Genomic DNA, 72,089 nt, shown 5'->3' on the forward strand with positions numbered 1-72,089 from the left:
CTCCCTCTATCTCTGCCGCTCCCCTGGTTACACTCTGTGTCTCTCTCTCTCTCTCAAAAATAAACAAACATTATTAAAAAAAATGGCCTAGGGAGACTTAAAAGGACCCTGGGGTAAAATACAGACTTTCTGAAATATGAACAGTTTCCACCTTAGTGGTTTAAGTTTGGGTTCTCCAAACGTTTCTCTAGTTCGTACCTGCTGTGGGTTAGAGATCCCTTGGGGCTGGCCCTCCCATTTCACTCAACCACACGCTCTTATAGGGCCAAGAAAAATGAGCTCGTGTTACTGTGCTCAGGTTCCTGGCAGACCACTGGTGTGATAAAGACCATGCGGCAGGACAGGGATTAATGGCAGGGCTCTAGGATGACCTCTTCCCTCTTTCAGACACTGGACTCAGTCCATTAGTTGCCGCAGATCAATCCTCCAAAAGTCAATATGCTGAAGGACCAAGATACTGAAATATCAGTTATCAAAATTTGGTTTCTGTTCATCCCTAATGACATTTGTGGGCATTTGGTTCTTGCCAAGGCTGCCCATTTGGTGGTTATGTTTTGGTATATGGTGGTTTGACATGCTCTCATGTATTTTGAATTTTGGATGTCTTGGGTGTTGCAAAAAGAAAGATTTTATAGGTGGATTTGCAGTCCAGTCTCTTGGTTTTCCTGACTCTGTATATTCCCAAATTTGTTTAGTGAGAGCTGAGAGGGACTGCCTTTCTGGGAATGCCTGGAGAGGAGGGATTTGGGATGTTCTCACCCAGGGCTTGCACATACCCGTTCCATACCCATAGCAAGACAAACTGCTTTTAAGGAAAGGCTGTCCCTGGGATACAAGGCCCCTAACGTGGAAGAGCTTCATGAACCTGACTTTCCTTGGGCTGGACCTCTCACCTTCCCCTCCTCCCACCCACCTGCAGTAGGGCCAGCCTGGGATTCTGCCACTGGAGAGGGGTGAAGAGCTGGAGGAGGGGCCTGTCTTACTCCATCCCTACCTACAGCCTGGCTCTGGCCAGCCTTTTGGGCCTGGGAACTGTTCTGTGATCCATGAATGCCTTTGCTCTGTGTCTGCGTCTGTAAAACTGCTTGGAGCCCCCAAGAATGCACCACACTCCCCTCTCAAAGTCACCCTTTATTTGTAGATTTTTTTTTTTTTTAATGAAGGCACCTGGTTCCCTTAAGCTCAGGGCTTCTCAGAGGGCCCAGGGCCTGAGCTAGTGGAGGGGAACACAGCCCCTGCGGGGGGACTGTAAAGCTTGAGCATTTCCAGGGCTGCTGCCGGCCCACCCCACCCCCACCCCAACACCTGCACTGAGGCCCACAGTGTTCCATCCTGTGAAGGCGGGTGGGAGGCTTTGCCAGAAAGACAATAGCCTGGCTTTGTGGGAGCACCGCAGATTCAGACATTCTCTGGGCCTCAGGTGGGGGCGGCCGCAGAGGGCATTTGCTGCAGGCCTGCTGTGTGCTAGGCCTCATGTACTGGTTCTTCACAGATACTGTCCCTTCGAACTGTCAGCCAAGCCCAATGGGCAGCCCACTCTCCATTGGCAGAGAGAATAGACGATCTTTCTGAAGTTGCCCAGCTTGGGGGCAGATGTGGCCTATGAGCTCACATCTCGACTCTGAGGCCTGTGCACTGCCACAGGCTTTATACTGGCCCCCCAGCACCACCTGCTGCTCTAGCAGGAGCCTCCGGGATGTGTAGGTGATGACTGCCTTGTCTCCCAAGTTGTCCCCTGCCTGTCAGGTACCTGTGATTTTGCTATGAGACTGCACTTCTCTGGGCAAAGGCATGGCCTCCCCTGGTGATGATGTAAGTAAGTGCAAAGCATTACATACGCTGTCATACCCTGCCCTGCATCCATTTTTGTGCCACCTGCAGGGTGGGCATTCTGATCCCCCTTTGGGAGATGGAGAAACTGAGGCCCAGAGCAGAGAAAGGACTTATGCCCAGATGTTTGCCTAATGCCTAGTATGCTGCCTGGCATGTCAGTATTCTTGGGGTGGTTCTTCTGTGGGATGGAGGGTGACTAAGGTCCACGCTTGCCTGTCACAGCCGCCTCCCTCGGCCTTTCTCTGATTTTGGTGGCAGCTGTGTTGGGCGGTTCCAGCTCACCTGTCCCTGCTTCAGGCCACCTCAAGTGCTCCATGCGTCCTGTTGCTTTCTCCCCCAGAGCCTTCTCCAGGCCTATCGGAGCTCCTGTTGCCATTATGCCAGGACATCCTGGAAACCTGGAAGAGTGGGTGGCCAGTTAACCCATCTGGGGGCAAATGCCACCCAATGGGGAGTGGGAATGGGTGGACTAATGCTTGGCTCTGCCAGTCAAAAGTGTGTGTCTTGGGGGCGCTGTCCACATTTTCAGAGACCTCAGCACGATGGAGGCCCTACTGCCTATATCTGTGACCTTGATAGCACACTTTATAGTCATCTTTCTCCTCCAGTCTCACTCCTCCCCTCCTCTTGCGTCCTGGGATTCCTTCTAAAGAAGCCACTCATACCCATGTCCCCATGGCAGGCTCCGTGAGGGGAAAACCTAAACTAAGACCCCCTCCCCCACTGCCAATCCAACCCTCCTTTTCAGGGCCAGGGGAATCTCCTGGGACCAGACACTTAGAATATGTAGGGTGCTTGGAAACCATGTAGGGCCGGCATGTGTTAGAGCCAAAACTGAGGCCCAGCTGTTCAGATCTGTGGTGTGTTCTCAATGAGGGATGTGCGACTAAGCCCAGCTGACCAGGAACAGACACTGTCTGTGGTTCCAGGAATGTTCTTTCACTCCTGAACACGTTTGACTTTGTCCTGTCCCTGAAGGTCCGCTGTTAGTTGTTCACACCTTTGGCAGGTAGTAAGTGCTCATCAAACACATGCTGAGGCATGGTGGCTCCAGAATGGATCTGTCACAGTGTCCACTGCTCAATGCAGACCATCACAGACAGGGGCATGTCAGGGGCTCAGCCGGCGGGGCCAGAGGGCACGGGATGTGGGAGGAAACAGACATGGGAAATGGACGGGCCGTGGAGAGGAAAGCTGCAGGGTGTGGCGTGCTGTGAGAGGAGGAAGAAGGCACGCTGGGAGTGAGGGAGGGAGTGAGAGTGTTAGTGTGCGTGTGAGTGTGTGAGAAGGAGCATGTGTGAGTAGATGTGGGCGTGCTTTGAGTGTGTGAGCATGGACAAGCGTGAGTGTATGTGGGTTGTGAGTGTGTACAGTGTGAAGGTCTCTGAGTGGGTGAGAGTGAGTGTGCAGGTGTATGTGGGTTGTTGTATGAGTGTGAGCATCTATGTGTGAGTGGGTGTGTTGTGAGTGTGTGTGTGCGTGTCTGTGTGTGTGTGAGAGAGAGAAAGAAAGAGAGAGACAGACACAGAGAATACACATGTGCCCTGAAATGGTTTAGCCATGGCCCTGGGAAGGTAGAATGAAGGCACTGGGAGTTTGGAGAAGAGCTGGTTCCCATACAGATACTAGAGAGTGGAGGGCAGATGTTAGGGGCTTCTAGACACTCTGAAGGCACCAGAGGCACCAGTACCTACAGCAGAACTCTCTGAGAGAGCACGGTGGGGGACAGGGAGGGAGGAAGAGTCGTGGTGTAAACATCCTACTCCTGACAGAAATGCCCATCACCTGGTCATTGCCCAAGGTCCTGGAGCTCCAGCGGTGAGCCGGAACCCAGCAGGACCCCAGGGGAGTGCCCAGGGGCACAGGTCCAAGGGCTCGGAGTGCTGCCATCTAGGCTCTCCAGGTTGCCCAGAAGGAGCCATTTCATCAGCTCTGCTGTTTCCTCCTTCTTCCTCCTCTTCTCTCATCTGCCAGTTCCCTCCTTTTCTGCTCACAACTGGTGTAGTCCTCAGTGTCCTCCGTATGCCCCAGGCAGAAGCCAGGGCTTCTCCATCTTGGATCCAGAGGCTCAAGCACACAGCAGGCCCTTAGCAACAGGCTGCTTGACCAATGGGCCTGATTGCTTTGTTCCTGCAGTGGAACATCAGCTGGCTGTCTATTCTGTGACCGAGTGTCAACCTCTGTGACAACCTATGTGTGCTAACCTCAGGTCAACACTCAGCAGGTACATATTAGAAATAATACTATTTCTAATCTCTGGCAGATCCCATCCAGAGCAGAAAATTAAAGGGGATTTGATGGATCTAGGGAAGCATTTGCACTTGATTAAGCAGCATCTGCAATTTCCGGCACCATAGACGAAGTTCCAAGGGTTTCTTCCAAGAGGCAGGTGGAGGACGGCATCTTAGACTGATGAGCTAAAAGTATTGCAGTGGCCCATTTCTGTGGGATCATGACAACCGGGGCTTTGAGAGGTAGTCCTCACTCCAAATATTTTGTCTCTGTTTTAAATATTGGTCAGACCTTGTACCCAGATTTTGGGTCTTGGAGATGGGATCTCCATGCCTCTGAAGTCGGATCATCTCTGCAGTGACTCAGGCCCCACTTCCAAATGGCCCCTGGGGAGATACCTGGAGTCCTCCATCTTTAGACAGTGCCATTCTGGTGAGTCCTCTCATTCCCTCACCCAGCTCCACCCTGTGTAGTCCCTGTCACCTGTCCCATTTGGAGACAAGATTGTATGGGCCGGGCTGGGTGTTGCTGAAGTCTCCTGGGCACTATTCCCATTGTATGCCACCTGGAGTTGTGTGACATCGTAACCTTGCTCAGCCTCCTGGAGTTCAGAGCTGCTGAGGGTTCTACACTGGATGGGAAGACGCCCACTGGACAGACACTGCTGACCAGAAACATAGAGCTACCAGTGAATGAACACAACTGACCGTAGACATAGCGCTAACAGTGGGCATATACCATTGGCCACAGACAAAGAGATGTCAATAGGTAGATACTGTTGACCAGGGATTCCAAGGGTTGAATGCTTCTGGTGGTCAGAAGCATCTTCCCATCAGGGTTACCCATCTATGGAGCTCCTTCACAGCAAGTTAGAAAAGCTGTCATGTCCCTCACCTTGAAAATTTCAGAGTTTTGTTGGGCAGTCATGACATCCACGGGGCCTGTGGGCCTGTGGTATGGTGCCAGCAGAAGAGGGAGTCGAGAGAGCAGGGGCTTTGGACTGGGATAGGCTTGGGTATAAATCCTGGCTCTACCTGTTTTTAGCCAGGTGACCTCTCTGAGCCTCTGTTTCCTCATCTGTAAATTTGGCATAATGACCATGATATCTACCTCATACTGATATTGTGAGGATTACATGAATCACTGATAAAGTGCGTGACATAGTGACTGGCACATAGTAAACTCTGCATAAATGTTAGCTTTCATCAATCAATCATTCATTCATTCATTCATTCACCACAGTTGCGTCTATTTACACAGGTTTCAGCATAAGGCCCCAGGCAGGCATAATCAGTACACAAAAGGACTAAATGATCACTTACCTGCATGGTCCCTCTGAGCATCAGTCACCCCCAACTCTGGTACTCCCAGAATTTACCGTCATCAGGTGCTGGACATTATTTTCTTGGCACCCCCCACCTGTCAGTCAGACCCTTACCCTCACCATGCCTGCCACTCTTAGGAGACCTGATGTGCTCATTATAAGTTAGGGCTGAAAAAACAAACTGTAGCAAACTTCCAATTATTATTTATAGCCATATGGTTACTCAGTTTTATCTATTTTTGTGTGTAGAGACATTTTATATAGAAAAATCTTAAAAGGTTCTCTGAACATTCTGTGTATTTGATTTCCATGATTGGAGCCCTAGGGGTGTTTTCCAAGAATATTTTATGTGAAAGAGACAAGTGATAACTGTTTATAGTCATCCGGTAACCATAGAGATGAAATTCCACCAGATCAAAGTATGAAGGTAATTAACTCCCTGCAAATTATAGTTGCTGAACCTTATGCACAGAGGCACATGACTTCACTCATGGGCTATGCAGCCAAGGGAAAAATCTCTGGGGGGAAGAAAAGGATTAGCAAGGGCTCATCTGCAAAGCTTTGTCCCTCTGTCCTCATCCAGAGGGGGCACATGTGAGGAGCCTTAGTTTCAGCCCAAGGAGTCAGCCTCTGTAGCCCTCAAAGTCACATATCTTGACTCTCCTTCCCTCACTTCACCATCTAAGTAGTCTCTTCTTTGACCCAGGCTAGACTTTACAGGTGTGGGGAATGAGATGATTTAACATGCTCAGTTGTGAAGTGGATGAGGGGTGAGTGGTTCTCAGCTCCCACTTGCCCATAACCTCCATGTGCCGACCTGCCTCATTTTCTAAGAAGGGCGGGGGGAGTTTTTCTCATCGGTGTCACCTACTAAGCGAGCAGAACTTTATGTCCCACTTTTAATAAGGTTGACCCACCAGAGTGTCCTCCCTTATTTATCCCACCTTCATTTTGAAAGAGTGCCCATCCAGTGAGTGGTTTTCCCCTTCCCTCTCTTTCTGTCCTCCGCCCCGCCCCCCTCCGCCTAGTGGAGGCTCAGAAAAGACATGCCCACGGGGCTGCTTCTCGGAGGTAGTGTAACAGTCTGCTCCCCATCAGTGTAGGTAGTGTAGGGATTGGGGTCCTTGACAGTGGGCTGAAGTCTGGCTCTGCTTCTTACTAGCTGTGTGACCTACTGTGAATTACTTAGCTTGTCTATAACTCAGTTCTTCTTTGCAAAAAGAATAAGTCTGTTGTGAGAGGATGATGCCTACAAAAGCCCCAGCACAGTGCCTGGTGCAACATAGCGGACCGACTTTGAGCAAGAGGAGATTTAATATAGGGAATGAAGTCCTACAACACTGTTGGGAGGGCTGGGGGAGCAGATCACTGACGGGCCTCTGGAAGGATTCCCAGGTCAGTTCAGAACTGACCCTCCAGGGTGGGGTTGCCTGCCTCTCTTCCCCCTCTGACACCAGAGTTCAGAGCTCAGGATTCATCCTTGCAGCTGGGATCCAGGAAGCAGGGGGCCAGGATGAAGGAATGACTACCGCTGCTCCTGCCACCACACTCATGTCTTACAACTGGGAAGCTGTGGAAGGAACCCTGGAACCAGCCTCCCAGAAGCTCCACATCTCCAGGACTTCTTGCCACTGGAAATAGCCCGAGGAGATGGGGGGATGACTTCTGCCTTCCTTCTGCTTTCCAAACCTCCTGTGAGTGGATCCAACTGGTGGAACCTAGCTCACATCCTCGATCCTAGCTGCAGGAGTCTGGGAAATGTGTTTAGCTTCCCCCCCCCCCCCAGCTAGAAGGAGAATGGAATGGAGGCTGGGAGAACCAATCCACAGAATCCAGCCAAGTGCTTATTAGTATTAATACAAGTGCTCAAAATATTTGGCATTATTATTGTTATTACCGTTGCTATCATTATCATTATTTTCCTTGCCTTTGCAGGAAGCCTGGCTTGAGGACTCACTAATTTGAGGGGCCCCTAGTGAAGAGTCTTAAGGTTCACCTTTCTCCTTGGGGGGGTCTCCCTTGCAGAGTGGTTTTCCGAGATGCAGCATCCTATTTAATGGTGTCATCATGTCACCCTCTGCCATAGTGTCTGTGCCAGGAGCTTGGACCACTGACTTACTCTTCTCCCTCACTAACCGACCTGCTCACCCCAACCAGCCACCAAGCTTTGTAAATCACCTCCATTGACATATCTGTCCCTTCCTCCATTGCCACAGTCCTTCGTCGAGCCTTTATCACAGTCTCTGCGCTGGACAATGTGACTGCCTTCCCTCTGGCCTCCTGGATTGCAAGCTTCCTTCCGAACCCATCGTCTACCTGCCAGCCTGCACAGCTTTCTTAAACACAAAGCTTGCCACTCTCTCGCCTGCTTTGAGCTCCTGAGTGGCTCCCTGGCCTCCAGGTGCTGTGCTGAGGTCTGGCCCCAGGGCGTCTAGTCTAATGGCCTCCTGGCCTCATCTGCCCCTGCCACACTGAGCTCAGCCCCCCAGCCCCTGTGGTTTTGCCCAGACACACCATGTTCTCTCGCTTGTCTGAGCTTCTGTATTCTTTGTTCCCTCTGCTGGAATGCCTTCCCTGCCTCTGCTCCTGGGATCTCTGGGTCAGCTCTCAGGACTCTCTTAACGCTGCCTCCTGGTGACATCCTCCCTGCCCTTCTGGGCAAGTTCCCCCCTCCCACCCCCTGCAGAGCTCCTTGGCCCCTTTAACGTCAGATATGTTGGCTCCCTCACCACAGAAGAGGGCTCCTTAGTTGCGAGACCAGAACTTACTCATCCTCACCATCCTCATCGCCCCCAGTCTCTCGCTGACTCAGCCAGTCAGTTAAGAAACCTCTTCCCTGACCTTTGCTCCGTCTGGCCGTCTTCTCCAGTTGTCCCTTCACCAGTTCGGCAGTGGCCTCAGGCACCACTCTCCCTGGGCACCAGGCTCTGGTAGTGCTGCAGATGGTGTACCTCTCTGGGTAACGTCAAAGTCTGTCCTCTGGGGATGTACAACCCTGGAGTCGGGGAGGACAAGTCCAAGTGGCAATAAGAGGAAAAGAGGCAAGGTCAGTGCCAAAGGCAAGAACTGGAAGGTGCCACAGGGTCCACCGTAGATGGGTGAGCAGGGAAGGCATGTGGAGGAGGGGACTTGGCAGAGCCTGGGCAGAGCTGGTCCTTCTCAGTGGGGGACTCCCACTCCCCACCCTTCCACCCTCTCTGAACACTTCTAGCTCCTGGCCTGGCATTTTCTCAATGGCTCTCTTGTCAGCAGTGTTCCAGTTTCCCCGAGTTATTAATGAAAGAGCTGCTCCTTTGACATGCAGACCTCACAGACAAGTCTCCCTTCCAGTTTTTTCTCAGCTTCTTCAATGTGGAGCACCCAGTGTGTGCCCAGAGTTTGGTGGTCTTGTGATTACGGCGATGGTCACTGTCACTACGGTGCCAGGAAGCACTGGACGCCCCATAAAAGCTTTCAACCAAACGGTAACCCGGGGAGGCAGTGCTGGTCCCCCCCCCCCCCCCCCGCCGCCTGAGGCAGAGATGTCAAAGTGACAGTAAACGGCAGAGGTAGGACTGCCAGCTCAGCACGGCATGGTTCCAGAGTGTGAACTCAGTGCAGCACTGGCTCTCTCATGATGGTGCCCCTGCAGTGGAGCCGGATGTTCGAGGGCAAACACTGCTGGGAGGTCAAAAGGATGAGGTCCGAGGTGGCCACAGGGAGCTGACCGTGACCTTGGCGAGAACAGTTCCAGGGCGGTGGCAGGGGACAGAACCAGACTGCAGTGGTTGGAGTGGAAGAGGGCAGGGAGGATTGTAAGCAACTCTCTGAGGTAACCTCGCTTTGGTGGGAGGAGAGAGGGCACCAGATTGGGGGAAGGTGGAGAAATGGGTAGAAGGAGAGTTAAACAACTCTTTGGTTTCCTGATGACTGAGCAGGACCCAAGCATGTGTGGGGGAAGGAGGCAGAGGGAGGCGGAGAATTGGGAGACTGGCCAGAGGCGGAACTGATGGGAGAGACTCCCCCCACCCCAGGAAGTGGGGAGAGAGGGACCCAGAGGCCAGGAGTGGAACTAACCTTGGGCTAGGGAGGGCCACAGAAATTTGGGGGCTGGAGGCCCCGAGGAGGCCATGGCACCATGAGGTGCCTTCCCTGGTGGCAGGGAGGCATGAAGAGTGCACCTGTCTGTGAGTTTCTGTTGTCAGTCCTAGCACTTTCCCTTAGCACTTAGCATGTACTACTTATTTTATCTTTTTAATTGTTTGGCTCCCTCCAGTTGGCTGTAAGCTGCAAGAGGGTAGGGATTTTTGTCTGTATCCTCAGTGCCTAGGATGGTAAGTCACACATATTTGGGATGGTGAATCAGTAACTGCTAAATGAAAAGTAGGATACTTTTTCCACGAAGCCGAGGTAGGTCTGCAGCTGGCAGGAAGGGGGCGGTGGTGGCATGAGGGGGTCTGAGAGGAGAGCGACAAAAGCTGCTGTGTGGAGCGTTGACACACAGGACCGTGGGAGGACCAGAGGCACCTCACGTGAGACCACGGGGCCTCGTCATGGGGCTCTGCGGCAGAGGCCAAGGCAGGGGTGGCTCCAAGGTCAGTGCTCTTCAGGAAGGTGTAGGACCCTGAGGGTTAGGGGGCTGGAGGCCTATGGTCAGTAGGTGGGGTATGAAGCTGGTCATCTGGAAGATGGAGAGAGTCTGCGGGATGACAGGGTGCAGGGTATGGCTCTGCGTGGGGGTTGCTGGACCGGAGTGTGGGCGAGGGCCGCCAGTGACAAGGAGGTCAAGGACTGATGGCCTCCCCACAGGCCGAGGTCATCCCGGGGTGGCCTGGGGGAGCGCAGTGGGCCCGCTCACAGCTCCGCGGTGAGTGAGGGGGTGTGAAGGAAGCGGGTGGTAGATGACCACTGCGAGGAGAGGGGGACCAGACCACAGAAACCTCAGAGGGACAGGAGCTTCAGGTGTGGGCCGCAGAGTGTGTGCTGGAAGCAGCTCTGGGCAGTGAAGATGACTTGGGGCCACCTGCCAATGCATAAGGAAGGAGTAGCCTCCATGCAAGTGGGCTGTGGGGAGCAGAACCCTCAAGGGAAAGCTGGCTGTAGATGAGGCCTAGGGCAGAGAGAGGGAGAAGGCGTGGGAGGGTTGTTATAACCATTACTATTAATCTAGCTCCTAGAACCCTGATTCCAAAGGGACTGTGAACTTGGGAAGGATCCTTCCTGCATAGGGATGGCTAGGAGGGCTCCCACCTGGACGATCATGCTTACTTCTCATTTTGGGGAGCACTATCTGGTTATATGGCTGCTCTCATCCCTCCTGGACTGTGCGCCTGAGTTGGATTCTTAGACCTGCTGGCTCTTAGGGGGTGCCCCCTTCCCACCAGAATCTGGTGGGGACCCTTTGGAGGTTTGCTGCAATCAAGCTGCTTACGGCTCCCCTTTCTTCTTCACCAGGCACAGGCATGCTGCTATGGTGCTGTGCCCAGATCTGCAGGTACCTTTGCCATTTACAACCCATGAAGGTCCAGAACAGCTGGAGGCAGGATGGGCTGCTGGGGAGACTGAGGCTGGGAGGACACAGCCAATATTGCTGGTAGCAATGGTACCCTTCCCACTCTAGCTGTAGGGACCACAGACCAGCCCGAAAAGGTGTTTGTTTTTCCTTCCCTCTGGCATTCACTCCCTTGTTAATTTTATCCGGAAGATGTTCCTTGATGCTGTTTTTGGGCTAACTCTATGCAAGGAGTTAGAAGTCAGCAGGCACACCCTCCTTCCTGGCCACCAGCACTCAGCGGCTTGCCCTGGACAGGGCTGCCTCTCTGGGAAACTTTGGGGAAGTCAGTACATGGCAGTGACCTTGGGAAGAGGCGTCTATTCCTGTCTGTCCGTGCCATAACATATCTAAGAAAGAATCCGTTTGTATTTCTGCCTACACCCTCCTCCCTTGGCCAACCCCCTCAGGGCTCAATATATCACTCAGCACTTCTGGTGTATTACAGTTGTCAGGGATACGTCTGCTGGCCTCATGAGAGCTTCTCATGCTAGGAACTGTGTCTTGGGGTGCGGTCTTTGATTGATTAAAAGTAGGTCAAAATAATAAGGTAAATGAGGCACTTCCAGGGCCTTTATGCTCTGGTGCCTAGTTGGTGATGGCCAGGACATTCCAAGTGGAACAGCTTGGGGAGTAGATGACTAACGTGGCCTCTTTCTTCATGTGGCCTAGGACACCATTCTTGCCTTCTCTGCTGCCTGGGATCAAAGCCCTGAGGGTGTCTGTCTGTTTGTGGATTTGGGGATCTTCAGTTCAGGGACAGTGGTGCTGGGGTCCTCTGAGGAGGTATACCTGGCACCCAGCTGTACCCCCTCCCCAGATGGAGTGGCTGGGCCGGGAGGGAACACCTCTTCTCTTCTTCCCAGACTGGTACTTGCACAAAGTCGTGCCCATATGCTATCTCCCCGATTAAACCTTCCAGTCACTCCTGCCCCTTTGTAACCTTTACTTCTGTGTTCCTTGTTATCCTTGCCTGGAATGTCTTCCCCGGTAGGGACTGTTGTGTTTACTGTCCTATCCCGGCACCAAACACAGTGCCTGGCACATGGTGGGCACTCAGGTCTCTGTTGACTGGCTGGCTGACTGGATGAATGAACAAATTACCCCTTCCCTGGCTTCACAGAGTTGGTCACAGAAGAGGGAAGTCAAAAATCAACCATGGAAGAAGACATAGGAGAGCAGAGGGCTGACACAGGGTGAGGGAGTGACCTGGGGAGGTTCTGAGCCGCAGCCGGGGCCATCCATCCTGGAGTGGATGAGTCATTTACAGCTTTGGAGGCTCAGGTCTCCATCTCTCATCACAACCTCTGGCTGCTAACTGTCCTTGTGGGGGGTCTGGTGGGGGCCACATAAGAACTCTGCATAGTGTTTTATGTGCACATTGAGAGTCTGTCACCACTGAGGGCTGCCTCCTGCCACAGGGATCCCCTGCTGCCATGCCTGGGGAGTCTAGCTTTTTCCTCAATTTCCACCTTCCGAGGCATGCCTGGGAACCTTCCAGGGAAATGTTCTTTTATCCTTGAGCTGGTCATGTGTGCTTAAAGTGTTTGTCTTTAACACTCTTGGGAGAAAGTGTGGTTCTTCTCCCTCCTTGAGCTGAACCTAGGGGTTATACAGTCTTTCCCCCCAAGTTCTTTGCTTCCTCACAGCTCCCTCCAGTGGGCTCCCACCCCTTCGCTGCCTCATTTGGGCCCTGGCCATCTCCTGCTGGACCGGGGGGACATTGGGCCGCCCAGCTGGACTTGCCCTGGCTTCTGCACTCTCCTATCTGTCCACCCCCCACACAGCTGCCACAGTGAATGCCCCGATGGGCCAAAGGAAGCTCTACTATTGAATTCCTGGGAATGCCGTCTTGTGTGCGCAGGCTTTGACCTGAGTTTGAAACCAGCAGCGTGCTCACTTGCTCAGTGACCCTGGGCAGTTATGTAATGTTTCTTGAGCCTTGGTTTCTTCTTTTCGTAAATCTGGGTTAACAGCGTCTACTCCCTGGGTTTACTGTGAGGAGTGACTTCAGTGTCAATCACCTTGCTCTGTGCCTGCCACTTGGCAGACAGCAGAGGATTAGTGCTCCTCTCCAGCACATGGCAGGCACCGCTCCATAAACTGCCTGTCTCTTCCTTTTTATAGAGAGTGTATACAAAGCTAGGGCCTACTGCCAACAAAGTGAGCCTCTAATGTCAAGAATCATCTCTGATGGGCAAAACAGGATTATTTATGTCTAGCTCCTTGTGTGCTGATATGTGCAACTAAGAGGATCAGGAAGACTCGGTGGGGCTAAGCATTTCCCCCACAATTGTGTTCACTGTGTGCCTTCCGTAAACCATGCCCCAGGAAGGAACCAGGTACTCTGTATCCCAGCGATCCTGAATTCTGGATGAGTGTGTTTTGATTTGGTGAGATTTTTACCAGGTGCGTGGGCTTCTGCAGACCTGAAGTTGGACCCAGTTTCCAGATTTCTCTCCTCATGCCCCGGTTCCAGGAAGGCATTTATGCACAAGGGTTTGGCCGCTGGCATCTCTACGCCCTGAGACTTTTGAGTGTGGGGTTTAGGATTCAGTTTTAGCTGCTAAGTAGATTGTTTTTTCGTTGTTGCAAAGGATTGCTCATTCTCAGCTGGGCTTTGGAGCCTCGCATGAAGTTTTCTGACTTACCCATTCCACACAGATGGATAAGTCTTTCCGTCTCCCGGTTGGTTACACATAATACACCCTGGCAGACAGGAGGCCACTGCTGTGGGGATACTCAGCTAGAGATACTCTACCTGCAGGGCCTGTGGGAATGTGCATGGGCATGGTGGTTTCCTGGGTCATACTTCCACTGACCAAGTCAAATAGGCTCAGAGCGAAATGGCAAAAGACCCCCAGACTCTATCTAGTCTGGGCTCAGATCCCGCTTGGGACTAAGGCCCAAAAGTCCCCCTTTTTGCCCTTCTTGGGTATAGACTTATTGGTTAGTTCTATCCCCTAGGACTCCTGACTGAGACCATGCTGGAGTCTTCGTAAGAATTCCAGATACTAGTGCCCTAAGCCTCTGCCTGCACCCTCCAGCCCCACAGCTGCTATGGGATTTTCTTCTGAAGAGGCTTTTTGGGGGTTGAAGGTGAATGACTTCAGGCAGATGATTAGCCTAATTAACTTAATGCCTTTTGCAATTACCATGCTGGCTTTGAGGAGTGTCCCATGCATTCCTCCCTTTCGGCCCCAGGGCCCAGTGGAAATACTGAAGAAGCGGGCCTGCCTCCCAGCACGCCTGGCCCTGCCTCCAGATTGCCCCTCCCTGGAGCTAGGGGGCTGTCTTTGGGGAACACGCCAGCTCAGAGTCCTAGGGAGCCTTATCACTGGAAACTGGCAGGCTTGGGTGTTGACAGACAGTTTCCTGCATACCTCACTTAGGAACCAACAACCTGGGCTTCAGAAACAGGCATTCCAGCCCCAGGGGCAGGGCCAAGCTCCTCATCATTGCTTTCTTTTTAAGAAGGTGATTTCTTTAGAAATAACATGCGAATGGTTCTGGGATGCTAGAAGAGGCTCTCACAGTCCCAGTAGTACTCTCTAGTGATGGCCGATGACCATGACTGGGCACGGGAGTCAGGTCCCCTGAGCCATACAGTGGAAAAGGGAAGTGGAGAGTGACCAGGTTTCTAACCTACCCTCGACACTGGTTGCTTGAGGGTTTTTATGTCACAAACTCAGGCCTGTTTGGCGGGTCCCCTGCCCCCTTCTTGGGCTCCACCTCAATGGAGAAACAAATGGAATGAGTACAGGGGAAAGCAGAGAGTGTGGAAAATGAGCAAAGAAGTGCTACGAAGAGCTATGACCTATTGAGTGCCTACTAGATGCTAAGGTCTTTGACACGCACTGTGTCGCCTAATCTTCACTGTAACCTGTGTGGGTGGGTTCCATTATTATGTCTGTTACACAGATGAGGAAACAAGGTTCAGAGAGGATATGAAACTCGCCCAAAGTCCCACAGCTAGGAAATGGCAGGGCTGGGAGTCAGTCCTAGCTTGTCTGACTCCAGAGTCTGTCCTTCCCATCCCAGTGGATAAGGCACAAGTGGATATCGACCTGAATCAGCAGGGAAGCTAAAAACAAAAACAGCCTGTACTTCACCCAGCCCTGGACCAGGTTGGGCCAGATACTTCAGGTTTATCTAGCTGTCTCCTTAAGTCTCATCAAGATCCTGTCAGGCAGGTGAAGGTGCCCCATGTTAGCGATATAAAGTGAAGCCCAGGCAAAAATCAGGCAGCCTCCTGGAGCTTGAGGAAGTGGAGCAACCTCTCCATTCCCTGGGGTACTGGGGCTTGGGAGCCAGGGTCAAACAGCTAAAGCTCTTACAATGAGTGTTTCTTTGGCAGTGTTTTCCCCAGTTTGCTATAAACAGCTTGTCCCAGGGGGTACCTCGTAGTCAACAGTTAAGGCAACTGATATTCAGGATCCTTTTCCAATAATCAAAAAACTCGGGGGTGCCTGGGTGGCTCAGTCAGTTGAGTGTTTGACTTCGGCTCGGGTCACGATCTCGCGCTTCATGAGTTCGATCCTTGCGTTGGGCTCCGTGCTGACAGCTCAGAGTCTGGAGCCTGCTTCAGATTCTGTATCCATCTCTCTGCCCCTCCTCAGCTCACAATCTGTCTCTCTCAAACATAAACATTAAAAATATTTTTAAAAATTAAAAGAAAAGAAAACCAACTCAGCCAAGGGACTTTGGCTGGAAGGGACTTTGAGGTCTTAAATGTGGCACTGCTCTAATCACAGGAGACCAAATTGGAATATTACGGAGTCCTAAAAAGTCAGATTTCCAAAGGCTGCCGAGGCTGTCCAGCATGGTGGTCAAGGGCACAGCCTATGCAGGTAGATGGCCAGGTGTGAACTCCGGCTTTGCTACTGCGTACTCTGGGATCCCTCAGTGTCCCCGGCTGCGAATAGGGATAATAATAATACTTCGTAGGCCTGCTGTGAGGATTAGTGCTTGTGAAAGCACTTAGGACAGTTTCTGGTTCAGAGTAAAGGCTACACGGGTGTTCATGAAATATAAACAGTGAACACCATTGGAAAATGCTTTTAAGTAATTTTAGGTGAGAACTGTGGGATGCACAAATTATGTACATTATGCTTTTAATTATATATATGCATTCACAGGAATGTTATCTTTATGTTATGGAAATTTGGATGGTTTTTATGTACTTCTTACTCTGTATTGCCTCTATCTTGTGCAATGAGCACGAATCACTTTATAATTAAAAAAAATCCTATTGAAAAATATAAAACAAAGACTGCTCTCTCGTGCCAGGATCCTGCCCTCACAGCCCCTGCTCCCATTGCAAAATGGGTTCTAAATGATGAGGAGTGTGTGCCCGTGAAAGGTTGGAGGTCCTTGATTGGAAACACTCAGAGGCTTTGTATCCAGATCTGAGTGTGAGCATCTTGTTAGGAGGGTTTGACAATTGCCTGGTTGGTGGCCTTCTTCATGCCTAGCACGTCCAGCCAGAAACACCAGGCAGGGCCTGCCTAGAATTTCCAGTGTTTCATCTTCCTGAATGGCCCATCTCCTGTCGAAATGCTACAGGTTTCCCTGGAGACAGCGGATACTCTTGGTTGAGTTTACCTTGGGTACTTGCTTTCTGGAAATATGAGCACTTAACATCATCTTCACTGCCATTGCCTGATTGCCTTGCTTGGGCTTTGACCATCCTGAAACACACATCTTTGAAAGTGGTAGTGAACTTGAAAATTGTCCTAAGTTTGGTGCCAATGGGAAATCTCAGCCTGAGCGAGACTATTCTGCCTGGTCTTTTTTTTTTCTTTCTTATTCTGCATGGTCTTGACTGCTCCTTGGGAATGCTGATTTTTCCATAGTGCCAGAAATGAGCAGAGGAAAATCTGTGTTGCCCCAGAAGATGCAAATTTTGGGAGATGGACGCCTGGTCTGGGAGGGTGTTGTCAAAGAAAGGTTGGCTGTTTGAAGCCAGCATTTCACGAATTACCATACAATTTTCAGATTGAAGATTTATCAAGAAACATGTATTGAGTATCTAAAATGCACTAGGTTTTCTCTTAAGCAATGCCACTGCAGGGAGCTGCGAGAACATTTCAGTCCCAGGGTAGAGAAAAAAGATCTGGCCTTAGAGTGAGGGTAGAATGAGGCTCAAAAACCTTTAGATTGGAATTGTGTTGACATGCAATGAAGTCAGGCCCAGGCCTGTGTCTGGACAGAGACCTGGTTGTTTACACTGGTTCACACTCCACCAGCCTTACTTTTTCTTCCACATAAAATGTCCACATTTTCAGAAGGGTGGTGGTCTGTGCTCTAGGTCTGTCTTGACAAAACAGGGGAATGTGTTAATTTGAGTTAAATTCAAAGTTAATGTGAGACTTTTAGAAATGATAATAATTTGCTAGGATCTGACTTTGTTTTTCAATTTTTCATTTAAAATATTCGAGAAGCATTTATCTGTAGACAAACCATATGTGATTTTTTTTAAAGTTTATTTTTATTTATTTTGAGACAGAGACAGAGAGAGAAAGAGAGAGAGAGAGAGAGAGAGAGAGAGAGAGAGAGAGGGAGGCAGGCAGAGGGCGTTCAAGCAGGGGAGGGGCAGAGAGAGAGAGGGAGACAGAATCCCAAGCAGGCTCCATGCTGTCAGCACAGAGCCCAGTGTGGGGCTCGAACTCACAAACCAGGAGATCATGACCTGAGCCGAAATTGAGAGTTGGATGCTTAACTGACTGAGCCACACAGGCAACCCCCATATATGATTTTTAATCCTCTAAATAGACAGATGACACCACTGTCCATGTTCAGAGCACTGCAAGGTCACCAGTGGCCACCTGTGCTCCATGGCAGGTTCTTTGAGTATCAGGGTGGTTTAACAGGTAAGAAGCTGAGGCTCGGAGAGAGAAGGTAAGTGGCTTGGTTGAGTCCCCTATCTAATGAGTGGCAGACACTGAGCTGGAAGCCAGCTCTTTTTGACTCCCAAACACCCGGAGTTCCCCTGTCTTCCCTGGTACACAGGTCATGCTCTCTCCCAGGATGAGTGAAACTCAACTGAAGTGCATGTTCAGCACTAGATGGATAAGGGAGTTCCTTGGAAAAATAGCATCACCCCCGAAGTGCCTTTGTTTCTGTGATCTCTGAACAAACTTCCCCAACCATAAAGGAGAGATTTTCCAGGCCTGGAGAAGCTGCCTTTAATGTGTATTTGGTTTTTCTTTTATAGTTCAGAGGAACAATAAAATGGATGAAATTACCACTGTGGCTTGTGAGAGAGTGAATTAGAATTCCTTGCTGGTGAAGCCCATAATTCTTTTCTGTTCTCCAGTGTTTCCTGCTTCCCACCCCGAAGTGGGATCTCCCATGTGTCCTGCCTTGACACTTCCACACTTGGCCTAGACCCCAGGACCTCTAAGTGTCCACCGAGTCGGCTAGTCTGCTTCTCCTTTTCCTGCCCTCTGGCTGCCTTCACAGGTGCTACTTCTCAGAAGCTCAGGCTCTTAACATTCGCCATATTCACTGGTTTGGGTTAGGATATTCCCTAATGCCTTTCCTTCCCTTGTTTTCTTGTACTATAGCGCTTGACTTATCATTGGGGAAAAAATGGATGTCTAAACTTAATTGTGGCCTACTTAATCATGTTCTAAATAGATCTATAAATATAGCTGATCCCCCATCAAAGGGAGACCAACTTGTGTCTATGCATGTACCTGTCTGTATAGGCCCTCCTTCATCCATGCACCTAGCTGTCCTTCCATCCATCATCCACCCATTCATGGATTTGGAGCACCTGCTCATGCCAAGCCGTGTGTTAGGAGATAGAGCAGAAGAGTGATGAAGATAGCCTGATTCTCACCTTTAGGAGGAAGACTCGCCCCCGTCACACTACAGAATGAAACATGTTATGACCACACAAGTGTAGGTTACACATTATGTTGGTTATTACCTTTGGGAGAGGAGTATACAAGCATCTTTGAGGGTATATGTTTTCCTGTTTCTATATGAATTAAGTTAAACCCACTGGAAATTGTATTAGGTAATTGTATTAGTAGTTTCTTTAACTCAGGGTTTCTTACTGAGTAGTGACTTGTTAGTTCCTAGAGGAAGCTCATCTTCTGATTTCAAAAAGGGCCCTTTTCTACATTAGTCATTGTGTAAATCAGAGCGGGCTGACAGTGGAGAAGGTACATGGAATTGGTTTATTCACTGGATTGCAGTCGGGGGAGTCGAGTTCTCATCCCATTTCTGCCACTAACTTCTGTGGGACCTGGGCCATTTCCTTACCTTACCATGCCTTTATCTTTGTGTTTATTTTTTTTTAACTTTATTAATTTTTATTTTTTTAACATTTATTTATTTTTGAGAGACAGAGAGACAGAGCATGAGTGGGGGAGGGGCAAACAGAGAGGGGAGACACAGAATCTGATGCAGGCTCCAGGCTCTGAGCAGTCAGTACAGAGTCCAATGCGGGGTTTGAAACCATGGACCTTGAGATCATGACCTGAACCAAAGTCAGATGCCCACAAACTGAGCCACCCAGGCACGCCCTCCCTTTTTAAAAATCTCTTTGTTTTTAATAGGGAGATTATACTTGTTTTTATAGTTCACAAGAGTGTTATATGGATGTGAAAATGCTTGGGAATAGTTTTATAAATGCCAGGCAGTGGAGGATGTGCAGCTGAGGGAGTCTTTTGGAAGATGGGCCAAGCTCAGAGATGTGTTCAGGGCCGTTAGGAATAGCAGACTTGTTGCCATAGTTAGGGTGAAATACGCCAGGTTTGCCTGGGACATTCCTGGTTCTTGTCTGAAATCCTGGCATAAGTATTAAGGGTACTCTTTTTATTTTTAGGACTGTTTTAGTTTGGAAGCTCTTATGGTCTCTTTATAGAAGATGTAAGTCAGCAGAACACTAACGTCTGCCTCAGTAGTGAAGTTCTGTTGTTCATCTAATGGTGGTGGTCAGAGCCTGACCAGGACCGAACATGAAGATCAAATGCTTGATTCAAGTCACAGGGGAGCCAGCTGGTGTCTAGGGCCCTTTTCTCACCACGCAGGAGAATTCTGCAATTGGCCTGGAATGTCTGCAAATGGGCCAGCTCGTGAGGTGGTTCCCAGAGAGCCCAGCCCATTTGAGGAAGAGCAGATTTCCACGTGGGGCCACATGCCCCTTCTCCCCGCTCTGGCCTTGGCTGTGCAGCTACAGGGCATGGACCGAAGCATGAAGGCTTGTGATGACCAGAGGTGCAGTACATGAGGGGGTCGCTCCATGGTAGGCAGAAAACTGATCGATGGAAATGTGTGGGCTGGGTGTCCTGTCCTCCTTCCCCCAGGCTGGCCAGGCAAGTGTGAGCAGAAATTACTGGGTTCTTTCTGGTGCCCCAAATCTCTGACAGCTGTCAAATGTGAAGAGGACAGTTTGTGTCCCTTGAGGGACTAGCTGCTTCCTAGGGTGGCCTGGGACACATCCTTAGATCCTAATTGGAGGAAGGAGTGTGAGGGGTTTCGGGCCCTTATCTGTGGACATCTGTAGAGTTAGGGTCCAACTTGAAAACGAGAACTGGCATTTTGGAAGCTGAGATTCAATCAGTACAACTTGGCATTTTCTAGAGGTGGAAGAGGCATGGGTCTTGAACCACAATGTGTGGGTTGTAATTTTGGCTCCATTCACCACTGACCCACTCACTATGTGGCTTCAGACAAGTTGTGCTTTCTCCCCAAACCTGTTTTTCCATCAGTAAATTGGGGTTCATTCTTATCCCCACGATCTCATACTGCCTCATCTATCCCTCACTCAGGAAATAAAGGGGCTTTGTAGAGTCAGGACACCTATTTTCTTATCCAGTATGCACAGAGCACCTGTCATGGGCAGTGTGTGGTGGGCACAGGAAAATAACAGTGATTGAGACAGTCATGGCCTTGGCACTCATGGACGTGCTGTTTCATGGGAAGAGACCCATAGTGAACCAGTAAATGGCAGAGAAAGTAGCTGGATACCCTGTAAAATGTATGAAGAAAACATACAGGATTCTGAGAGAAGAACATACCTGGGTGGGGGAAGCAGGTATTTCATAGATAAGGTGACCTAAGAGGACACATGGCTGAGAGTGACCTTCAAGCTGAGACCTGAGCATGAGGAATCTGCTCTGCAGATTCGCAGAAATGTGTTCCTGGCAGAGGGACACGTGGTGAGTCCCCTGTCCATTCCTGCACATGGTTTACAGATGATCTTTCCTTATAAGGATCATGGGAGGGAGTCTGGGCCCATTGGGTTAAGGCTTAACCCCATTTCCAAGATAGATTATTAGAAAAAGCAAGGTGCAGAACAAGGTGTCTGAGTATCATCTGTTTAAAAGGGATGTGTGCTTACACATATGTGATTATATATGTACTTACTCATGTGTGCTTATACATTTGCAGAAATCTCTAGAAAGGTACACTAAAAATTGGTGGTTGTGCCTGAGAAGGGAATCTGGAGGACTGAGGGTAAAAGGGAGACTCATTTGTAACTGCATATCTACTTGTACTGTTTAATTTTTTTTTTTTTTTTTAGCCACATGCATGTATTACTTTTTCAATGCAGAAATCCAGTTGTTTAAAAATACGTGTGCTTACTTAAAGGAAATGTTTGTAGGCCATTTGGCAACAAAAGTAAGACTGGTATACAAGTAGGGATATGTGGAGTCTTCCAGGTGCCAGGAAAACAACCGGGTTTGGGACCGAGGGTGGGCCTGGGCCAGCTCTAGCCTGGAGAGCCCTGGAGAGGGGCGTGACTGACCCCGGGTGTCCATTCCCACAGGTTCAGACCTAGTTCCGTGGTCTTTTTTCTCACTGCAGGTGACAGGGGTGCCCGTTTCCCCTCTCTGACTCTCCTGAGTGTGTTTCTTTGAGCCTGAAAATTGCAGCCCCAACCCTCACACATGCGTTCTTACTGTAATCATTCATGGGCACATTCAGTTCTCTTACAGGATTATGTACCCCCAGAGTTGTTAGCATACATAGAGCCTCATGCCGCGTCATTACTTCAGGAAGCATGGAAGATAAATATAACAAGATTCACTTGCCCCTGTAGATTATTTATCATTCCTCCTTCATGCTATTTTTAAAGTGGGAAGGCCACTGATAACAATTCTCATCATGGATGAGGATGAAATCTTCCAGTAACTTTATAGAAAGCCCCCTGAATGATTGTTAGAATGAGGTGTTTAAATTAATTTAATTTTCTGTTTTACTGTGTGCTTTCCTCCTGTTTTGTAATTGAAGTTCTTAAAGCATGCTTATATTTACTTCCTTACCTGTGGGGGCAATAAATGCTTCAGCTACCTGGAGTCCTCTCTCCCCCAGAACAGAGCTGACAACCACTGAATACAGGGAGAAGTTTAATCACTGTCAAAATGGCTCAAGGTTTCTTTGTGATAATACTAACCCTTACTCATAAAGACACTGCTTTCTCAGAGCTTGTTCTCATTTTGTATATAACTTTAAGAAGTAGAGTTTTCTAATTTAGACATCTACAAAACCTTAGGGTAAAGGGGAATAGTTAGAGACACATGCCTTGACCTCAGCAGGAAATGACAACTTAATGGCACAGAAAAGAAACATAAAAAGCAGAGCCCTGATTTCAAGAAATCTAGTATCAGGGATGTATTCATACAGAGACAAGAAAGTTCTATGTGCCCCCAAACATTATAGTAGTGGATATGCAGGCAATGATTCTGAATCTTCAAGGAAGGTTATGTTCTGAATCTTTTGTTTAAAGAAGACAGAAGTGAGTAAATTTTAGAAAAATTTTATCAGAAATAATTCACATCAAAAATATTTTTCAAATATGTATTTATTTTTGAGAGAGAGAGAGAAAGCATGAGTGGGGGAGGGGCAGAGAGAGAGAGGGGTGGGGGAGAGAGAGAATCCCAAGCAGTCTCCACACCCAGCATGGAACACTATTCAGGGCTCAATCTCACGGCTGCAAGATCATGACCTGAGCTGATACCAAGAGTTGGCACTTAACTGACTGAGCCACCCAGGTGCCCCAGAAATAATTAACATTTAAAAATTCTGTGAGGGCACCTAGGCGGCTCAGTCAGCTAAGTGTCCGACTTCAGCTCAGGTCATGATTTCACGGTCCGTGAGTTCGAGCCCCATGTCAGGCTTTGTGCTGACCTCTCAGAGCCTGGAGCCTGCTTAGGATTTTGTGTCTCCCTCTATCTCCCCTCCCTGCCCCCAGCTCACATTCTGTCTGTCTCTCTCTCTCAAAAATAAATAAACATGAAAAAAAAATGCTACAGTACAAAGAATGTTTCTTTAACAGGATAAGGAATGTTTGTTTAAACCAATATCCACCTTTGTAGAAAATAGGAAAACAGGGGCGCCTGGGTGACTCAGTTGGTTAAGTGTCTGTCTTTGGCTCAGGTCATGATTTCGTGCTCTGTGAGTTCGAGCCCTGTATCTGAGCTGACAGCTCAGAGCCTGGAGCCTGTCGCAGATTCTGTGTCTCCCTCTCTCTCTGACCCTTCCCCATTCATGATCTGTCTCTCCCTGTCTCAAAAATTAAAAAAAAACATTAAAAAAGAAAGAAAATAGGAAAACAAAAGACATTCCCATTAAAATCAGCAATATAGTAAGAATGATCCCTCCCTCCTGAGATTTAATATCACTCTATGCAAGAAGTCATGGAACTAGAAAACAAGAGGTATAGCTATTGAAAAGAAGAAACAATGTGACCATTATTTTAAAATTGTAAAATCACCTTCTAAGAAAATTTAAGAGCACTGATAGAAGTATTATTAACATTAGTAAGAGTTCAATTAGGTGGCCAGGCTACATAAATACTTTATATGCTATAACTTCCCCAAGTATTAACAATAGCTAGCTGGAAAAGTATGTAATACAAAAGATCTTATTTTAGTTATTTAAGCATGTAAAATACCTAGAGATGAGTAAGAAATATGTTGAATTTAGAGTAATTAAAAATGAATCACTGGAAAAGTGTACCATGTTCATGAACTTGGTACTTTTGAGGTATGTGAGACAATGCTTCTTGAAAACGAGGTGGAACAGTGTTACAGTTAAATTACTCTGATCCAAGTGTCAGCTTTACTACTTACTGAATGTGTAATTCTGGCCAAATTACTAAATACTTCTGGGCCTAAGTTTTCTCATCAATAATAACAATTACCTCATAACATTGTTGTGAGTTATTATGTGGCAAGAGTAGGGCACTGCCTGCTACATAGCAATGGCTCATTAAATATGAGCTAGGGGCATCTGGGTGCCTTAGTCAATTGAGCATCCAACTTCAGCTCAGGTCATGATCCCACTGTTCTCGAGTTGGTGCCCCACATCAGGTTTGTGCTTACAGCTCAGAGTCTGGAGCCTGTTTCGGATTCAGTCTCTCTCTCTCTCTCTCTCTCTCTCTCTCTGCCCCTCCCCCACTCATAACTCTATCTCTAAAAAAATAAATAAATATGAGCTATTAGTTTTATACTAATTCCCCTAAATTAAGTTTTTAGTTTGTGGGAATATCAAAAATCTAAAAGATATAGACCCAAGTGGATATAAGAATGTAATTTATCATGCAGCATTTCACAGCAATTGGTAAGGAAGGGTTATTCAATAACTAAGCTGGGGCAATTCACCCATTACCAAAAAAAGTTAGCCTCTCACTCTGTACCAGTGTTCTTCAGAGTGTGGCCACAGCCATCAGAATTCCTTGGAGCACTCTTAAAATGCAGATATTTAAGCTTTAGGCTATACTTCATATTAAAATGTGGGAACTGCTGTCATAACCCGCACATCAAAATACATTCCAGATGAATTACTGGGATAAATGTCAATGTTGTCATCTACAGCCAGAAGACAGAATGAGGAAATATTTACAGTATCCTCCGTATTTTCAATGTAAGATCTTTTACAGTTTGGTAAGAAAAATATGAATACGTAAGAGTAAAAAGGGCAAACGCCGTGAATAACCAAACCACAAAAGAAGAAGAGAAAAGGCCAAATAAGCCTATGGAAAAATGCCAGACTTCACTAACACTCAAAAGATGCACATTAACACAACATAGCATTTCTCATATTTCAGGAGGGAAAGTACTTTAAAACTGACAAGATCCAGTGATGGTAAGGATACAGTGAAATGGGTATTTTGACATTCAGGTGAGGGTGGGAATACTAAACCAGCTTTCTGAAATACCTTGTATGGAAACCCTGAAAAATATCTATCCCTGGGGGCCAAGCTATTCATCTGCTATGAATTCACCTTGGGGAAGAATCAGAGATTCATATACAGACTTAGATATGCAGGTATTTGTCGTGGCATTATTTTAATAGAAAAAGATTGGAAACAGCTGACACATCCAACAATATGGTAATCGTTAACTAAATTATGGCCCATCCATAAGATGAATACTCTGTGGTCATTAGGAATCATGTTTTTGAAGAATCCTGTCATTAAATTACCTGAGAAAATGCTTACTATGTAGCAAATGAAAACTCCAGGATATAAGCTATATGTAGCATGATTTCTTCTTCTTCTTTTTTTTTTTTTTTTTATTAAAAATAATCACTAACAGGGACGCCTGAGTGGCTCAGTCGGTTGAGCGTCTGACTTCAGCTCAGGTCATGATCTCACTGTTGACGAGTTCGAGCCCCACATCAGGCCCTGTGCTGACAGCTCAGAGCCTGGAGTCTGCTTTAGATTCTGTGTGTCTCTCTGTCTCTGCCCCTCCTCCACTCACACTCTGTCTCTCTCTGTCTCAGGAATAAATGAACATTAAAAAAAATTTTTTTAAAAGATAATCACAAACATAGATAAAAGATGGAGAGAAGGAAAAAATATACCAACATTTTAACGGTCCTTGTGTCTGGGTGGTTGGATTTGAGCAATTTTTATGTTCCTTATACTTTTCAGATTTTCAAAGTTTTGTGCAATGCACATGTATTTGTAAATGAGAAAAATATTAGTTGAAACATCATAAAACAGTTGAGACTGGCTGAGAGACTTTGAACATGAGTCGTATTTTAAAAAGGTAATGGTACAAAGACTCTGGTCCTGCGTTCAGGAATGAATCAGTGAAGCAGAATGGATCCATCAGAATCCGGTGGTTTGGGAGGGACCGTGCGGCGTGAGGGTGGACAGGCAGGCTGGGGGCAGAGTGTGTGGGGCCTTGCAGGTGGCGCAGCTGCTCAGAGAGGCTGGACCCCCTCTGAGTAACCCCCATCCTGCAGACTACCCTGAGCGGGCACCAATGAGGCCTGCACCCCCGAGGACTCACTGCAGCACATCAGTGCATCTAAACATGTCACTTGGGCAAAGGCATTTTGGCAAAGGCCAATTCCCCTTTGGCCTCTGTTCCTTTGAAAGGAGAGGATCTCTGGTATAAAGAGTTTGCTTTTGGAAAACCCCCAGGTTGCCAATACAGTTCTCTGGCTGAGCTTTCTCTCCTCTTACTCTAGCACCCAGCCTAGCCCCAGGACCTTGGCTGCTTGCTGGCCCAAAACCGCGGACGGGGATTCTGAAGACCAGCATTTCCTCATTGGTATGGTGCTCAAGGCCTGGGAAGGTGCAGTGTCTGTTGGCTACTCCAAAATGGATGATAGTGTCACCTGAGGACACCAGAGGCCGGGAAGGTTGGTCTCAGGTAGGTTTGGACAAACAGCAGAAGGCTCACGACAGCGAAGCCCTTTACACTGGGTGTGGACTCTTGCCGTGGGAACTCAAAATAGTAGCTGCCTGACCTTGGGCTTATCCCTTCACTTCAGTGGTAGACCTCAGGCCCCCCTTTATGAATGAGTTCTCCATTGGTAATAAGTGCCCTGAGGGGCCATGTGAGGCTTAAGTAAGCAAATGTATGCAAAGCATTTATCTCAACCCGACACAGAGGGAGGTGCTCTGTAAATCACAGTTACAATGAGTTTGGCCTTTCTCTCTTCCCCCACCTATGCGGCAGGTGGTCTGTGGTGCCAGGTGCATTTTATCAGCTGATAAAATGCACCTGGCACATGTGCAGCCAGACTCCAGGGGCTGCAGGTTGTCATTATTATTACTGATGCTGCTCTTGCTGCGGCCTCTGTCTGGGCACCGCGTGAGGAGGTGACAAGGCTCTCTAACCCCCACCTTCAGTGGGGCCCGCAGCTCTTAGGTCTTTATGACAACAGGCTTCTCACTGGCTCCCTTGTCTGCTTGAGCTGCTCAGGGATGGAAAGCAAGTGGGTGGGAGCCTGAGTGGGTGTGGTTATTCCCTGAAATGAGCGAAAGCCTGGCTTTGCCTTCTGTCTTCCCCCCTTTCACTGTTTTGCAAACTCTGTTCATAGTAACCTCCTTAACTGGGCCCTTGAGAGCTGCTGAGCAGGGTCACTGAGTCACCCGAGAGCCCGGAAGCCAGGCACTGAAACCACTGTCCCCCGTCCCTGATCAAGGGCAGCAGAAGTGTTGACATTTCTGTCCGCAGCGTCAAAAGGCAGGCGCAGCAAACAGGGCCCACCTCCGAGTGGGCCATGCTTGACCTGAGTGGGAGACAAAAAGGTTTTATGTTGTGCGCAGACTTTTGGAAATGTTAGTCGTTTTGTGTTTGGTTTACTGGATATTAGGAAAACAATAAAATGCCTTCATTGAATGAGAAAAGCCAAGTTTAAATCAAAGAGAGTCATTTTAATGTTAAGATGAAGAAAAATAAAAAGTTAATAACATAGATGGTAAATGGATGATGGCAGAAGTTGTGGCCATGGTGTGGATGAGCGTTTGAGAAATGCTCTTACGGGGGACCTAGAATTTTTCACTATCTTTTGTCAGGTGAGTAGGCCCTTCTGGTTTATGTGTTTTTACGGGTTACCTTAATAGTGGTAAGGCAGTGGATCCTTTAAATTTAACCAAACCTAGAGGAGGCTTTATCAGAAGTTACCAATGTAGTGCTTATTTAAAGCTTGTTTGAGTCTGTTGATACATGGAAAACACAGAATGCATTTTTGGCTGCTATGGTTGGATTAGAATTTTCTTGGCTGGATCAGATCATGGAGGAAATTTCTGTTCATTTTATGTCTGTGGCTAGCAGGTCAGATATATGGAACAGAATTGTCCACCTCAAACAGGTAGGGAAGCGTGGCTGATGTGATTAAGTGACATAGCTTCTCTTTCTATGAACTAAGTTGTGGAATCTAAGTGTGCCTGGCCAAGGACTGGTGACACATTCTTGAACACCGTCCTTGTTGAGTTTTCTGTCCACTGGGGGTGAGGACCCATCTTCTCAAAGATCCTTACTGTCTTTTATTTAAGACAAGGGCTAAAGTAGCCATGGGGCATTAGAGGAAGGAGTGGTCACCCCTTTTTGGGCAAAGGAGGATCCTGGATAGGTGAGGGTGAGACCAAAAGTGGTTGTTGACCTATACTTGAAAGTAAAGGTTTTCCAGGTTGGTAAGAGCCTAATGGGAGGAGGAAAATCATGGAAAAAGGCACAGAGGCTGCCAGCCTTGAGAAGACCCAAGCTGTGTGTCAAGAAGATTAGGGTGCCATGAGAGCCAGATGAGGGGAATGTGGTAGGGACAGCAGGAAATGAGGCTTATGAGGTCCTCTCACTATGTGGGCTGAAGAGACCACAATTCCCTACTGAGAAGTAAACTTGTTTCTAGGTCATTACCTGCATTCTGATTAGTGAGGGTCCTTCTTAGCCAGCTTAAGTGGCTATTCACCCTAAGACTCAGTGGGACATGATGAGGCCCTCTAGACAGAATAGGGGCCCTAACATGTTCCATGCTTCCCTTCCATATTTAGGGCTCAGGGTTTAGTTGTCAGTGTGCATCTGATCCTAAGATGCCTGATTGCATATAGACATCTTAAAGACTTTTGGGTGCCCGCAGGTAGAATAGGGGAAGAAGGCCATTGAAGGAGAGGCAAGAATATGGGAGAAAAACCTCCCCAGACTCCCCATCTTGCCCATGCTGGCTGTGATAACTGCCTGGGAGAGCTGCCTGGCTGGGGATCCTCAGACTTGTGTGGGGTCAGACTTTACATCCTGGTGAGGGGCAAAGGCTGGCAAATTCTGAACGTGTGCCTGGTTCAGTAACACTCCTGCGGCCGCTGAGAGGGCGGATCTTCCCAGGCCCCAACAATGACTTTATGAGCTGAGCAGCCACCCCTGGCCTGTGAGTTCTAACTGCCCCGTCTCTTATGGGTGTGGACACAGCCTCAGGGTGTCTAAAGGTAGATGGCAGACCCTAAAGCCAAGGCTGAACCTTGATGCAGAAAAGTTGGGATGGGGTGGGGACAAGACTACTCGGAACTATGGGACTGAACTTGGGCAGCCAGGGTCTACCTGCCTTCATCGCTCCTTTTGCATTTCTCTGATGAAAGTTTGGACAAGGTGGGTGGTAATGAGTTGATTTGACGTGTCAGATTCCTGAGGCAGATGCTTGAGTATAAACAAAACTTCAAAATACCCAGCCGTTTCTCTGCAAAGTGGGATTTCTTCCATGTCTTCCTGTAAACATTCATGGGCACATGAGCTCAGCTTAAATATCAGTGTTGGTTGTTCTCAGCATTACTGGTCACTGGCTTCTAGATTTTGACATGTGTTTCTGGTGAACAGTGGCTTTTTGGTGGTGGAACGTTGGGCATTCAGGCCAAAGCTTTGACTTATGAAGGGGGAAAACAAGGTTCAGTTTTAAGGAGAACTTTGGGAAAATGTCCAGAGAGTTCCAGCCCATGCATGAATATATGTGTGTGCATATGCGTGTGTGTGTGTGTGTGTGTGTGTGTGTGTGTGTGTGCAGGCTTCCTAATTCCTCCCTCTTGTGGATCAAAACCTCTGGTGGCTCTCATCAGAATGAATTAGAGCATGGTGCTCACATCTAAGCATTAGAGGCATCCTGAAGCCTTGAGAGGCCAGGTCGACCATATGGTCCCAAGACAGTTGACCATGGGCCCATTGGGATGGGGGTCACTCCTTGGGAGTGGGGTGAGGGACCTGGGCTGGGAGGGATGGGAGGGGTGAGGGAGCTGGGAGTTCTGAGTTCCACTGGGGCTATTGCCAAGCTTGGGTGATTCCCTTTGCCTGAACTGCCCCCAGTCCTGGGTGGCCAGGCCAGACCTGCCTGCCAGGGCTCCTTGATCATGAACTGATCATCCAAGGTCTTCCCTGGCCTGCCTGGTTATCCTCTTGGAACAGACTCCCAGAAGTAGTCCCACTCATGCTCTGGTTTGGCATGAAGGGGTGGGAGGAACACAGGCAGAAAGGAGAACTCAGGGCCATGGCAGAGGAGGGCAGATACTTGTTATGGAAGAAGCAAAAGACTAATACTCTTGGACTGTTGCTCTCAGATCCACTTGGCATCACAGCAGCGGCCAAGTGCTCAGAATATGGTTTTCAGGCTCCCTTGTGCCTTCTGGCTTCTGGCTGTGTTTGGCCAAGGGTGGCACCAGTGGGAAACTGGACAGCAAGAAACAGGAGGAAGGCAGGCTAAGTCTCCCTGTCCGTTTAGGGAAGTGCCTAGGGCAGTGGCTGCATCCCTTCTACAGTTCCATTTGCCACAGACAGCTTGGCCCTCTGTGGTCCCAGTTCTGACTGGTGGCCTTAGCTCCTGGGCTCTGGTACTGCTGTCTCTGGCTTATGACCTTCCAGCAGATTCCAGCTATGGACGATGTCTAGGTTGCCTCATTGTTCCCTATCCTTGGCCCTCTGCTTTCCTACTACCTTTGTAATTTGTTCCTTGTACTAAAACCCTTCTGTGAAAGTACTTCATGTTTTTTAACTGGGCCATGAATGATCAAGGACTCTCTGTCCCTCCTTTTCATTCCTTACTCTTCCTTCCATCTCCATTCTACTGAGGAGTCAACATCCAAAGAAGTAATGTCATATGGGGAAGAGGAACATCATATGCCCTATGTCCTCCTTTTGTCTCTCTTGTCACAGAGACCTGAAACGTTATGCCTTGGCCCGTCTTCTTCCTTGAACATTTATCGAGCACCTTTGTGCAGCAAGAAGGCTCTGTGCTGATATTGGGGCTGGGGGCTGGGGCCTGAAATGAAGGGGTAGGCCTGTCTCCCAGGAGCCCTTGCCCACAGAGAATGTGTGTGTGTGGGGCACACACACAAGTGAGGGTCACATGAAGCACCACCCAAGGAGGGAGGTCTGGGGAGGTGTGGAGCATGATAGGCCTCCTTTGGCACAGGGAGTCAAGGAGAACTTTCTCGAGAAGGTGGCATTTGGTTGAGTTTTGAAGGATGGGTGGGATGTGCGGAGATGATGGTAAGGAGACATCCGGAGATTAGAGGTTGAGTCTAGGGCTTCTAATTCCTCTGAAGAACTGCAAATCCCTCAACTGTACATCTGTGCCTTAGTGAAGACTCCTAAGCCCTTTCCGTGGAGGTACCACAGCCACAGAGGAGCTTGAGGACAATCCCTACCATGTTTTAGGCAAGTGTAGAATTTTTGAAGGTGCCACTTTAGGGCTGGGTTACCCTCTGATGGAGAAGCCTACCTGGTATTGAGTTTGCTTTCCATATACCTTCTTGGAGGGAGAGACCAAGGTAAGTTGTTGGAGGGAAGGGGAGTGGAAGAGGAGTAAGACGAGGTTTAGGCCTCAGGGGTAGCCTGGGAAGAGCATCCCAATGGGTCTGGACTAGCTTAAGGCAACCTGAAGATAGTGGGACCAAAGGGAGGTGAGGTTGAGCAGATTGACATCAATCAGTTGTTGACAGTCCCTTGTGTGGGCTGGGGGGTGTTGCAGGAGACCTGTCTCAGAGGATGGACATCCCCTCACTGTTCCCAGGGATACAGCAGAGAAGAGGCTGGTGCATGTGGATAGAGAAAAATAGAACCTCTTTCCCTCTTTCACTCCCGCCTGCCCTCCCTCTCTGCTACTTTGGAGGGATGTCAGAGGTGTCATTACTGAGATCGAGGGTAGGGTTTGAAATATATCATAGATTTAATAATGGAGATTTGTGGGATTTCATCTTGCATGCCTCAGCCCCCGGAGGCCAACCCATGGCCAGATGAGCATATGTGTGAAGACAAGGATATATGTCTACAGGCTGGGGCCAGGAAGCTGCAGCTGGTGCTAGGTTAATTTCCAAAATTAGGCTGTGGTCTCTTTTCATAAAGTCTCCAACAATTATAACAACCGTTAAACTGTGACTTTTTAAGTGGGGCGGGGATGTCATGTTTCCTGTTTTGCCTTGTAGACTGTTGCACAGAAATTCAACTTGGAGTGAACCCGAAGGGGCATCCAGTGCCAGAATCCCGAGTGTTATAGCCTCTTTACGGGAGCACAGCTTAAAGAAAAAAACCCTCCCGGCCTTTAGATATACAGCCAAACACCTGGGTTGGAATCCAAGTGCAGAAAAGAGGCATGGAATGCCAGGAATGCAACACCTGTGGATAAGCTATTGACTCAGAGGCCAGTGTGGTCTCTGAAGACAAGGACTCTCCAGGGCCCCCCTCCACTATCTGCCTCTGGGGGACAGCTGTGTACAGAGGGGCTGGGGGTGATTGTCAGTTTGGTGTTGTGGAAAGATCTGGGGCTTTGGAGTCACTCTGGTTTCTAATCCCAAGGGACATTGGACAGTGCAGGGTGGGAAGTGAGGAAGTAAGACCAAGAAGGGAAGGAAGCCAATAGAGGGTCCAGTGGGTTACCCTATGAGCGACTGGAGGTGCATCAGACTCAGGAGCTCTGAGAGTGCAGGATGTGCTCAGAGTTATCACAGCCAAGGGGTGAGAGGGCTGGGGTGCTGGTCCTACAACTCACATCCCATCAGGGGTTGAGGGCTGCTGCCGGCAGTGAGGGGTGTTGACTCCCCAGCACTCGGGCCTGCTCTGGGCATGTGCTGAGCAGGCTCCACTGGCCAGAGAGAGCCCTAGGACAAAAACGTTCAGGACTTCGTGGTCGGAAGCCATGTAGTTGACATGCTGATGACCAAGGAGGGGGCAGGGCACTAGCGGTAACTGTGGCAGGTACCGAGACCTTAGAGGTTTGTGATCTGATCACTTCATCCACATGAACCTGCTGGGAACCCAGTGGATGATGCCCTCCAGCAGGGGATTTTATTCTCACCCAGCACTTGGAAAGGATCGTGCTCATGCCAGGAATGAATGACTAGGTAGAACATGGCAGACTGCTGAGAATTTGAGGCAGGCAGGCCACTGTCACCATTCTGTGGTGACCTTACCGATGAGGAGCCCGTCTGGACCGGGTGGTGATCTTGTGTTCAGCCAGCTCTCTCAGACACCCAGGCTTGTGGCATCCTCAAATCTCTGCTGTAGCCCTAGGAGGCCTCCTGGGAAGGTGCTAGGTTAATTTCCTGTTAATATCCTGTGTACCAGGCCCCATGAGGAAAGCCTGCAGAATATTGCTGCAGCCATGTTCCTCATCATGGGGGCGATGACACCAAGGCTCCGGGGAAGATAGGGCAGAGACTTGATTTGAGCATCCTGGGCCAAGGGCCTCAGGAATGGAGCCAACTGATGGAGTTTTAGACATTAAACACGTCTTTCCCTTCTGGGGCTGAGGGTGGAAGGGAAAGGGAGGATAGCCATTGAGCTGAGCACCATCCTCATGTGGCATTGCTGGGAGCTGGGCCTGGCCTGAAGGGGGCAGCACCATCTCTGCCCTTCTGCAGTCTGTTCCCAGAAGCCCGGGACAGAAGACGAGGCATGTGGGAGCGCCTGTGCCCTTCCCTTCCTCACTGACCCTGGAGTTCCACGTGAAGCCTCTTGTTGGAAACTTGTACATCTTTCATCTGGAGAAATGGAGAGTTTTGTGGCTGGACGATCAGAGGCCTGCCATGCTGAGTGTCGGATTCTCCAGGTAGAATTTGGGGTATGGTTTGGAGCAGAGAGCAGAGAACAGAAAATGGGGGAGGAGAATAGACTGAAGAGTGTCAGCTCCCTCGTGGTAGGGTTTCCTTTCATGGGCTGATGAATTTCCCGGGAAGTGGGCTCAGGTTGTCCTGTGACTTTTGTGTCCGAGATCTGGACACGGAGCCATGCCTTATGCCCTTGATAAGCTTGCAACCTTTTATCTCTACCCGGCTCCCATCTGTTTGGCAGCTCAAGAATGGCTCTGTGCAACTGGCACTTGGATGATTCTCATTTTAGAAAGATTTCAGGCTGACTTAATGCTTCCAGGGACCAAATTCAAAGGCGAAAACTCCAGGGTGACCCAGCAAATGCCTGATTTTCCAGAACTAATCCGTCCTCCTCGACTTGTCTCCTCACCTCTCCCCGGATCAGCACAGCCGTCAAAGTCGTTCTCATGTTGTGCAAAGTGACAACCGTAATCACAAATGAATGAAACAGGTCTACTCTGTGGAGGAGAATCTAGAGGATGAGTCATTTGAAATGTGCTGTGAGGTTGCTTTGCGCTTTATCCTCATATGAAAAACAGCCACGTGATTTAAAGAGCTTTTCGATCCAGTCATTAGTCCGATTTTAAATGGGCGTTACTTCTTCTCATAGGATATTTTTGCCCTTTATCTAAAACAGTGTTTGGCAGAGGAATTCCTTTGAAGTCAGACCCAGTGAAGGGAGAGGTCTTTGAGATGATGCCAGACTTCTCCCTGCTATGATTTAGATGCCGTCTGCCTAGAATCAAGGGCCGACATGTTGTGTTTCTTAAAATCCCCTCTACCTGTGTGGTTCTCATCCCTCGAGGGTAAAGATGAAAGACTAACCTGAGTGTGACATCTCATGTGGCTGCATAGTCTTTTCCAGCATCCTCTGGCGGCCTAGCCCTTGAGGCGACGAGATCACGGAGGGCCTTGTATACCTTGTATGCCATACTGCGATGTGTAGGCTTTGTCATGAGGGCCATGGGGAGCCACTAAAAGGCTCCATTCAGGAAAGTGGCATGGAAGCTTAGTGTTGTAGAAGGATGGCTCAGGCTTCCATGTGGTGGATGGATGACAAAAGAGAACCCAGAGGCACCGAGACTTCATGGGAGGCAGGTGTGTACCCAGGTGAGAGAAGACATAGTGGCTTGGACTCAAGCGGGGGTGGAAGAAGTGTAGAAGAGTGTAGAAGAGAGGCCCATTCAAGAATATCTAGAAGATAAACCTTCAAGTCCAGCACGATGGACAGTAAGGTACCAAAGGAGGACAAGTCTAGTTCCTTGCCTGGAAACAGAATGATGTACAAAGTCAAGGTTGACTTTGGCCTCTCTTTCTTGGGAGCCTGTGACTGAACACAGGGGTCTCTAAGCCACTGGGAGGGAAACCTTGTGAAACACAGAGACAAGAGCCCGAGCAGAAAGAATAGTGGGAAGGAAATTCAAACCAATATTTTGAACTATTTTTTTAATCATCATTTCCCAGACAATGTCATTATCCTAATTTGAAAGAGAGTGATTCAATTCATTTTCTATTTGTGGTTGCCAGCCCCATGAATACTTGATGGTTTTGGATTACAAAGCTTCCAGCAGTGGTTCTCAGGCGGTCAATAGAATGGAGGGCAAGGAGAGGCCCGCGTTGAGGTATTGATAGGCTGTGTGCCTCCTCATGTGTCTCCTGCTTCAATAGCATCTATTTTGGGCAGAGTTCTTTCTGAAGCTCTGGCGGGGTGAGGAAAATGAGCATTCTTCCTGCTTCCAGGGCTGGTTGTCAGAGCTCTGGAAATGATCTGTTGTGACAAATGGCAATGGCTTCAGGTTATGTGGGAGGACTGCAGCCCTCAGATGGGTAATTATCTCTGCAGTTTAATGGTGATTGCAAGGAGATGGGGCAGCTGATCCGAGTAATGGGAACATGACAGACGGAATGAAATTGTGGTTGTTGTTGTTTTAGGTTTCTTGTAAGGCAGTGGGTTGTATTAATCACAGACCTGTCTTCCGTAAGAAAGATAAGTCGTCTGGAAGAAGTTTGGACTTGAAACATGGCAAAACTCATCATTGCTATGGACTGAGTTGTGCCCCCCTCAAATTCATAATCCCCCCGTGTGACTGTACTTGGAGACAGGGATTTGGGGAGGCAATTAAGGTTAAATCAGGTCATAAGGGAGGGGTCCTAATCTGATAGGATTGGCAACCTTAAATGAAGAGGAAGAGAGAGGGAGAGAGAGAGAGAGATGTCTATGCACGCTGACTGAAGAAAGGCCACGTGAGGACACAGTAAGAAGGTGGCCTCTGCACGCCAGGAAGGGGGCTCTCACCAGCACCGACCGTGCTGGCAGCCTGATCTCTGGCTTCTCACCTCCACACCTCTGAGAAAATACATTTCTGTTAAGACCCCCAGGGTATGGTCTGTTGCTGTGGCATCCCAAGGAGACTAGGACGGAATGAAGATGTGCGAATGGCTCAGTCCCAGTATTTATTTGAATTAAATAAATCAGCAGTCATGGTACTAAGTTTGGAATCAGCAATAACAACTAATTCTCCTGGACTTAGATTTTTGTACAGTGAAGTAGCCAATATGTTCCTCAGTTTTAGAATCTGCATACACATTATGAGCTCTAAAAAAATTTTAGATTTAATTTAAATCTGAAGTTGGCAAGCAGCTGACATATTCCCCATGTGACTTCTGAAATTTCTCAGGGAAAGTACACCCATTTCTCCCCGAGTTTGAGCTCTTTTCTGAGACTAAGTTAGAACTGGGGAAGGCCAAGCGCCTCATGCTACTCTCGTTGCTGTTCTGTGGGGGTACTTTGCCCATGCCTGTCTTTCATGCAGTCCAATTTTTCTGTCCGAGAACAAATTAAGAACTCCATGTTACCTGGGAGATGAGGGAGAGCTGCGTGTGTTTGGCCTGTGGTCTCTGCTGTTTCCTCATTAGGGATGTGGCTACCATTTCTGTTACCCTCTGGGGCAACATTGCTGACATGGGGTCCATTCTGCAACCCACTATGCTGACAGAGGCAAAGAACAAGAGAAACAATTCAAGAAGGAGGGACAAAATGTCTTCTAGAGCTGACCTGTGATCCAGTGATTGGAAATCTTAGCCAGTGACCAGTCATCATGGGACCATGAGACCCCTGACGTTGAGTTAGACACCATAGAAAGACACCAGAGCAAGAGGAAGCTTGGGTCCTGCCCTCAAGATGCTCATGATCTCCTTGAAGAAATAAGCCACCCTCAAAAAAATTTTTAAAAAGGGGTGCCTGGGTGGCTCAGTCGGTTAGACATCTGACTTCATCTCAGGTCATGATCTTGCAGTTCGTGAGTTGGAGCCCCATGTCAGGCTCTCTGCCGACGGCTCAGAGCCTGGAGCCTGTTTCAGATTCTGTGTCTTTCTCTCTGTGCCACTCCTCTCAAAAATAAACATTAAAAAAAAAATTGGAAATAAGGCCCACACACCAGGAAGCCAAGACAAATCTAAGTAAGTAAGGGTCTTCACAGGCTGACTTCCCCTGGGGGATTTTTTGAGAAGGGAAAGGAGTGATTTGGGGTTCAGCCCTGGGTTGATGGCATGAGTCTGGGAAGGACTTCTGGAGAAGATGGGCTGGTTTTGATGTTCAGACAGGGATGAAGTCAGAGAGGCCCAAGGCAGAGAATGGTTGCTAGTTTGTTTTCTCACTTAGAGAATATTTTTTAAGTACCAGTTGCATGTCAGGGCTTGGCTGTGGGTCATAGAAAGGAGAGAGCAAGTAGCCATGGCCACATGGGAGATTTCTCTAGGTCTGTTGGGGCTTTGAGGACCAAGAGAGCTGGAGCCAGGTGCATTCCTTTCATGGAGGAAGCCAAGTGTCCCCATGCACTGAGTGCTGCCATTGTTGCAGTTTGGTTTTGTGACAAATGCTGATTACCTCCGTCTGCATCTCCTGGGACACTAGCATCCATCCTTCCCTCCTGGTGCCTCCACATGATTCTCTACGTCATGGGAATGGGATCCTGGGGCAGATCTCAGAAGGAAGGACTAGCAGGAAAATGCTAGTGGCCATGACCCTGCCCTCTGGCCTCTGTTCATGAGCATGTGGAGTCCAGGGGTGCCCCATATCTACAGTGGAGCTTGGGGAAAGCTCTCATGCTGTGGAGCAGGAAATTATCCCAAGCAGTATGCCAACTCAGGACTCTGAGCAGGACTGTCTGTCAGGTGCTGAATCTGCATGTATTGATCTGGGGTCTGGTGGTGCTAGAGGGAGCCAGACCTCTAGCTAAGTCTATACAAGTTTAAATGGGTGGGTGGGGTAGCCAGGCATGGGAACCTTGGTGGTGGGGCCAACAACAATGACAGCCACTCCAGGCTGAGTTCAAGCTATCAATACAACACAGCTCTGTGTTTCTGAACACAGAGCTGGGAAGATCCTTACAAGCAGGTCTCACAAGGAAGTGCAAGCCAGATCCCGCATACCATTGCCTTTAATGAAATACCACTAGCAACAGGCAACTCATTACCTCTTGGTGTTGCCCGTTCTGTTCATCCTTCTGTCTTGGGCCTCTCAGATTTCATCCTCTTTTGGGGCCGAAACAAGTCCATCCCTAAGGAAATGTTAGAAAATTATGTCAAACTCGAATCTGTCATTCTTTCATATTAACCAGTACTTTTTTCCCCAACTCTGATTTCTAGTTCCTATTTGTACCCATCTTTAAGAAACAAGCTGGATTTTAGGATTAGAGGTGAGCGGTTCTCGTAAAAAGAGTGATTACTCACTGGTCTTGGATAATGACCTTCCCCTGACCTCCTGACCGTCCTCTTGTATGTTACCTCATATCTAGCACATTATGTTTCTAATTGATTTCATTCAACAAACGCAATAGAGAATCTACTTGGTGCCAAGCCTGGGCTGGGCACTCTAGGGAAGTAATGAATGAAATATAGTCCCCTGTTTGGCTGCTTAGTGTTCAGTGGGGAAGAGAATAAGTCAGTCAGTACTTTCAAGTGCTTTGTCCTATGATGAGGGGCAGGAATTTGCTCTGGGGCTTTCCATTTGTGAAAAGGTCACTTCTGACTCGTGGTTTGCTGTTTCTGCTGTCCATGCTATGGAAAAGGACCAATTAGCATGGCTGACTTCTTAGGGCAGAGAGCACTTCCCACAGGGAGCCCTGGGCAGCTTCAGACACACACCCATGTCTGCCGGAATCTGCCCATGTTTCAGCGACAGACAGGAGATTTTACAAAGCCATTGTTAAGCCGATCAATAGCTCAACATGTGGAATGAACAAACCCGTAGTTCTTGTATTAGAAACATCCTCTGCAGCAACTGCACACACAGTAGCAAAAGTCTTTAGATGTTGGGCTGTGGTGCCAGTATTCAACTTCCATTACCCCTGAGGTTGAGCAATACCAGGAAACATGTGGGATGTAGCTGGCCAAACCAGACCGTGTTGTACATCTCTGTTGAAGTGTGGTCTGCTTCCCGTGGGATTGAGGAAGAATTTTCCAAGTTCTGTACTGACTCAGTGGAGGGAGGGAGGGAGGGAGGGAGAGAGAGAGAGCGCGAGAGAGAGAGAGCAAGCATCCATTAGGACTAGAAGTGAAAAATAGCAAAGATGACAAGCCAGCACCTTTTAACAAACACAGTTACTCATGGTATCTGTGTTGACTGGCATTTGTTTAATAACTGTTTGGATTTGGAGTTGATACAGGGTGACTTGAACTGATCCCATCTCTGACCTTTGGAATCTATAATTTATCATCAGTGTGGTCAACCCAAATAACCAACAAGTAAACTTTCCATCACGTGCTGGTTATGAACTGGCAAAATAACCAATACAAGCCCAAATGTTTGGCTTAGTTCTGTCTACACACAAAACCATATCCTCCTGCTGGAGTTGAACCAGCAAAGAAAGCTATGTATGGAAGTGGATGCTGCAGGATTCCCAGGACTTCCAGATGAATTCATATTCTCTCCCTGTCTCTTTCCACCGACCCCCTTCCTTCCCCTAGTCCCCTCTCCGGCCACAGCTTGAAAAGGAAATCTTACCAAGCACACAGGGACACAAAGAAGAGCAGGACGTTATCAACTTGAAGGAGCTCTAGCCTCTGAAACCATTTAGGGACAATTGGGTGCAAAATTGTTGAGGAGTTCCTTTACTCATGGTCCTTAACTCATTAGTTTTTTCATGCTAAAGATCAGGGTAAGGAGTACAGCAATTTTATTTAATCCAGGAGGAGTCTCTTCTGGCAAAAGTGTTTTTTCATCACGTGTTTCTCCATCAGGAGAGAAATGTACTCGAGTGCTGAAAAGTCTGGTATGCAGCAGAGCAAAGAAAGTTCCTTTCATAAGCAACAGAAATGGTGGTTCATGAGTGGGTTAGAAGTCGCAAGTCCCTGTTCTTAGTTAAAGCAGCATCAACCTCTTGTCAAGTTCAGAGAAACCATTCACAAACTCTCTGCTGAACAGGTAGGCCACAATGACAGGGACTGCAAAGGATATTTGTTTGTTGCTGGAACCTTGATTTCTAGTTCCAGAAAAGCCTAAATCAGCATGAAGAATGAATATATTTTTCATCACTTACTCTATTTCATCAATTTTAAGGTGTACATTCTCTCTGTTTTTCATATTTTAACATCTCTGAAATTAATGGCACAGTGCAGTTATTGTCAGCCAGGGAGCAGTCATGACAATGTCATCATCTCTGCATGCACGAACTTGGTCTTAGCTGTTCATGTTTTCACTTCAATGAGTTATGAAGTTATGTGCATTTTGGTGCTACATATGTCAAGTTTCACTGATATTTAGAATTTTTTTTAAGATTACATTATGCTTTGGTATTGAAACAAACAAAAAAGAGCAGAGGTATGTACAATTGCTGTAAGTGAAGCAAATATTTGTCTTTGGAGAAATGACCAAAGTTCCCTATTTCTTGCAGAACAACAACCAAGTACTTTAAGAAAATACTTTTTAACTTTTTAATGTGTAAGCAGATCATCAGAGAATCTTGTTAAAATTATTTGGTATATCTGGGATGGAGCTAAGTGCCTTTTTTTGTAACTAGCAGCCAGATGACCTAATAATTGTAGGTCCAAACCATACATTGAGTAATAAGGCTTTACCAGAAGATAAAGGAAGTTAGTTACAAGTAAATGAAGCTGTGCTCATTTTGTTACTGAATTATATACAATGGTTTGCATATCACTTGCTAAATCAAGCTACTAAAGGCATGATAAATACCAAATCCTCAGGAAATCTAAGTTTCCACTCTAAGTGCTATATGGACTCTACATCTACATCTTGTTGAGAGAGCCAGTGACAGGATATTGTATTAAAAAGTAACACAACAAAACAGAAGAACATGTAAATGACAAATTTCTTTCAAATTTCTGCTCTCTTTTCAACCTACCCTCTTCTTCTAACAAAAAGGATAAGATACTACAGCATTAAAAAAATTTTTAACATTTATTTTTGAGAGACAGAGCAAGACAGAGCGTGAGTGGCGGAAGGGAAGAAAGAGGGGGTTACACAGAATCCAAAGCAGGCTCCAGGCTCTGAGCTGTCAGCACAGAGCCTGATGTAGGGCTTGAACTCACGGACTGCGAGATCATGACCTGAGTCCAAGTTGTCCTCTTAACCGATTGAACCACCCAGGTGCCCCAAGATACTACAACTTTTAAACTGGGTGGGCAGAGAGGCAAAGGACCTTATGTAGCATCCAGTCTCACACTGAAGCTGTCTGATCAAATGACCAGATAGAATAAGGAAAGTATGGGGCCAAAAAGTAATGTTTAGTTACCAGCAGGTGTGAATAGCCCATTTAATATGCTCCTTCAAGTAGAAGTTATTTGACAAGGCCAGGGCTGTTAACTACCAACTGTGTCTTTATAATGATCCTAGGAACATCAGAGGAAAGTTACTTTGGTGTGTCAAGGGCTATAGTATAGCTACATAGATGCCGGACAGTTAGAATTTCTGGTTTCATAGCTCTCTGTGTTTTTGAGAAAGCTTACTATTCCATGGACACATATCACCAGATTTTTCCCCCTGAATAAAATATAAAAACGAAAAAAATTAAAGTAGATTGATGAGGCAAAAGTCAGAGTTTGGAGATGCCATGGGGCAGGGTATTGGAGGGGAGGAAACTGCAGAAATTTAAGTGGGAGTCTTAGTGGATTCTTGGCTGAGGGGTGGGGTGTTCATATATAGGGTGATAATCTACAAAGCCTAGCAGAAAGTGCCTTCTGTGCATCTGAGAACTGAATGGAAATACCAGAAGTCTCAAGAGCTAGGTGATGTCAAAGTTATGGTCAAGTCAGAATGGAGTGAACACAATGAGCACTTCAAACATTCAGTTAATATCCTGGAAAGATCATATTTTAGTAATAAGGATCACACCCTAGAGTAAGGACCATACCTTGAGATTAAGGAAAAACGAATAAACACAGAGGAGCAAAACTAGACCAGCCCCGATGAAGAATAAAACCAAAGTCAATTGGATCAAGATAAATGATTTAACTATCTTCTGTAACAACAGCACTACCCTTTAAAGGAAGATGACATTATTCAGAACTTTGTAAGGCACCATTGACAGTGTCAGGAGTACAAGAAAAAAATTACTAGAGGTACTAAGAAGCAGTGAAATGTGACTGCTAGTTAAGAAAAAATAAAGACCACAAGATGACCCAGATGTTGTAATTAGCAAATAAGGATTTTAAAATTGCTATTACAAATATGTCCAAGACCTTAAAGGAAAAGATGGACATAATGAGGTAACAGATGGAAACTATAAAAACAAAGTGGAAGTTTTAAAGTGAAAATGCAGTATCTAAAATGAAAAATTCCCTGAACTGGATTAATGTCATATTAGAGACTCCAGAAGAAAGGGTCAGTGAACTAGAAGAGAGATCAATAGAAATGATTAAATCTGAACAGAGAGAAGAAAGATTGTGCCAACTAAACAGAGACTCACTTACCTACAGGATAATAGTAAGCAGTTTCATATAGGGGTAATTGGAGGCCTATGAGGATATGAGAGGGAGAAATACTTTAAGAAATAATGCCCAGAAATTTCCCAGATTTGTTGGAAATCTCAACCTTAGATCCAAGAAGTTCAGAATTCCCCAAGTAAGAGTCACTTTTTAAAACTCCATGTCATGAGACATTATAGTCAAGCTGCTGAATACACATGAAAAAGAAAAAAATCTTCAGCCTAGGAGAAAACCCACAGTATGTACAGAGGAACCATAATATAAGTAATGGCTGACTTATTATCAGAATGAATTGAATCCAGAAGAGAATGGAACAGTGTCAAGCCAGAATTCTGAATCTGGTATCTAACAAAATTATCCTTAAAAAATGAGGGTGGAATAAAGAAACTTACAGATAAACAAAACCTGAGCAAATTTCTTGCCAGAAAACCTGCCCTACAAGCAATGCTAGGAAAAGTGCTTTAGGGTGAAAGAATATGATGTCACATGGAACTTGGCTCTCATAGGAAGAAATAAAGGACACCAGGAAAGTTGAATATGTGGATAAGCATAAAAGGCTTTCTTTTCTTTTTTCTCTTAAAATATTTAAATTGCATTTGACAATTTAAAGGAAAAAAATTATAACATTCATTGTAGGGTTTTGTGATGTATGTTGAAGGAAAATACATGACAAAAGTAGCCCAGAGGAAGGATGGGAAGTAAAATGAAATATTTTCAATAAGGTTCTTACATGTTTTATAATATGGTAAAATATTAATTCTAAGTAGACTGTGATGAGTGAAGATACATTTTTCCCAGTTTTATTGAGAAATAATTGACATACATCACTGTATAAGTTTAAGATACATAGCATGATGATCCTATTTACATACATTATGAAATTACCACATTTGAAATGATTGTAAATGATTACCAATAGGTTTAGTTAATGTTCATCTCCTACAGATAAGATGAATATTGTAATCTCTATAGCAATCATTAAAATATAAAACAAAATAGCTCAAAATCTAATTAAGGACATAAAATTGAATTTTATTCAGTTCAAAAAGATATTTGATTAACTCAAAGTAAGCCAGAAAAGGAGGAACAGAGGCACAATAAAACAGGATAAACAGATGGGACAAATTGAAAATAAGCTGCAAAATGGTAGACTTAGACCCAAGCATATAAAGAATGGTAGTAAAAGAAAATGGACTAAAAGGCAGAGATGATCAGATTAGATAGAAAGGCAAGACCTAAGTATATGCTGTGTATAAAAGATGCACTTTAAATATAAACGCACAGATAAATTGAAAGTAAAGGATGGGAAAACCTACCATGCAAACAAGAAGTAGAAGTTGGTGTGGCTCTACCAACTTTAGGCAAAACAGAGTATTATGAAGCATATGGGGACATCTCAAAACCATGGAAATACTCACAAAGCAGACATAACAATCCTAAATGTATATGCTTCTTATAATCTAATTTCACATTTTTGAAGCAAAACAGACAGAACTAAAAGGAAAAAGAGACAAATCCACACTCAGTAGGCATATGGAAGACTTGCATACGGTCAACCAACTTAATTGACAGAACTACACTCAATAGTTGCAGAATTAACATTCTTTTCAGGTGCACATGGAATGTTGACAAAGTTAGACCATTTGCAGACCCATATAATAATTTACAAATACTGAAATTCAAAGGACTGAAATTATCGAGTCTGTTCTCTGACCAAGAAAACATGAAAGTAGAAACTGATAGCAGTAAACTATCTAGGAAACCTCAAACAAAGTAATTTTATAAGTGTGTCCTAAAAGATAGTTTTGAACCTAGTTCCAAGATGAAATCTCAAGGTAAATTAGAAATCCATGTTTCTCTTTTTTTTTTTAAATTAGAAATATTTCAAACAAAATGGTAATGAAAACAACATCTTAAAATTGGTTGGGGTACAATTAATGCAGTAGAGGAAAAATCACAGCTTTAAATATTTATATTAGAAGAGAAAAGTTTAAAAGAAGTGATTGCAATTTCTACTTCCAGAATCTGGGAAGGGATGAGCAATTTAAACACAAAGTAAATACAAGGAAAGAAATAATAAAAGTAAAAATAGAAACCCATGCACTAGTAAACAGCAACATAACAGAAAATTAACAAAGTTCAAAGTTGGCACTGTGAAAAAGATTTTTAAATGTGATAAACTCCTAGCAAGATTGAATAAGAAAAACATAGAAGCCACAAATTACCACTATCAGGAATGAAAGAGATCCCACTGTGTGCCCTACGTTTATTAGAAGGATAGCAAGGTAACATAATGAACAACTTTATGCCACTGAAATTTGACAACTTAGATGTAATGCAGACTTTTTGGAAAACACAACACAGTAAAATGGACAAAAAAAATAGAAAATCTGAACAGTTTAATACCCATTAAAGAAGTTAAATTCATGATAAAAAAAAAAAGTTTCTACTAAGAAAACTGCGGACCCAAAGAGCTTCTCAGGTGAATTCAATCAAACATTCAGCAAAGAAGTAATTCTAACACTGTTTCGGCAAATAGGGGAGGAAACATTCCCAACTTGTTTCATAAAGCCAACGTAACTTTGATGGTAAAATATGACAAAATATCACAAAAGAGGAAACTAAATATTAATGTTTTTCTGAATGTAACCAAACAGAAAAAAAAAAACCTTAACAAAATATATGGAAATTGAATCCAGAAATATATAAAAAGTATTATATATATTTGACCAATTGAGATTTATTTTAGGAATATAAGCTTCATTTAACGTTTAGAAATTAATTATTGTAACTCAGGGTATTAAAAGAACAAAGAACAGAAACCATATGATCATTTCAATAAATATAGCAAGAGCCTTTGACAAAAATTCAACACTCATTTTTAATGAAAATTCTCAGAAAACTAGGAACAGTAGGGAACTCTCTCAACCTGATAAACAGTATCTATAACAAACCTACAGCTAACATCATATTCTCATTAAAGACTGAATACTTTTCTCTTAAAATCACGAACAAGAAAGGATGTCCATTTTCACCAATTCTATTCAACATTGTACTGGAGGTCCTAGCCAGTGAGATAAGGCAAGAAAAAGAAATGAAAGGCATACAAATTGTAAAGAAAGAAATAGAACTATATTAATAGACAACATGATCTTGTATGCAGAAAACCCTAAAGAACCTATAGGGGAAAAAATACTAGAATTAAGAAATGATTCTATCAACACCATGGGGTACAAGGTCAATATATAAAATTGATTGATCAGCAGCTTGGTTTTGAGACCTATTAAATTTGAGATGTCAAGTTGGCAGTTGGGTTTAAAATCTAGGATTTGAGGAAGAGGCCTGTCATGGATATACAAATTTAGAAACATTTTATAAGACATTTAAAACATTTGGAGGAATGATAGAAAAGTACAGAGGGAAGAAAAGAGGTCCAAAGAATGAGAGTACCTTTGTAAAGGAACATTTCTGAGTTTGACACACTTGGTCTTGCTGAGCCCTAACTGTGTGGTGAGGAACTTATGGGGCTTCTGCTGGGTGAGAGTCAGTAGAAAGCACTATTTCCTCCAAGGCACTTTCATTTGAACAATGATAGGCTCTCCCGGGTGTTGGAACCCTATTGCCCACACGTAGTTTTCCATTCATACCAACTGACTTTCTAGTCGGTATTTGGGACAACCTCATTGAGAAGCCCTAGGACACTCAAAGGCTTATGCCCAGAGAGCATTGGTCTTTTCTGGGCTGAAAGAGGAGCCAGCTGAACCATTAAGAATAGGAGTCTTCTTCCCATTGATGGTCCAAGAGAAGGTATTTTTGTGATAAACTGCAGGGCTGTTTCTTCCTTTGGCTTTTTATGCTTTGGCATCTCATCTAGTCCATGTGCAGTGTTCAGCTCTGGGACTCTGCAGAGACAGGAATGCTCCAATACATCACCATCATCACCGTGCTGCCAGCCTCAGAGCTCTCATGTTGATGTCTCATTTCTGTTCCACCCCCAGACCTGAGAAGATGAAAACTTTGGGCATTTCACATGGCCTCAGGCTATTGATGACTATAAAATAAGGGGCCAGATGGATTTACATTTTTTTCTGAAGACAAAACATAGCTTGTCTCTGCTAAGATCTTATCTCTTTAATGAGCAGAGGCAGTATAATTAAGGCCTTTCTCCAGTGCTGTGGATGTGCCAAACCTACTGGAAAGTTTGCTTAGTTTTCATAAATCAAATTGATTTGGATTTTCACACTTGGGGGCTAGTTTTGATGTCTATTAATGGAGGCTGTCATAGTGGCGTTTGTTTTTTCTTCTCATGGGCAAGTTGCCTTTGTTTAGAAGGAAGCTTCTTGATAGTGCTGCTGACTCTGGCCAGATGGCCACTCTCAAGGCAAAGGCATGGGATGGAGGAATGTTGCTCTCAAGTGGGAGGTGTGAGAGGTAGCAGGGCTCTCACGGTGAGCCCTTTGACATGGACCTAGTTCTCCTGATGTAGGAGAACCCAAGAGTGACCAGTGTTAGGCAGCCCCTGACCAGGGAGCAGGGCCAAACCACTTAGGGTGACTTTCTTGGCTCTGCTGGCTGTAAGAGGTCTTCAGCATGGTTCTTCAGAATGCCTGGTGGAATTAAATATATTTGCAATTTGCATTCTAAACAAGCTGTTTGGAATAAATATGCTGGCTGCATTGTTTTCTTGGCTCTTATTCATTGGTTAATAATGTGTTATTTTTTTGGAACTGTTCTTTCTCTGTTGGCTTGGAAGAGGAACCCAAGAGAAATATTGTTTTGGATTCTGTGCTAATATTTCAAAACAACACGTGTGCAAGCATGGTTTGGCCAAACCTGGCTACAAGCTCATAGAAACCCGGAGCGAGTGGATCTAGACATAAGAGGGGCTGAGGATGGGATGACAGCTTTGTTGGCAAGTCCTGATGATGCAGGTGTAGCATCTGATGGGCATGTGGTCAAGAGTAGAGAGAAAAGAGCAGGGGGCCCAGATGGCATCCACATCACTTAGGAGCTCTGCAATGGCATTGAGAGACTGCCTCCCATATATGCTCCATGGGAGAGACCTAGGGTCACAGGAGCTAGAGGGAGTGGCACATCCAGTCTTGAGCCCAGGACGTAGAGGGGAGGAAGCAGAGAGAGAGCAGTGTGGGGGCGGGTTGAGTGAACTCATCTATCACATGTATTAGCTGTCCCATCACCAGCCTGTAACACATTTTTGCTGGACACAACGTATTGTTCTGAAGCAGGTTCTTTTTACAGCCACAGCTGCTCAATTATGTTTCTCTGTTGTTTCCTGACGAGACGAGCAGTGGGGAAAAGCCAAGAACAGCTGCAGCCTCCATGAGAATGAAGCCCAGTTCCTTGGTCATTTGTGACCCTGCCCTATGTGGGGCTAAATGCAGAGGCCCTTAAGGAGGTGACCAAGCTGAGTTTCTAGCCCCTTCTATGGTGACTACCTCAGAATGTCTCTCACCTCCTGTGTGAAGAACCTTCAAGTGAGGAGTGGGATTGGGCCAAGAATGGTTCTTTCTTGTTGTGGGAGGCAGAGGGTGAGACTGGAGAGACCCTTCAGGGCCCTGGTGGGGCCAAGGTGGGGAAGGGCACTTTGCTGCAGAGAAGGTCATCTCCAATTACAACCTGTCTCCCACGGGCCTCTCTCTCCTGCGGTGCTGATGAAGCGTTGACTTGCCCTCTGTGCTATGCAGGGAGGTCAGGACGGACATGGTGTCAGCCTTCAAAGGGCTAACTCTCCCAAGGGAAATCCTATTCAGCCAACATTTGTAGAGCATGTGCTCTTATGAGGAACCATGTTCTTTCTGTGGAGGGTGGTCTAGTTCTTGGCCTTGGGGAGCTTCCAGACTAGTGAGCCAGCAACCCCATTTACTCACACAGGTTCTCAGAATAGCAACCAATATTTCTGGAGTAATATGTGCCAGGCTCCCTCACCTGCATAAGTAGCTTAATGCTCCCAACAGCTCTGGATTTTTGGGCACCATGAATATCATCCTGTTTTACAGATGAGGCGACTGAAGTTTCAGGCATTAAGTAACTTGACCCAATATTAATGGAAGAACCCATAACCTCCTAGAGCCAGACGATTGATATTAGAGAAAAGAGGTATGTTCGTCTAGCCCTTAGGATAGGCAATTGATAGTATACATAAGACTGTGCCTGGATGGCCAAGGTGGCTGTTCTGACAAAAAGATTCAGGAGAGCTCTTCAGGGAAGACCACTCATGACACAGACTTTGGATGACATATAGAATTTCAACAAGGGCAGATGGCGAGAAAAAAATCCCAAACAGAGGACCAGTCTTAGTAAAGGTATCACAGTGTCCCAACTAAGCAGGGCATGCTCAGGAGAAGTCTGATGTGGTAGGAACCTGGCATTTGTGGTAGAAAGTGGTAGAAGGTGACACAGGCAGCCAAGATTTTAGGTCTAACTTTGTGAAGCTGATAGTGGAGCTGTAGGGATTGGGGGACAGTGCTGCATCTGATCTGAGTGCAGATTTGGGGTTGATGGAGATAGCTGATTAACTCCAGGTATACAGGTGGATAGCCTCCCAGGGACAGTGTCACCTGCTAACATTCATGAAAAAGTCAGCATTCTGTGTATAAGCATAGCAGCCACCATACTGAATGCTTTTTATTCATTATCTCTAGGATTTACCTTGCCCTGCAATGCAGATGAGGAAACAAAAGCTCAGAGAGTTTAAGTCACCTCCTCAAGGCCACCCAGCTAATGGATAATGGGACTCTGAGTCAGACCCAGGTCTCTGATTTGAAAGCCATGCTCTTTGCACAACTCTTGAGGGGTTTTCCGGAGATTGTTTTCCTGCTCATCCTCACACCTGGGAGGCCACCTTTGCAGGTGTGAGTTGATGATGAGGTTGTCACCTAGTGCTGATTTCACCTGCAGGGAGGTGGCCTCCCCGGGGGTCTTCCCTTGCCATCACTGTTGACAGGGCTGGAATACCCATAGGGGAAAGTATTCACTCACCAGAGTGCAGTCTCTGCAGGGGGGAGTAACTTGTATCGGGGGCAATGGGAATAAGTCTCCTGTCTCTTGTTCTGTCACCATTCAAAGGCAGCCAAAGTCCCAGCAAGGCCTCCTCTGCACTGCTCAGGTGCACACTAGTTTGGAATGGAACCAGCTCTTGGCCAATCAAGTGGTGTACGGGAGCCTTGATATAATTCCGAGGGTAAGGACTTGTGGACAGTTTTCCCTTTGGTTGTATGCTTCTTTCACATTGTGTTTTGAGTTTACAGATGTTAAACCACAGCTGGTTTCTTCCCTTCCATAAGGGCCCTTTGATAGCCAGTCAGCCGAGTTTTCCATTGTTATTTTTCACGGGGCTAATAGCTGTTGGCAACTGCTTTGTGTTATTTTGTTCACATAATTATTCACTGAGCCTGAAATACCCCCAAATGACCATCAGCATCTCAGCTGTGGCCTTGCTCACTGGAGTCACCACCAGGAAGTGGTTAAAACCTTGAGGATGAAATGGGGAACTTTTCCTCATGAGATTGATTCAGCCACGAAGAGCAATTCAGCAACCTGACACATACATTGAGTTCCAGTTCAAGCTGAGTTGCCATGACATGGTTGCCCCGAGTTCCCCGAGTTCTGCCGGGTCTGTCTCGGGTCATAGCTCTTCTTAGAGAAATGTTTTCAGGAAAGACAGGCTGGCCTGGTTCATTTGCTCATGGTTGAAATTGAGAGCGGAGCAGAGACCATTGAGCCCCACACGTAAACACGCTCCATGGGTTGGTCTGTTCTTCACCCAGCTCATCCTTGATGTATTTTCCAGCACTTAGTAGAGCACAGAGGCTTAAAAGAGAAAACCCAGAGATGAGGATCTGCCCCCTGCTAACAGACTAGCTGGGGAGAGAGCTACACCTCCTCCTGACTTAGCAGTTCCTGGTATTGAAGTGCAGGGCTGAGGAGGGGCGAGAAGGGCAAGGCCGTCGGGCATACTATGGGCACGGTCAGACAGCAGGTGGAAGGAGGGCCTCGTGCTTTAACCAGGGACTAGGGAATAGCTACATGATTTCTGTTTGTGTGAAAAAGAGCCCTAGGAAGTGTTTTGAGTCTTTAAAAAAAAAATCTTAGAAGGAAGAAAGAATTTTCCCTTGGTAAGTTTCTGAGGACTATGTTCCAAGGCTCTTGAGGAGGGAGTAGGAAGGAATTTAATTTCCCGCTGGAAGGAGTTGCATGTTGCAGGGAGGGATGGCGGCTCTCAGTGCTGACACTGGGCGGGGAGGAGCACTTCTCTCGGGTGGGTTCTGGAGGGAGTTCGGAAGTCCCACAAGTGTCTCGGAGGCGTTATGGCAAAAGTCTCTCACGTTTTTACTTGGACTTGGATTTCCATTTAATGAGTTAATCCAAGAGTCCTTCCATACCTAGGACTGTACAAGTGGCTTGTCTCTGCTCCTCCAAGCGGCAGTGACCTCTGAGCTCCCACCTGCTGCCTACCTAGATCAGGATGTCTGCCGCGCAGGCCTCAGTCTCCTTGACTGTAAATGGAGACTATAATTGCAGCCTCCAAAAAGTTTTTGGGAAGGTTAAATGAGATAATGCATAGGAAGTACTCAGTCCTGTGACTGACAACGTAGTGATTGCACAATCAGTGGTTACTTTTTTTTTTATTTTTATGATTTTTTAATTAGTTTTTTTAACTTTTATTTTGAGAGAGACAGAGTGTGAGTGGGGGAGGGGCAGAGAGACTGGGAGACACAGGATCTGTACCTGCTGTCAGCACAGAGCCCGACGTGGGGCTCGAACTCACAACTGTGAGATCATCATTACCATTAAGCCAAAGTTGGATGCTTAATTGACTAAGCCACCCAGGTACCCCGCTGGTTACTCTTTCATATAAATGTTTTATTTTGGAATAATTTTAGATTTACAGAGAAGTTGCAAAGATAGTAGAGTGTTCTCATACACTCCTTACCCTTTTATACCCTGTTACCCCCCACCTATAACAGTTTCCTCCATTAGCATCTTCTATAGTGGTGGTACATTTGTCAAGAGGAAGAAACCAACTTTGGTATATTACTATGAACTAAACTCAAGATTTTATTTAGATTTGCCAGTTTTTCTCCCAGTGTTCCTTTTTGGTTTCCAATCAAATCCAGGGAACTACATTGCATTTAGACTTGCTTTTTTAAAACTAATGTTTATTTGAGGGGGCGGGGGTCACATACAAGTGGGGGAGGGGCAGAGAGAGTGGGAGAGAGAGAATCCAAAGCAGCCTCCATGCTCAGTGTGGAGCCTGACACAGGGCTCTATCTCATGACTGAGATCGTGACCTGAGCCAAAATCATGAGTTGGACGCTTAACCAAGTGAGCCACCTAGGTGCCCCTGGACTTACTTTTATTAGGCATCTCTTGTTGGTCTGTAGGCCCCTGAAATTAGCAGTAGTGTCCTTTCTCATCTCAAATACAGCACAGTCATGCACATGGCCAAGCACAACTGAAGTCTGGATTATGCAATCAGTTTCTTTGCTCTGAAAACATCTTGCCTAAAATCTCTGTGCTCTGGGGAGATAGTTAAGGCTCAAGGTGGCAGTCCTCATTGTTCCAGCAAGCCTTGGCCTCCCAACTTGATGGAGGATGGGGCCTAGGGCATTTGGAAAAGGAGTCTTCTGAGCTTTGGGCATAGGGACAGGGGAAGAGGCCACAAAGTCTTTGCATTAGGTCTATGGCTGGGAAGGGGTCGCCTTCTGGCTTCCCAAGGATCCCAAGCCAGCAGAGGCTTCCCAGCCAGCCTTGGTCCTCCCTCCCATCCCAAGCCAGCACAGGGTCCAGTATACTCTACAGAATGGGCCCTGTGATGGAGCCCCCAGGCCACAATTCTTACTGCAACCTGACTCCTTGGAGCATAGGCCTTGGCCCTCAGAGCCTTGCTAGGAAGTCCCACTGTAGAGGTTTAGAAAGAGCTTTGTTCAGTTTCCTGTCATGGCCTGTGGTTGTGGAGAGAGAAAGGTGGTGACCCAGAGGGCTTAGGGCCTGCATGGCATCTTCTGGACTCAAGCTAGACCCTTCCTTTCTGGCTTTAGGCCCTGCGGAGGCTTCTGAGGGCTCTAAGAGATGTTTACCAGCTTGAGATGAGCCACCTCAGCAGGGATCTCCATTCCTCAGTCTGTAGTCCCCTTACTAGTGCAGAACCTGGGGGAGAGGTTTGTGTGTGTGTGTGTGTGTGTGTGTGTGTGTGTGTGTTTTAATGTTTTTTCTTAGAAGAGAGTGACAGAGCATGAACGGGGGAGGGGCAGAGAGAGAAGGAGACACAGAACCCGAAGCAGGCTCCAGGCTCCAAGCTGCCAGCACAGAGCCTGACGCGGGGCTTGAACCCGTGAACTGTGAGATCATAACCTGAACCGAAGTTGGATGCTTAACCGACTGAGCCACCCAGGTGCCCCGAGAGTTTAAGATGAAGACCCTTAGCCCTAGCCTTGCACTGAGAGGACAGGTCCTTGTCAACCTCTTTCATGACTTGCTCTGAGGGCTGCCTCTCAGGCCTGGCACTTTGATGTGGCAGCAGGCTGCAGTGTGAGCAGTTTTGGAGCCTGTGCTATGGAGCTGTGCAGCAGATGCCCAGACACGCTGAGTCTCAGGGCCCTCACATCAGGCAGCCAGCCTGCCCGGTGCTGGGGGATGGCTCACAACCAAGAATGTGCACTTAACACACATTCCTTCTCCAAACCCTAAGTGCTTAATATTTTGAAACCTCAAATCAGTTTGTTCTCTTAAAAACTAGAACCACATGCCTACAGAGGCAATGTGCTGATGGGCTCAGATTTTTCACACATGAAATGGAAATGCTGGGCTCTGGAAGCTGGAGCCCTCTGTTCCAGCCCTGCATAGCACCCTGTGAGCTTGGGCAGGTCCCTTTCTATCCCGGGCCCTCATTTCTCCAAAAAACAAGAACACTGGGATCTTTAAGGGCTTACCAGCTCTGCGGGTTTATGATTTTTGGGGGGGGGGGGGTGGATAGATACTCTGAAGTTGACTGGTTTATAGGAAAGTTTATTTGAAATCCACGAGGGCCTATGATTGCTTGTAAATGTTTAAGATGTGTTTTTTAGTAAGTCTAAACACAAGCCAAAATGGCAAGAATGTAAACAGTCCTTAGGCCCTTTCTGCTTGCTGATGCCTGTGGATGAGGACAGTAAAGCAAGGGGAGGCAGAAAAGGGCCAGGGGGTGGCGAGCTGGTCTTCCGGGGCTGTGGCACTGGTGTCCTTCTCAGAACTGCTCAGAGCTGGCGCATACAGACAGCCTGGGACCCCTCTTTCTCTGCTGCTTATGGTAACACTGTTTCAAGTGTCTCCCAGAAACAAGGGCTTGAAGCCTCCATCCCTGACCTTCCAGCTCCCCTTTCCAGAGGGTCTTACACACTCCCTGTCGCACACACTCCCAGCTTTGAATTCTGGTCGGAGCCAAACAACTAGGAATAAGGTCCCCAGCTAACCGCTTTATGGGAAAATGGAGCGGAGGCAATGGGGGCCAAACCCTGGCCTGTGACTGTCCCTCACTTTGGGATGCGCATCTGCAGGAGCCACTAAGTGGGGGGCCCTTGAGTTTCTGGGATGAGATTGCTTTGGGACAGAGAAGGAGGTCTGTGACCAACAACCTGATTTAGACAGAAATCCTGTACATGCTCAATGTGGTGTCACTTAGCCGGGGAACCTGTCATGAGGGGGACGTGAGACTAAGGGCTTTATTTTTCCCGTCAGTGAGGTCTCTTGAATGTCTAGAAGGTACCTGACTTGACGGTCGCTGGATCCTGGCAGAACAAAAACAGCATCAGCAAGTGAACCCCAGATGAGGAGGCAGTGACAAGTGGAAGACAGAGAGTGGGCCCTCTCTGTGGAGGTGACTTTACTCTGAGACTTGAAGCCTCGGCAGGAGCCAGTGTCCCGAGGGAGGAGGGCAGAGCATCCCCAGGGGAAGGCTTTCAAGCCAGAAAGGGCTGAGCTGACAAAGGTTTGAATGAGGGGGGTGGAGGCCTCAAAGATGGATGTGTCGGGTTAGCCTGGCTGTGGTCCTGAGGAGAGGGTGGCTTTGGAGCAGGACGGAAAGAGGACCGTTCATGTGTGCCCATCAGCATCTTGGGAGTGGACGAGCTTTGCCCACAGGACTAAGCGGAATATCCATGCAGTTTAAATGCCAGATGCTTGACTCAGAAGCTGAAGATCACGGCTCCACGGGGGCTCATTCAATAAGAGTGAATTAATGGAGGCTTTCCCACCTCCATCCACTTTCTTCGCCAGTCATCTCAGGGGCCTTTTCTTTTGTCCTTTTCTTGTGATTATTCACAGTTCCCCAACATAGGCCTGTTTATGTTTCCTGCAGTCCCATTGTTTCTGCTGGCACATAATTGCTTGAGGAGAGAGTAGGCAGGAGTTCCTCCTAAAGTGCCCTCCTCCTCTCCTCCTCGGTCAGAAAAGGAACCAGAGTGGGAAGAGGAACTTGACCTTGGCACACAGCATGTACTTGACCCAACTCCAGGAAGTTGGGCGTGCTGAGCAGGAAAAACGCATGGATGGGTCACGCAGGACAGGAGAGAGTGATATGATAGTTGTGGCAGGAGGAAGTGAGGGTGCTGCCTCCTCTGCAGACTGTTGGGTGCACCCCTGCATAGACACCTCCTTCCCTGAAAAACCTCCTGGTCCTTGAGACCCAGTCCAGTGTCAGCAACTCTGGGAAGCTTTGTCTGACTTCCTAGAACTTGTCAGAGCCTGTAGCCTTTGGATTGGTGGGTTCCTGTGTCCATGTGATTCTCTAGGCCACATAGTCTAGACCCTTGCTACTCAAAGTATAGTCCATGGGTTGGCAGCTCTGGCATCTCTTTTTTCTTTTTTTTAATTTTTTTTTTAACATTTATTTATTTTTGAGACAGAGAGAGACAGAGCATGAACAGGGGAGGGGCAGAAAGAGAGGGAGACACAGAATTGGAAGCAGGCTCCAGGCTCCGAGCCATCAGCCCAGAGCCCGACGCCGGGCTCAAACTCATGGACCACGAGATCGTGACCTGAGTCGAAGCCGGACGCTTAATCAACTGAGTCACCCAGGTGCCCCTCTGGCATCTCTTGAAGTTGTAGGAAGTACAGATCGCCTGGGCCTTCCCTAAACCTTCTGAATCAGGATCTGCATTTCAACAAGATCCCAGGGTGATTCCTTTGCTCATTAGACTTGGAGAAGCTCATTAGACCATCAGCAGCTGCTGCCCTAGCCGCTCTGCTTCTTCCAGGGGTCGGACTCTGTTCTCCTATGTGACCCCTAGGGGTAGTGCCCTAGACACCCTCTTGAAGCCAAGCTGAGAAGGATAATGGCCATCTAGGCACAGACTTAGTGCATGTTGGATCTGACTTGTTTGGGGGAGGTTATGGGTGAGCCAGAGCAGCAGAGGGCGGTGAGCGGGGGGAGAGCATATATGAGCAGTTCATCCAAGATCTCAAAAGCCTTGGAGAAGACTGTGGATCTCTCTGGGAATGTTCATTGTCCGAGATATTTTTCACTTAGGGAGCCCTGAACACAGATACTTATGAAATCAAGGCCACAACTTGGAGACAATACAAGATCAAGAGTGCAGTGACCAGTCTTCCTTAACACAAAGTCCTCGGGATCCCAGAGGGCTGTTTGCTTCTTCACTTCTCTTTCTTTCTTTTTTTTTTTTTTAATGTTTATTTATTTTTTTTGAGAGAGAGAGACAGAGACAGAGAGAGAGACAGAGAGAGACAGAGCATGAGCGGGGGAGGAGCAGAGAGAGAGGGAGACACAGAATGCGAAGCAGGCTCCAGGCTCTGAGGTGTCACTGCAGAGCCCAAGGCGGGGCTCGAACTCACAAACTGTGAGATCATGACCTGAGCTGAAGCCGGACGCTCAACCGACTGAACCACCCAGGCGCCCCTTCACTTCTCTTTCTTAAAGCCTGACTTACAAAGGGCAAAGGTTGAAGAGACCAAAATTGTGTCCAGCACCAAGATATCTCAAGGACCGCTCTTCCCCTCTCCTCTTTCCATCACCATACTCCAAACTCTCTCAGTTATAGGATGGAGGGACTTTGCCCAGCACCCAGGAGGTCAGAGCTGCAGGAGAGCAATTGAGGGTGACACTTCCTTCACATGGGGAGGAAGGAGCCTTCCAGACAGAAAGTGACTTCTCAGGAACTAACTGGGACCATAGGGAGACTGCTGTGTCTGCAAATGATGACCCTGAAGTAAAGTGGGGTTACATGCTGCTGGAATGGAGCTGGAAAACTCTCAAAGTCACTGATTATTAAGCACCTACTGTTAGCCTGGCCTTGGCCAGGTCCTGGGGAAATGAGACAAGACTGCCAGGTCAATGTCAGACTCACAGAAGTTGCTTTATAAGCGTGGTTTGCTTAGACTTTAACAGAACTGAAAACACTCAGGCAGCCCCTACCCATGGGTTGAGCTGATGATCTTGTTGGGGTGGTGGAAGGTCACAGTCTTTCTCCTGCTGGCAGTCTTTCCTGATTACTCTGGCCCTGTCTTCTGATGAAGAGTTTTATTGCTCAGATTATGCATAGAAAATGCCCTGCATGTGTTCGTCTGCTTCCTACCATCCTCTCTGAGCCCATCTCCTAGTGTTCCCCAACCCCATGCCGGTTTTCAGTTTATTGCCATTCAGCTCCAAAGTCATTGTATCTGCCTGCTCTGTGATAATGGAGATGGGCTTTGTAAATATTTTTCCATGCCAGCTGACATGATTCTAAGCCTTGTCAAGAGAGGACATTGAGGGATACTGGAGAAAGGAGTTTCCTCTTTCTGGTTTCCATGAGCCTCATTCACCAGACTCCTGCCAATCATGCTTTGTCTAGTGCTCAGGTCCTGAGAGCATATGGTTTCTGCTGTGTCAGGCTCCTTTAGGGGATACCTTTCTCTAGTGTCTGGCTCCTGCAGATGTGGTGTCTTGATCTCCTGCAGTACCCAGTGGCTAGCAGCTTCTCCCAGCACCTTCTCTGGAAGTTTCCCAGTGGAATGCCACCAGCCAGGGAATCTCCTTGTGAATGGCCTCCTTCAGCACTCTCTCAGGTGGCTTTATGGAGAATTCTGGACTATGGCACTTCCCTGTGGACACCTTCTCCTAACATCCCAGGGGGCAAATTCCTGGCAAGTCCCAGTGGTAGGGCATCTACTGGCTTTTGTGACCTCCAGTGCGCCATGGCTCTGCCCTCTCTGAGGTCTGAATCCCAGTCCTTGATCAGGCAGGAGGCTCTCCCTTGGTCACTAGGACACTATCTCCATTCTACGGGTAGAGGCTTCTCCTATATACCTAATATTCTTGGATTCTTTAGACTTCTTTTTAACACTTATTACCCAGGTCCCCATTAATCTCCTATTAATCTAATCCAATATTCTATTAATAATTCTTTATGTTGATTTTTTTTTTCCATTTGCATTGCTGTGAGTTATCCATGTCCTATGGCAGAACGTTGAACAATACACTTGGTTGTCCACTAGTGTGAATTGAGAGATGGCTAGAAGTATGGATCTACATAGATTTATAGGCACTTACTAATGGTGTTTGGCTGGATAGTCAGGAACTTGGAAGGAACATGATTGGAAGATTACTGACAAGAAAGTCTGGGGAAAGAGGTATTGGATGGACCTCCCTAAGAATAGGCACAAACTGTGAAGATATTTGTGTCTCATATGAATGCTCAAAGGGTTTCTGCTGTAGAGAAGAAGGTTAATCAGCAGGTGAACGAAATTATATAGTCTGTAGACATCAGTCAACCTCTTTACCCAGCCACTCCAGGGCTCGCTCAGTGGGCCCATGAACAAAGGAGCCATGGTGGCAGGCATGGAGGCTATTCAGGGGCTTAGCAGTACAGGTGCTTATACTGCTGTTAGGTGCCTAGTGAGCCTACAGCAGAAACCAAGACTGAGCCCTTGATATAACATCATTCCCTGGGGTAACCATGCAGCCACCTAGTGGCATGTTGATTACATTGGACTTCTTTTGTCATGAAGGAGGCAGATATTTGTCATCATTGGAATAGACATATATTCTACGTATGGATTTGCACATAGTGTGTCTGTAGCACCACCATCCATGATTCACAGAATGCCTTATCTACCACCATGGCATTCTCCATAACATTGCTTCTTTTTTTTTCTTTTTAATTTTTTTAAATGTTTATTTGGTTTTGAGAGAGAGAGAGAGAGAGCGAGCATGACAGGGGAGGGACAGAGAGAGAGGGGGAGACACAGAGCTGGAAGCAGGCTCCAGGCTCCATGCTGTCAGCACAAAGCCCGACGCGGGGCTTGAACCCACGAAATGTTGAGATCATGACCTGAGCCTGTCAGATGCTCAACCCACTGAGCCACCCAGACACCCCATCCATAGCATTGCTTCTGAACAGCAGCCCATTTCTTAGCAAAGAAGTGTAGCTGTGGGCTGATGCCCATTCCATGGAATTAAGGGGTCTTAACCACATTAACTGGATGTGGCTGGGTTCATTAGAAGGTGCAGTGACTTACCTGAGACTCTGTTGTAGTGCCTTTTGCAAAACAACATCCTGAAAGGATGGGGTTCTGTCTTACATGATGTAGTATATGCTTTGAGTCACAAACCACAATATGGTGCTGTCTCCACAACAGTCAGAATACATGGGGCCAGGAATCAAAGGGTAGAAATGGGAGTTGCATCTCTCACTCTTTATGCCCAGTGATCCACACCCAGAATTTTTGCGTCCTGTTCAGATGTCCATGAGCTCTGCTGGTTTGTAGGTTTTAGTCCCCAAGTGGAGAATGCTTCACATGGGCTACAGATGTGATTCCATGAAGTGGAAAGATGAGACCTTGCTGGTCTGGGCTCCTTATGCCACCGAATCAACAAAAGGGAGTTGGCCTTCTGGCCAGAGTGATTGATCCTGATTACCCAGGATAATTGGGCTGCAGCTGCACAATGGAAGAAAGGAAGAGTATTTCTGGAACCCAAGGGATTGTCTGGGGCTCCTTGCTGTATTGCCATGCCCAGTGGCAGAGGTTAATGGAAAACCTCAGCAACTAAAAACAGGCAAGGTGTCTAAGGACTCTTCAGGAATTGAGGGTTGAGACCCTCTGCCAAGTAAAACACCCAGGCAGCTGAGGTCCTGAGTGAGAGTGGGAGAAGCACAGAATGGTTGGTGGAGGAAGAAAGCCATAGAGGGCAATTCTGGCCTCAAGACCAGTTACACTCTATAGAACTCTTATTAGCTTTGCATATTTTCACTTGTCTATTGTGTGTGTGTGTGTGTGTGTGTGTGTGTGTGTGTGTATTTGTATATGCTAACTAATTTCTTCTCTTTCCATTTGTATTTTCTATACAAGGTGTTGAAGGTTAACTTTACAGTGTAGTCTTTAGGTGACAGATTATTCATTGGGTCGGTGATGGATTTGAGGAGTAAATATAGCTATGGTGCTAGAGCCACTGGCCATTAGGACTGCGGGTCTCTTCCTTTTGGGGTAGTGTGAAAAACTCCTCACTTGGAAGGAAGACAGCTGTATCATATTAGATGGAAAGAAGACAGCATTGTTTCATTGTTACGTAGAAGTTCAAGTGTGTGTAGAAGTGCCCAGGTGGAAACTGAGCAGCCGAAGGAGTGGACTGTGCTAGTTCATTCAATTTATTGCTTCTCAGCTCCAAATCTACCCCTCTTCTTGGGCTCTGTCAGAATGGAGGGTGGGCATGGGCTTTGCACAATTGGTTCTTCTTTGCCAGCTGGCACATTGTTACATCTGACCAGGACAGAGCCCTGAGGGGACGTGAAGAAGGAAGAGACCTCCTCTTCCCGGTTTTAGTGTATCTCACGTGCCAAGCTCTTGGAAGGTACACTCTCTCCAGCACTCAGCCCCTGCAGAGGTCGGTCTTGAGCTGCCACTTCCTGTAAGTGTGCTGCAGCCAGAAGCACCGAGTGGCCAGCATCTTCTTCTGGCATCTTCTCTGGAAGCATCTGGAGTAGCGGAAATGCTGCTAGCAAGGCATCTATATGTGAGCAGTCTCTGTGACATCCTCCTGGGTAACTCTGGGGACAGTTCCAAGGTATGCCACTTCTGTCCAGATGGGACCCATGAGCACATACATTGAATAAATCCGAGGGGAAGGCAGGGTATAAAGTCCCACTCTTATGAGTGAAATGGAATTGTTTTAGGGACGAAGAGTGAATGCCAGTGTGGGAGCTGATGAGTGCATCAGCGGAAAGCTATCTTCCCTGCATCGCATGTTGGGCCTGAGGTTGCTGTAGGTCACAGAACTGGTGGGCAGGGAGAAAGCTGGACCTGAAGTGGAGAAAGCAAGGACAAATGAACCTGTGTGTGATGGTTAATTTTATATGTCAATTTGGTGATGCTACGGTAGCCAGTTATTTAATTACACACTGATCTGGATGTGGTTAGCATCTATAATCAGTTGACTTTAAGTAAAAGAGATTACCCTTAATAACGGTGGGCCTCATCCAATCAGTTGAAGGCCATGGGAGCAACAATGGAGGTTTCCCTGAGAAGAAGAAATTCTGCCTCAAGACTGCAGCATTCAGTCCTGATTTCCAGTTCCCCGACACAGACTGTGGGAGCTCAGCCCACCCCACTCCTGTGCGTATTCCTAGCAGCTCTGAACACAAGGCTTGGCCCAGAGTGGATGCTCGATAAATATTTCCTGTCTGGAAACGACAACCATCTGTCGGAGTCGGTGTGAACAGAGCTCTGCCTTGGGGCAGGGGCGGAAGCTGAGGGACTGAGGAGGGCCTTTCCTGTCCTTAGATCCTATGACAGGGAGCGGGAAGCTCTCCAGATTGGGAAGAGGTTGTTGGGAGACAAAGTGGGAAGGCAATCTGAGATCTATAAAGTAAAAATGAAAATTTAGGAGGGGTGCTGGAAGAGAAGCAACTTCAGGGAGAGATTTGAAACTTCAGCTTTGCTGGAGTGCTCGCTGCAGGTGAGGGTTTTTGTTGGCTGTTCTGAAGGGTCAGGCGCTTTCTTAGAGCTTCATGTATATGAATCCCTAGCACCCTCCCAGCCACCCCACGAGGCAAGTTCTGTGTGATCCTCGACTCACAGATAAGGAAAGGGAGGGACAAAGAGGGTAAGTAGCTGGAGAAGGATTCACTTTGCCCCTCACTTGGCCCTTCGGGTGCTGCTTCTCCAGGGACGCCCCCTCAGGCAAAGGGAAGTGGCCCCTCTGTCTATCACGTCTGACTCCAGTACAGACCTCTGCTTGTAGTTTCTGGAGTTTGCCAAGAAAATCCCAAAGGCTGAGTGAGTCTCCTATCCTCTCTGGGACCCCTGGTATGCTCTACCTCAGCCCTGGTGGTCTTCAGCGTGGGGACAGATTTCTGTGCAAATCTTTTCACTCAGAGTGGCAGGGCTGGCTTTGTGGCCACATGTGCAATTCATAACGTTTGCATTTTCCACGGGACTTGATTTCCAGAGCATTTTGGCCTGAGCACGATGAGCTTTCAAGAATTTCAGCCGAGAAATGCTGTCCACAGATTGCTCAGCTACATACGTCCTTCCCACGGCTGTGAAGTTTGGCACGGGTGTTCTGTTACTGCTCCGGGATCGGATTTGGAGTTACGTTTTATTAATATTCTTTTCTGCAAGGATTTAGAGGGGGGAGGGGATCTGGACCAACACTGGTTTCTCCAGGTTCATCGTTATTCCCTGCTGACACCTACATTTGGCCTCTTTCTGTCCATTTCTGACCCTGTTTGCCATGTTCACTCATGTTTTCTGTATCCTGAGGGTCGGTCCTTGGGTGACGCATGGAAATAAGAGTGTGATTATGTTTATAGTCTATAAATTTGAGAACTTACTATAAGTTTAAAATCACCACATGAGTTGGATTTAAGAACTAGGTTTACATTCCCTTTTTTTTTTTTTTTTTCTAAATCAGAATAATCTTGACTTCAAGGCCAGAGCTTGGTAGTTGTAGGATTTGATTTCGGTCCCCATGGGGCTCCTACCCTGGGCTGTGTGCTCTCAAGCCACTTTGGCCGGTATCCGCAGGGAATGTGTGCTAGTCCACAGCCTTCAATGGCCATCTTGTCCAAGCACATGAGGCCCGGCATGGGCAGGGTCACGACTTCCGTGCCCAGTTTGAGCATCAGATTTTTGCCGAGGCTGAGATGCCTGGGTCCTGGGTCCTGCCTCTCCATGTAGCTCTTTCTCCTGAAGGTCGGCCGTCTTCCTGCCATGCCCCCAGGACACTGGATCTTGACAGTCATGGAACCTCTGGCCCACTGTCTTATTCAACACCTCTGTTGTGGGTTTTATTATGTTCTTCCAAAATAAATATGTTGGAATCCAGTACCTCAGAAAATGACCTTTTTGGGAAATAGGGTCATTGCAGATGTACTTAGTTAAGATGAGGTTATCCTGGAGTGGGGGGGGGCACTAATCCTGACATCCCTACAAGATGAAAATAGAGACATGGAGACACACAGGTGGAAAGCCGTGTGCCGACAAAGACAGAAATTGGAATTATGCAGCTACGAGCCAGGTGTCTCCCATTTCCAGTAGACCATCAGCATTGAGGAAGAGGCAAAGAATCATTTCCCTACAGAGGTCAGGGGAAGCATGGTCCTGCTGACACCTTGATTGGAGATTTCTGGCCTCCAGAACAGTGAGTCAATGCATCTCTGTTTTCAGTCACCCAGTTTGTGGCACTTTGTTGCAGCAGCCTTAGGAAAGTAATTCACCCCCCCCCCCCATCTCAGGAGCGGCCACTTTCCTGTCCATCAAACATGTGTCCACACCCCACCCTCCAGGAGAGTCCAGCATAGCCCCTCCTCACTGGGCATTTGCACTCATGGTGGTGGCGGATGCCCTTTTCCGAGGGTGAGTGTTGCAGAGGTGATGCAGAGACCAGCCACTTTCTTCTGTCACCAATCCTGTTATTTTTCATCTCTCACTCTTCAGTTCTAAGCCTAGGTGCATTGCATGTGCAGGTGACCACACTAGTTGGTTTGGAGCCAACATCCAAATGTGTGGATTTTCCTTTCCATTTGCTCTTAAACCACAGAGACCAAGCTGAGACCCAGGCTTGATCAGATCTAATGCTGATGAAGCAGGGGTCCCTGTGGGGAATGTCAGACTTGTGAGAGTCCGTGTTTGTGGAATGCAGACTCTTCCACAGTATTATGGCACATGGCAGCCATCACTGGGCATGAGCTATGGGATAAGGAAAACCACAAGTCAGCTTCCTTGTCCTTTGAGTGTGCAGAGAACAGTGTTGGGATATGATTTCCCCTAGCCTTGGGCTCCATGGATGCTATGTGTGTAGCTCTGAGTTTTTGTCTTTCTCCCCTTGGTGCTCTTTCCAGAAAGTCTCAGCCTTGAATTTCTCATCCAAAACCTCTCAATTACCTTTGGCATTAGGGCTCTGTGCCTGGCTGCCCCTTGTGGCCTTTAGCCACTTGGCTCTCACCCAGACCTTGGAGAGGGACGGCTTTCAGACTGCCCTTGGCCTGTATGGACTTAGCCTTAGGCTGCATGTCTAGTCCTGCTCTGTGAACTAGGGTGAACGTGGGGAGGCCAGTTCTGGTCCAAGAGTGAAGCTACAATAAGAGAAACAGGACCGAGCCTCAGCTTTGAGGTGCAGTCTTAGACTGCTTGTCTTCCCAGAGCTGTTCCTTGAGTAGATACTATGTCCTAGGGCACAAGTGCTGGGAAGAGTGGAACCGATGGGACCCCCTCACCTCCCTCATTCACACTGAAATGGATTGCAACAAGAGAATAAGCAGGAAGATGAGGCAGGAGGTCCTGTGCTGGAAGGATTAGAAACAATGGGAGGTGGAGTGCTCTGGGTCAAGACAAGTGGGTCAAGAGAGAGGCTACACAGTGCCTAGTGCTGCTGGCATGTTGTCACGGACCACTGGCATCATGCCACTGGGGTGGGCAGTGCCAGATCTCATTGGGAGCATATCAGTCTTCTGGATATTTCCAGTGAAGTGGCTGGAATTAATACAGTCTTCAGCTGAATAGCATTCTCCAGTGAGATGAGATCTGAGGAAAAAGGAGACATACAAATAGAAAGAGAAGGGATGGAGAGAAGAAAGGCTGATCCTGGCCTCCTGGCTGCCATTCCACAAAGATCACAGTCCCCAGGCATGGCGGAGCTGGGCCACTCCCTGGGTCACTGGGCAGTGACCACCCACACCGAGGTCTGTCTTTTCAGTTGCCACCCAGGGTGAGAGCCATGTAGTGGCTTCCTGGGGCCGCATGTGTGGGCTTCTGTGATGAGATGTGTGCGACAATCTGGGTGCTGGCTTCTGGCAGTGGTCAGCACGGGGAACATCCGTCACAGACTGATGTGCAAAGTGACTGGAGGTGGCAGTCCCCAGTGGGCTCTTGATCTTCATTTTACAAGTTCCCTGCAGCCCAGCAGGTCCCATCAGGCTGTGCATGAAGAGCTGCTGGTCGTGAGTCTGGTCTGGACTCCCTAGAGAGGGGTGTCAACAATGTGTGCTGGCCTGCTTCTGCCCCCGGCGGCCAGCAGCCAGCTGGAGGGGTGCATTAGCCTGATGAACCAACCATTAAGGAAGTCCTCTCTTCATCTGAGAACTTTCCAGCCTGTTCCAGAAATGCCTCGTTGAAATGACCCGAGCCCAACCATTGGCTTCAATCAGAAGTATGCGACCATGTGGTACACACACACATCTCTCCCTCCCTCCCTTGGGCTGTTTCCATTCAAGGCAAGTTGGAATGGCAGCATCCCAGCCTTAAATCCCACAAGTGACATAGCCTTGTTGTAAAAAAGCAAATGGCACCTAAGCCCATCGGGTTCAAAGTGCTGCCTTCCTTTCCTTCCATGCCCACCTGTTCTTCTCCGGGAGTAAGCACAGTCCGCACATGGTGTGTGTCTTCCTAGCGCTATTTCTATGGGCGCAAGACGTATATTAATAGAGAAACAGTGATGAGTCATACTATACACATGGTCTCACAACTGCACCTTGCTTTTGTCACTTAGAATAAATCCTGAATATCATATCAGCAAATAAGGAGGCCTGCCCTACTCTCCCTGACGGCTGCGTACAACAGCACAGACACGCCACAGTGGAGTCAAATCGTGCCCTAGTGATGAACGTTTCATTTCTGTCTACGTTTTTAACCTTATAGGTTGCAGTGAGCATTCTCTGGGACGGGTGCCTGAGCAAATGGTTAAGTGCCTTTGTATTTTTGACAGGTGGTATGCCCTCCCAGAAGATCATACCCACCACCGTACTCCTTCCACTTACAGCGTATACATATCCATCTGGCCCATCCCACCCTGCCGTGGCAAAGGTATTGTCAGGCCTTTCCATCGTTGTCATTCTTCAAGGGGAAAAAACATCATCTTGTGCTTACCTACAGGTGCATGTCTGGATTCACTAGGAATGCAGAGCGGCCGTCCCTTCTGATGTTTACGTGCCACCTGCAGCTCATGAAATCAGGTTTCCAGCAGCCCCCTGGCCACCACATCAGCTCCCCTCTGGGGAGGCACCACCAAGAGCTTCTCTGGAGGAGGTAAGCAGTATTTGTTTGTTTAATGTAAAGCCTCTGTGCAGAAGCAGTTGCTATGGCCCCCAGAGGGCTTGCAGCTCATGTTGGAAGAAAGAAGAAAGCTTCTGTATGACACCAGACTCTCTCTGTTCTGGTAACTGTTAATCGTCATTCTGTGTCTGTGATACTGCAGCTCCAGCCAGCCCGCCTGTGTCCAACAAGGGGTTGTTCATGGACCTACGTGGTCCTGGGGCAGTGTGATGTGGCCAGTGGGAAGAACCCTTGGCTGGGGGCCAGCAGACCCAAGTTTACATTCCAGCCCTCCCTGTGGAGGGCATAGGTGCCATATTCCCCTCGCTTCCCTCATCTTTGCTGTCCTGTGTCTTTGGACCTGCCTCATCTGGTCCTGAGGCCTCATGGCACTGATTTTACCAGCTGTTTCCCCAGCCCATGCAACCACTCTGCTCCTCTGCCCGTGAAGGGTCTTTGCCTGGATGTCCCCCAGGTCCCTCTCTATACATTTAGTTCCTCCCAGTAACACCCACTGGGGGCAGCTTCAGTGTATCCCTGCCCGCCCCTCCCCCCGCCAGCCAGCTTCCAAATTGTGCTACTTACAATTACTCAAATAATTTTATTTATTTTATTTCATTTTTATGATTATTTTTGAGAGACAGAGAGACAAAGTATGAGTGGGAGAGAGGCAGAGAGAGAGGGAGACACAGAATCCGAAGCAGGCTCCAGGCTCTGAGCTGTCAGCACAGAGCCCAACACGGGGCTTGAACCCACCAACTGCAAGAGCCGAAGTTGGACGCTCAACCAGCTGAGCTACCCAGGCCTCCCAATTACTCAAATAATTAAATACTTTCTGGTCTCTGTACCCAGAGATAAGGGTTTTTCAATGTCAGCATTTTTGATGTTTTGAGATAGATAATAATTCTTCGTGATGGGGAGCTCTCTGGTATATAGTAGAATGTGTAGCAGCATCTCTGGCCTCTTCCCATAGCATCACCTCCCCAGTCGTGACAGTGAAAAATGTCTTCAGACACTGTCTGATGCCTGATTTTCCCCTGGGAGACAAAATTGCCTTCTGGTGAGAACCACTGATCGAGAGCCATTTTGTTTTATCTACATGGAAAGCCTTCATCCATATCTCCCCACCCCTACTTTGTAATTTGGTGATAAATTTGAAGAAGCAAATTATAGAAAAGTATGCACTGTAATTGTTATATATGCAAGTGAATAAGGACTTGAATAGAATATGAACATAGTTATGTAAGCTATGTTTCCTTGGGCTACTCTTGTGGGGGGTAAAAATGTGGCTACTTTTTATAGAACCAACCATTTGAGTTTCTTTCACTTCCACTTGTTATTGTAGGATTCTGGCCCCAGAGGTTCCTGGGAATGCTTAAGCTCCCTTGGCTCCCCTAAAGAATCCCATGACAGATGAGTTGCCTCTCCCATGGAATCTACCCCAGACTCAGACACCTGTCAGGCTAGGAGATGTCCCTACACGAGGCACCTGCCAAGCAGCCAAGTCCTCTAGCAGGATCCAGTCCTGATTCTGGAGGTCCTGCATCTGGGGACACCCTCATGGCAACACTGTCTCTTTAAATTGTCTGCAAAGCTGTGGATATGGAAGGCTGGGCTGGGACTCAATCCAAGGGACAGAGACTATGACAGACTCCTCATTCTGACCACCTTGCCTCTGGTACTGACCCAGTGTGTCCTGCCTGATGCTCTCCCAACAGGCTCTTGGTGGCCTGCCCCATAGCTCTCCACACATGCCCAGAACATGTATGAATCCCAATGGTGGGCGTAGACCAATCTGGAATGATTCCCCTGCTGTGGGAAGTGGGATTATGAGTGACTGGTTTTGACATAAACAAGTCTTACTATTATATTTTTAAATGCTCTTGTTATTATATTTTTAAAAATATCTGATCCACCCTCAAGTCCTGCTTCCAAGCCTTCTGAGCTGCCTTCCGCTAGACCTCTCCTGTCCCAGTGTGACAGAAGGTCAGCTCTCATGCTACTTCAGAGTCCTACAATTTGACAGTCTCACAGGACATTTAACGGACTCTGCTCTGTAGTGTAGTTATTTGGGTACTTTTCTCTTCCCCTCTACTGCGTATACTCCTTGAAGACACAGAGTGCTTGAAACCCACTGTGGTGCCATCATTGTTTGGTGAGACTCCAGCTGTGCCTGGGCTTCATGAGTACTTGACGTTCATCATGAGCCATGAATTGGTGACAGAGGCAGACTGTAGGTGACATAAGGTCCTTCTATGGAATAGCCAGGACATAGAGATCTTGGACCTGCTTTGCCACCATTTCATTGGGACTACAGTCAGCTCTCATAACTCCCCCATCTCAGTGTCCCATCCATAAAAGAGAGGAAACAGCCCCTACCTCTGGGACCAGGCAAGACTCTATTTGAAAGTGCACTGAACCACTGAAAGGAAAACTTTTCCATTTATTCAAGGGCTATTTTCAGTAATCTGTGCATTTTAGACCAGGAAATAGCAGTATGGTTTTTCAGTAAAATACCCCAGTGATCGCCCGTCTTCAGATATCTTTCACATAAAGAGCTTATGTTCAGGAAGAACTCAGCAGGTTGGAAGTGAGGATTGAAATCCAATTCCAATCACTCCTGGCCTAGATCCCTCTGTTCCTCAGATGTTTTCCTGTGGTCTTGGGAGAACTTCTGGATGTAGGGACCAACTTACAGCCATGGCCAAAATCTGGGGCCCTTACTCTGGGACACGAGGGCTTTGGCCAGCTCTGATTTCTGATGGAAGCCTGTTGTTGAGGACATCAGAGAGGGACAGTTTGGGGTCAGGAACCTTCCTTGTTTAGGAGCCCAGCTGAGAGTTATGAGTGATCTGGGGATTGTAAGTGCTGCTTATCAGGAAAGGGAAAGCTGTCCTCCCCGGAACCATGGATTTTGGAGGAGCGAGGGCACCAAGAGTGTTGACCCCAGTGAAGGGAGGAAGGATTTGGGGCGGGAGGTGCAGCTGTAATGGTGCCGTGCTCGTCCACAGTAATGGGAAGGAGCTTACCATGAGTGGGTTTCCCAGAAAACAGAATATCAGCCCTGTGAGCAGATTTTGAGCAAGTGTAATCATCTGGGAAGGAAATCCTTCTAGTGGGTGTCACACCTCGTCTTGCTCCTCAAGGGGGGTAGGTGGAACTGCACGTTGCTCCTGCTGTGTTCCATCCCATGCCACGCACCCATGCATCAGCAAGTCTCATGGGTTCTGAAACATGCCCCGTGTTTTCCCCTGTGAGCCTCCATGCCCTTGCCACGTATCTGCATCCTCAACTGTGTTTTCCTACAAGCACTCTGCCTGGCATCTGGTACTCGAGGCGAGCACCAAATGAATGTGTTTGAATGAAGACTTGGTCATAGAAACTCCTGCTGTTTTCAAGTTGTGTCCCGTCAGCAAAGCACTTTCATCGTCTCTTTAGAAACAGTAACATCCTCGGGGCGTTTATGAGGGGAAGTCCTGTTTGTTGTTTTACTCACTCTCCAGCGTTTCATGACCTCCTCCTGTGTCCCAACACGATGCCAGCATCAGAGACAGAAGGATAAATCAGACCTGGCTCCTTCCCTCCAGGAGCTCTTGATCTAAAATTAGTATAGAGAAAATGGGCTCAATTCAGTATGGTGAGTGCTCTGCTGAGGAGTGTCCCATACACCAGGGAGCGTAGAGAGGCATTTTTAAAATTCTCTTGGAGTTCCACTATTCTGCTCTCTTCTCACTGTCAATTTTTGATATCCTGGGTACTTCCACTTCATGCTATCCTCCTTCCAACTTCTCACTGGCTCTTTCTTGTCTGCTTCTTTCTAGGAAATTGGTTGAATTCGTAACTCTGCCGGGCTGTACATTGTAGGCACCCAGGAATCCATTTCATCCCCGTACTGTGTCCCATGCTCAGAGGCCTTGATCTAATTGGTCAGAGTCGGTCCCAGACTCCCAGGGGATGCCAACAGGCAGCCAGGGTTGAGAACTGGTTTATGGGCGGTTGCAGATTCTGACAAGGTTTGGGGATGGCCCTAGTCTCACCTGTGGAACTAAGCGCATGGGCTTTGTGATGACTCCTTCCCAAGCACAGAAGCACCTCACAAGCAGTCACGATGTGGTTGAGGTCATTCCTAATCAGGTGTTTACAATCTCCGACAACCACTACCAGTGCTAACAAGGGGCCAGAGATTTTTATCATCATGGCCAAATCATCAAAACTCAGGAAGGAGTCTCTAAACTGAGAGGCTTCAAGACCCGTGGCTTGAAAGCTGAATATAAGCTCTTTATACACCCAGAAAAGTTAAATGTAACCTGACATCCATGAAACGTATCTCAGAGGGCAAAGTTACCAAAGTTAGTGATGATCTATCACCTTCTAATTCTCAAAAGATTTTTCTCTCCCATATCAGCCTCATCAGGCTCTGGCCATATCCAGCCATCACAATGGGAGTCATCAGAGCAGCTCTCCGGTGCTATTTGGCATGTTCCTATCAGATTATTTCAGTCAAACGGCAGATATTTATTGAGCACCTACCGCGGGCCTGGCATACAGGAGCATGGACACGGATAAACACAGGTGCTGTCCTTGAGGTCCTTGCTGCCTCATGTGAGACATGCTCTAACTATTCTAATGTATGAAGAGTGAAATCATAACCCATGAGATAACTCACAGCTGCCTCCTCCGGCTGTGGGCTTACACCAAGCAGCACACAAGCGCTGAAGAAGTCAACAAACAGGAAGCGCTTTAGGGCTCTGTTCCCCGAGCCCGAAAAAACACAGCATTATTAGCATGTTTTCATTCAGGAACAGGTAACGCAAAGATTAGGCAGAGCAACTTAATGCAACAAGTGTATAATTGGGTGTTAACTGTGAGGGGGGAGGCAGAGATGAAATGCTCTTGGTCTTAAGAAAGTCACAGCATGAGGACAGAGGGCAGACAAGTCCTTGGGTTGTTCTAACATAAAAGAAAAAAGTAATAGTGGCAGCTGCCCTTTGGTGAGCACTCGGCACATGCAAGGCATAGTGCATATTCATTTCACGCCTACCTATCACACCCACGCTCTTGTCAGTGCACTTTACCTTTGAGAAGACTGAGGCTGTGGGAGGTAAGCTCATGTGCCTAGGATCACACAGTATAAGGAACCTTCCTGAGGTCTACACCCAGGCCTGTCTCCATAGCCTGGGTGCCCAATTTCTGTTGTGCATCCTAAGAAGAGAGGCATGAAGGAGATTCTCTGGGATTGGAGGGGGAGAGGACCCTCTGGATTGGGGCTGGACTGGGTTCTCCCAGAAGCAGACCCAAGACCAGGATTGGAGCGCGAGTAGTTTACTGTGAGTGGTGCTGGTAGGAGGAGTAGTGATGTGAGCCAGAGGAGGGAAGGGAAGGACACCACGTCAGCATACATAATCCAGGAGTTCCTCCTGTGGGTAACTGAATGTCGGTCCCCCTGGGGCGGGCAGGGAGATGGTGCACACCACGCCTCAGAGTTATGCTGGGCGGTGAAGAAGCTGGAGATACTGTTCACCATGCCACCACCCGTCATTGGTTGAGGGCTGCTTCCAGGAGCCTTAACTCTCTAGCGGAATAGGCTTGGCATTCTCGATGAACAACCGCATGCATCTCGTTCAGAGCCCTGCGCTAGGCCCGTCTCTGCTGTGGCTGCTGGAGGCCCAGGGATGAGAGATGGAAGGCAAGTCCTCGCCCCCACCTCCACCAGGGAGGCAGCATGTGGTCCTTGAGCTTGGAGAACCACCCCCACACCACTAACTCCTCTCTAGAATTAGAGGTCTCTGGGCTCCACAGGGTCAAATTCAAGCCCGGCAGAGAGAAACTTCTTACCCATAAATGAGCATGAGTACTTTACAAACCTTCTCTTTATGACCAAA

The sequence above is a fragment of the Panthera uncia genome (assembly GCF_023721935.1).
Source record: "Panthera uncia isolate 11264 chromosome A1 unlocalized genomic scaffold, Puncia_PCG_1.0 HiC_scaffold_17, whole genome shotgun sequence".
NCBI lineage: Eukaryota > Metazoa > Chordata > Mammalia > Carnivora > Felidae > Panthera > Panthera uncia.